The 72,089-nt window shown below is 41.5% G+C and overlaps 2 protein-coding genes and 1 long non-coding RNA gene across 5 annotated transcripts in view; all 3 read left to right on the forward strand.

Annotated features, from left to right (window-relative positions):
* The first annotated feature begins 11,922 nt into the window (after nucleotides 1–11,922).
* fgf8a (fibroblast growth factor 8a) lies at nucleotides 11,923–16,742 on the forward strand. 2 transcript variants are annotated; one of them, XM_042009674.1, is made up of 5 exons: nucleotides 11,923–12,386; nucleotides 12,461–12,497; nucleotides 13,228–13,408; nucleotides 14,560–14,666; nucleotides 16,375–16,742. In XM_042009674.1, the coding sequence occupies exons 1-5, from the start codon at nucleotides 12,355–12,357 to the stop codon at nucleotides 16,657–16,659; spliced, it is 642 nt and encodes a 213-aa protein (XP_041865608.1). In that variant the 5' UTR covers nucleotides 11,923–12,354; the 3' UTR covers nucleotides 16,660–16,742. The 2 variants fall into 2 exon arrangements, with proteins under 2 accessions (XP_041865608.1, XP_041865609.1); XM_042009675.1 differs by having other exon boundaries at nucleotides 13,261–13,408.
* A 557-nt stretch (nucleotides 16,743–17,299) lies between these two features.
* LOC121655207 lies at nucleotides 17,300–33,171 on the forward strand. The gene is made up of 3 exons (XR_006013097.1): nucleotides 17,300–17,310; nucleotides 25,055–25,063; nucleotides 33,091–33,171. It is a non-coding gene; the product is annotated as an uncharacterized LOC121655207 (long non-coding RNA).
* Nucleotides 33,172–51,790: 18,619 nt separating this feature from the next.
* Nucleotides 51,791–72,089, forward strand: part of fbxw4 (F-box and WD repeat domain containing 4) — a 72,998-nt gene continuing 52,699 nt past the window's right edge. For both annotated transcript variants that reach the window (XM_042009670.1, XM_042009671.1), the window contains exons 1-5: nucleotides 51,791–52,074; nucleotides 56,039–56,134; nucleotides 57,330–57,515; nucleotides 60,352–60,484; nucleotides 64,340–64,425. In XM_042009670.1, the coding sequence (XP_041865604.1) occupies nucleotides 51,890–52,074; nucleotides 56,039–56,134; nucleotides 57,330–57,515; nucleotides 60,352–60,484; nucleotides 64,340–64,425 (686 nt within the window). In that variant the 5' untranslated portion in view covers nucleotides 51,791–51,889. The remainder of the gene's footprint in view (nucleotides 52,075–56,038; nucleotides 56,135–57,329; nucleotides 57,516–60,351; nucleotides 60,485–64,339; nucleotides 64,426–72,089) is intronic.

Here is a 72,089-nt window from a genome sequence, read left to right on the forward strand (position 1 = left end):
CTTTTATCACTGAGGTGTAGTTTAATTACTGAGGTGTAGTTTGACTACCAAGGTGTACTTTCATTACTGAGGTGTAGTTTGATTACCAAGGTGTACTTTCATTACTGAGGTGTAGTTTGATTACCAAGGTTTACTTTGGTTACAGAGGTGTAGTTTGATTACTGAGGGGGTACTTTTTTCACTGAGGTGTAAGTTGATTACTGAGGTGTACTTTTATCACTGAGGTGTAGTTTCACTACCAAGGTGTGCTTAGATTACTGAGGTGTACTTTTATTACTGAGATGTAGTTTGAATACAAAGGTGTACTTTGGTTATGGAGATGTAGTTTATTACTGAGGTGTAGTTTGATTACCAAGGTGTGCTTAGATTACTGAGGTGTACTTTGGTTACTGAGGTGTACTTTTATTACTGAGATGTAGTTTGACTACCAAGGTGTACTTTCGTTACGGAGGTGTAGTTTGATTACTGAGGTATAGTTTGATTACCAAGGTGTAGTTTGATTACTGAGGTGTACTTTTGATCACTGAGGTGTATTTTGATTACCGAGGTGTAGTTTAATTCCTGAGGTGTAGTTTGACTACCAAGGTGTATTTTGATAACTGAGGTGTACTTTCATTACTGAGGTGTACTTTGATTACTGAGGTGTAGTTTGATTACTGAGATTTAGTTTGATTACTCAGGTGTACTTTGGTTACTGAGGTGTATTTCAATTACTGAGTTGTAGTTTGATTACTGAGGTGTAGTTTCATTACTGAGGTGTAGTTTGATTACTGAGATGTAGTTTGATTACTGAGGTGTACTTTGATTATTGAGGTGTACTTTGGTTACAGAGGTGTGCTTTTATTACTGAGGTTTAGGTCTAAGTCCGCAATAGTTTTATTTGTTTTCAGGCAGTAGATTTGTTCCTCGGTGTGCATGGCGTCTAACAACAAGCAGACTAGCAAGCTAGCGAAATGACCAACTGGGTTAGCAATGAGCGCTCGACAATCTGGTTTAAAGATATGCCGACCCAAAAGAAAGCCAAAATGCAGTAAAGTTCACTCGGGCAGGTAAATCAAAAACACAGTAAAACGTATTTAAAATGTGATGTTTTTGACTTACTAAAAACAGACTAACAGACCCAACCAGTTTGTGCTGGTTGAACTTCTCTCTGCTATGTCCTGTGCATTTGTCTGGTGAAATCTTAAGTTAAGTGATTTAATTGGTAACTACCTCACAGAGAGACCGCAGTACGTCAGGCTAAAGAACATCACATCTGACACTGTTATTAGCAGCACAGGAGCACCCCAGGGGACGGTGCTGGCCCCCCTCCTCTTCACACTCTACACCTCAGACTTCTGTTACAACTCAAAGCTGTGTCACATCCAGAAGTTTGCAGATGACACAGCCATCGTGGGGTGTATCAGGGATGATGGAGAGGACGAGTACAGGAATCTGGTCAGTGACTTTGTCACCTGGAGTCAGATGAACCATCTCCAGCTTAACACCTCAAAGACTAAGGAGCTGGTTATTGACTTCAGGAAGTCCAGCCCACAACCACGTCCAGTGACCATCAGGGACGACAAGGTGGAGATTGTAGACAACTACAGGTACCTCGGGTTGTGGCTGGATAACAAGCTGGACTGGACATGCTGTACAGATCACCTGTACAAGAAGGGCCAAAGCCGTCTGTACTTCCTGCGAAGACTGAGATCTTTTAACATCTGCAGGAAACTCCTGTGGATGTTCTATCAGTCTGTGGTGGCTAGTACGCTTTTTTATGCTATTGTCTGCTGGGGGGTAACATGACAAAAAGGTGTGCTAACAGGCTGGAAAAACTCATCAGGCGGGTGGGCTCTGTGGTTGGCATGAAGCTGGACTCCCTGGTGACAGTGGCAGAGAGGAGATCACTAAAAAATCTACTGGCTATTGTGAATGATGCCAGTCACCCTCTGCACACTGTCATCAGTGCACAGAGAAGCCTGACCAGTAACAGGCTGCTCCTCCCCAAGAGTAGGACCAACCGGCTCAGAGACTCCTTTGTCCCCCGAGCCATCAAACTGTACAACTCTGCATTAGGCAGGAGGGGGAGAAGGAGGGGGGAGAGGGAGGGGGAGGAGGAGGGGGGAGGAGGGGGGAGAGGGAGGTGTGCAGTCCGCCTGATACAACACATGCACAATAACCCATACAAACAGTTGCAATAACTTATACGTGCAATAGTGAACTGGGAATCTACCACCTCTACTGTGTGCAATGCTTGTTTATATTGTTTTATTTAACTTATCTTATTGTTATTATTGTTATATTTATTGCATTCTATTTGCCTCTATTTTGCTTTGTACCTGTATTTATTGTGTCTTGTGCTTGTCCTGCTTTACTGTTGGTGTTGTATTGCTGCTGGTACCCAAATTTCCCTGAGGGCTCTCCGAAGGGATTGATAAAGTATTTCTATTCTATTCTATTCTATTCTATTCTATTCTATTCTATTCTATTCTATTAATTATATATCAGTGTAACTCAGAGCCTTTTCGGTGTTAAATTCAATTCCACTGTTTCACACACACCTCTCTGTCCTCCATGTGGAAATCTCCTCTCTGTACAGGGTGGGGGTTTCAGCAAGCGGCATTCCTTCATCTAAATTTGTAAATCTTCTGTCTATTTAGTTGCAAATAAAAGTCACTTTAATGTCTAAAATCTTACAGACACTGAACTGAATAATGAGAATAATGTATTATAAATGTACTATAATGTGTTATGGTAATATAAATATGACTATTATAATAAAATTAATTGAATGATTACATTCTTAAACTAAACATGTAATAAATTAAATTATTTCATATTGTTAATATTCTATACATATATATAATATAATATATTTGCCATTCTGGACACTGAGTTTTAGTAGCCTAAATATTGATTTAACATAAATACCTTGTTTGTGTGTGCCTGTTACCTATCTGTTTATTTTCATATCGAAGTCCATGGTTAAAGTTCTGCTGTAGAATCTTTGGCTATAATTATTCATTATCGTTATACATAAGTATTATTTATAAGTATGCATTGTCATAGCTACATCTCTGGCGTTTATAACAAGCCAAACCCCAAAAAAACAGTGTCAACAGTCAGTCAAATTGAGCAAGTTATGGTTATTTATAAAGTGCAAGCACCATTAAAACAGTGTTATGAGTGAGCGAGCTGACTGTGGCAAGATGGCCGCCAGTGCGGACGTTCGACCCCATTTACCAGCAGTGTGGGTGAATCATCTAGCCTTTTTCGGAGTTTGTCAGGTGACGCAATGCTCGAGATAGCCACAGTGTATTGTGGGTCGATTGCCATGTTGATTGCATGCTCGTTGTAAACAACTGTGCATTGTCTTTACCTGCGTTATAATTTTTGATAAAAGTCTTGTGTTGTGTGAAAGACTACCATACTAAGTCACACGACTTTAATGGTAGAAAAGTAGCCACAAGGTTAGATTTTTCAGTTTCCCACAGGTTGAGGATGTAACTGAGGCAGGTCGCAGCAGTGAAATGGAATCACTTTCACCACCATCTCCCTTCATGCATGTTTCCTCTCAGCATTTTCATAAAGGCAAATAGGAGACTTTTTATTGTTTCTGTTGTTTTTATTGTGTAAGTAATGTTAATAAATATGCTTTTTTTTTTTTTTTTTGGCTTTCTAAAGTCGCTATACTCACTTTGGCTAACTTCACTTGTAAACTAGAGCCAAAGAGGGCGGGAAATAGAAATGGGTTCATCTGTTTGTGTTTGATCAGTGTTTATTATGTTTAATCATCTTTATATAAAACATAACAGAGTGAATGATTTTAAAGATACAGGTAAATACCAAGAGTGCTCTGTGAGATCTGATGGGATGTTAACTTGTTGGATTAAGTGGTTCAGATTGTGAAATGTAATGGAAGCATCCAGTGTTGACTGGTTTTTTAATAACAAACATGTGATTGCAGGTCAACCAGCTTAAGAAATGATGGAGGCTCAGACTGGACACCATCCCTGCTTCTAGGACACATCAGTTACACATAAGTTACCTCTTTTAAGCACATAAATAACCAGTGTCAGTTTTGATAATGAAAATTACATTAAATTTAATTACATTAAAAAATCTTGTGGGGATAAACACTGAATAGAAACCATGATTGTTAACCGGATGAAAAGCTTGACAGTTTTACATTTTCATCTAAGTTTTTTATTGAAATTCTCAGTCAGAATAAACAGTAGCAGCACGTTATTTTTTTTTTATTTATTTATTTTTATTTAACCAGGAAAAACCTCATTGAGATTAAAAATCTCATTTACAAGAGTGTCCTGGCCAAGACAGCAGCAAACCAATGTACAAAACCACCAATAAAATTACATATAAAATCACAAACATACATCAACACTTCAAGTCAAAACATTTACAACCTAAAGACTCATCGTTTATTGCTCTTAACTTACTTTTAAAAAGGTGTAAGGAGACCGGTTCCCCCAGACACAGCTTATCCTGCAGCAGATTCCAAGCTGTTGGAGCAGCATGTCTAAAACTTCTTTTTCCCATTTCTAGTCTGACTTTGGGTATAAAAGCAAAAATACATCCTGAGTCACAGTAAAAAGATTGAAGCTACTGTTTCTTTTAGGTTGGACAGCATTACATAAGTATGAGGGAAGCAGATTTAATATTGCCTTATAAATAAAGATGTGCCAATGGTTTAGTCTCTGAATACACAGCGAGGGCCAGCCAACTTTCATACAGAATACAACGATGAGTTAGAGCTTTGAGATTAGTTATAAACCTCAACGCTCCATGATAAACAACATCCAGTGACTTTAGACATTGCGAGGATGCATGCATATATAAAACATCACCGTAGTCAATTAGAGGCATAAAGGTAGCATCAACAAGTCTCCTTTTAGCAGCAAAAGAGAAACAAGACTTATTTCTGAAACAGAAACCGAGACGCACCTTCAACATTTTAACGAGTTGGCTGTAGACCTCCATGATGACCCAGAGCTTCAGTGGAGAGTCAGTCAGGTGCTGGGAGTGCAGGACCTGTAGACCCACACTGGCAGACAAACAACAACCGTTTACAACAGTGTTCAACCGTTTGCTTTATTTAGCTTCATTTATAAGGATGTCTATATTATTACAGTTAGCTCTTTACGTTAGCAGTTTTTTAGCCGGTTTCGCAGACGTAGATGGGCTAAAAGTGTTAGAAACAATTAATGCTGTAGTTTCCGTATGTTTTATTCATGCTTGTTGAACCTCCAGATTAAGCACTTCAGGGTCTGTGGCGTAAACGAAATGGTCCTTGATCTGAAGAGTGATTAGGAAACGCCACTGGTTAGGGAACCGGCCCGGTTCCATGGTACCGCTGAGTAAGCTGTAGCTGATTGTACATCACTTTAGATAAGAGTCTGCAAAGTACCCATAAATAAATAATGTTTGCTTTTATATAAACTGCCAGTTTGTGTTCACCGTAGATCACTGTGGTGCCCTGGTTCCCGGGGTGTGTGGCTGGAACATCGGAGTGTGTGCTTGCCCACGCTGGGTGGTTGTCTGGAGGGGCCTGGTTCTCCTAGGCATGGTGCGGGCCTGCTACCTTTGGGGGGGTGGGGGGGGCCGCCTCTGGGATCCTGGGGCCCTGGACCCTTTGCTGTGGCCGCCCTGGATGGCCGGTCCCTGGCGTGGCCGGCGGCTGCCGATCTTGGCCCACTGGGGCCTGTGCCCCAAGACCGATCAGGTCCAGCAAGATTACATAGATTCCATGATTCAAAGTAAACAAATAAATAAATGGATCAGATTATCAAGAGGAGCCTGACCCATAGGCCTCCCCTTGGCAGAGCAAATTTGTTCAGCACGATACAGCAACCAGATTATCATTTTGCTGCTATGATGCTGGACAGGACAAGTTAAAAAAAAAAAGCTTTTATAAAAGCCTGACACAACATGTTATCTTTGACAGAAACGGTTTGGTTTGGTATCCCCGTCAGAGAGGATGAGACAGGGAGGTGAGAGATCCAGCTGCTGTCAGGTGACAGATCGAGTGATGTGGGAGGGGCTCGCTGCCACGCAACGGAGAGACAGGCTACCAATGGAGTGCAGTGGAGTGGGAGGGGCTCGCTGGCCTGTCAGAGTCTAAGCAGGATGGATCAGGTACTAATCAGACACTTAATTTCAGTGATCCTGATTATGGCCAAATAAAATCATAAGACGAGGAAAGGAACTTGAGAAGAAGAGCAGAAGAGCAAGGGAAAAGTGTGACTTATGCATAAAAATATTGTCTGATATTTCTGAGGGGATAATGCTAACCACAACACCACTGACAATGAGAGTTTTAATTCCCCTTTCTTTCAGAATAAAAATTAAATCCTTTTTAAAAAGACCTAGTGAACACCTAATTTCAAATGAAAATTGACATTCCTAATTAAATTAAAATCTGATCAAAGTGGCTGGTTTATTTTAATTTTGAATCCAAAATGAATAATTCTTCAATCATGTAAACATTCAAGCCATTTTACATTAATTCCGATCGTTCTGAGCATGCTCCTTCCTTTGTCCTGTCGCCATGACGATACGGTACTCTACCTCCCTTCTCCTCTTCAGCTGACCAAAGTGACGCAGTATGCTGGTGTCGAGCTGCTGCTTCAAAACTAGAATCACAATCAGAAGTAAAATTTGTATTATGTGGTCTTCCATGTTGTAGACTAAACCAAAAGAAACAGAAAGTGGAGTTACATCACATCTGCCCCTTTCCAATCAGAACCCTTTCCAACCCCCAGATCTTAAGTGGAATTGAATAAAAGCGACTAAATGTGTTTTCTATGTAAACCTCAATTTAGAATTACTATTTCCATGTAAAAGCAAAAGAGAAAACTTTCATTCCAAATTATATAACTTTAAGGAGAATTAAAAGACATCATGTAACCCTGGCCAATTGTCTGTTGAAGTTCAGATTAAACTAGACAGAATATTCTGAGGGACCTGGTGACCAATCGGAAAATCAGACCAGGTGAAGATTCTAATATTGTATCTTAAACAGAACAATGCAAAACCAAAAGTAATGAACAGCACAGACTGGGGATGCCCAAATCTAGTCCTCGAGAGCTACTAACCTGCAACGTTTAGATACGTCCCTTGTTCAACACACATGAATCGAATGAATGGCTCGTTACTAGGCCTTTGCAGAACTGAATAACATATGCATGAGATACTTTATCCATTTAAGTGTGTTGGATATGAGATGCATCAAAAAGTTGCAGAATGTTAGCGCTTGAGGACTGGACTTGGGCTGAAAAAGAAAATCTACAAACCATGTAAGCACCAGTAAATTCTCTTTTTACATCTGAAGAGGCTTAATGTATTAATCCCACACTGTAAATGATATGACAGTATCATGTGTTTAATGGTCCTTTGGCAGAAATAATCAAATCCATCATTTGGACACAACAAACAGTGATGTGATGATCAGTCGTGTCAGGACATCTTCAGTTTAGGTAAAAAATTAATATCTCATTTCTCACCCTCACCACATCTCAGACCCAAATGTTCAATTTTCATAGACAGTTTTCCTCAGGGGATGAAGTATTTTTTTTATTTCATCTCATTGCACGTCTGACCTTGGAGTTGAACCTGCTGGGATGCAGCTATTACGTTTCCCACTTGTGAATAATCCATCTGATGGACATAGAAATCATTTTCCCCACTCAGACCAGCCTGAAGAAAGTGTCAGATTTCAATTCAAAAGTGAGGTGTATTATTGAAGTTCTGATGGTGTCAAAATGTTCTCAACCAAATGGAACAAGGCCATAATAATTCATAACACCATACCAATGATATTGGTGGATAAGATACCTCGTGTTTTAGCTTGCTGATCAGTGTTATAAGGGACTACACCAATGACATTGTTGATATTACGTCCAGGAAAACTTAGTGTTTCATTTCACCTGACATTCTGAATGTAACTTAAGAAGCTGCAGTTTCCTAATTCAATGTCATTTTGTCAAAAAAACACAAATCTAGCTTACAATTATGGTGCATTGTATTCGAAAAGCATCAATGTATGAGATTGGTTGAAAACATTTAAGTGCAGCCCAAAAATTTTGTACAGTTTTTTTCTCTGGTTCATTTTGCTCAGATGATGTGAAAACATGGCATTAAGTGGAAGCGCTGAGAAAAGAAAGGGAATGGAGGGGGAAGGGTGTTTGCCCCCTGCAGGACTGCTGATGGATAGAGGGCTCCTGTTGTGAAGGGGAGGGAATCAGGCTCTGAGCCAGAATACAGCACAGAGGCAGGTAGATGCTTTCTGGGCAGTTTGCTCTGTCTGCATCAGCAGAACATACCAAAACCAACCAAACCGACCAGAAGTAAACCAAAATTATCCAGAAACCAATAGAACCAACCACTACCAAATATGTCCATTACAGTTTTTATTCCAACCCCTGTAAAAGATGTCTCCACTGATTTCTTAATTTCTCATTTTTAATTAATGTTTAACTTGTTTCTTCGTGTGAACTCAGAAACACAGAAATACATATAATCAATGAAAGTAAACAGGACAACAAACCACTCAAAAAACAAGATTTCTGACTGATGAAGAAGCTGAAACCTACACATTCTGATACAGTTACCAAAATACTCTGATTTCATCCAATAACGTCAGCTGGAGCTTACACTAGTGGCTGGTACTCCTGGGATAAAACTGGGACTCCTGGAACAAAGACTGTGTTAAAGTGTGTGTGGATGTGTACCCAAATGCAGGCTGACAAGAAGTGGGAGGCAGACTGGTGCAGAAAAGCAGTGATTTTGTAACAGAACAAGACTACTTACAAATGACACAGGGAAACACGACAACAATCTGGCAAACTGAAAAGGAAACTCAGGGGTATATATACCCTAATGAGGAACAGGTAAAGTGAATAAACATATCAAACCAGGTGCTCTAACAAACAGGAAGTAAAATCAAATGTAAAATACAAGGTCCAAAATATAAGCTTCAAAATAAAACAGGAAACCAGACAGTACGAGCAAAGATAACCTATGACAGTACAACAATAACTACTAAACCAAAAACCTCAGAGACCATGCCTGGGCTTCCTGAAATAAGGCTGGGACTCCTGAGATAAAACTTGAATTCCTGGGAAAAGATTGTCACTCCACAGATAAGACTGGGACATCAAGGATAAAACTGGGAGTCCTGGGACAAGATTGGGACTTGTTGGATCAGGCTGGGACTTTCTGGGTAAGGCTGTGATTCCTGCAATAAGGCTGGGACTCCTTGGATAAAACTTGGATTCCTGGGACAAGAATTGGAATTCTAGGATCAGAATGGGGCTCCTGGGATAAGGTTTGGCTTCCTCAGGAATCCTGAGTATTTCTGGGATAAAGATAAGATTACTGGGATAAGGCTGAGACTTATGGGATTAGGCTGGGACTCCTGAGATAAGACTGGGACTCCGGGGATAGTATTGCTGGGATAAAAATGAGACTGTTGGGATAAGACTATCTGTGGGGATAAGACTGGGACTCCTGGGATAAAGCTGATACTCCTGAAGTAAAACTGGGATTCTTGGGAAAAGACTTGGACTGCTGGAGCCTATTTAGAGTGTATTTAGAAAGTCTCCAGCTGATATACTGATTTTATGTAGAAAAGGTCTTTTAACTAGACCTGTGTACTCAGGTTGGTATTGATCAATTGGTTAAACAATACATTAATACTCTTTAATTAAATTGTATAGGCACGTTAACGAGTGACGTCACGCCCACTTGCTCTTTGACCCAGTTTCCAGTTGGAGGGCAAAAAAGCCGGTGCCCTCCACTGTCAGAAGACGTGAAGTTGACAGCAAGTTACGCTAAATCTAAATCTCGCCCTGAAATATTATTAAATCAGTATGGTTAACACGTGTAGCGCTGTAGGCTGCACAAATAGACGAAAGAAGGACAGTCATGTCAAATTTAATAGGTTTCCAGCAGATGTAAAACGCAGAAAGCAGTGGATAACAGCCATGAGGAGAATGCGACTGGATATGAATTCTTACCCTGCTTTGCATGTGCAGTGGGCAGACACTACGTAGCCTTTTAATTTTTCCAAGCAGATCCACACCTGATGCTTCCGTTTCTTGTCGGTTATCTTCTGCGATGGCATTACGGCACACTTTAAGAAACACACTACGTTCATGCGTTCATTGCTGTGGTACAATATCTGCCCCACATGTCCAGACACAAAGAAGTTATGGCCATCTAGTGACTTGTATGCCTTCATCGCCTCTGCTGTATAAACTCCTGGCATGTTAATGAGGTAGTTGTAGATATCGCCAAACTGAACTGGCGGTCATTTCTGAGGACTGTCAACCCATAGATCGTCAACTATTTTAAATGGGTCTGTAAGCTTTTCGCTAAATACAGTTAGCTTTGCACTGTACTGCACAAAGATGATCTAAACTAGTAATACCTAAGTCTTTAGTTTTCATTATGTGAACAGATTTGGTCAAAATGACGATATACTTGTACACTACAATGTTTTGGTCATCACGAAAGCAAATCTTTTTGCCCTCCAGCGCAGTGCGCATGCGCGGGATTACCGGACGTAAATAATAACATTCAACGTGCATATAGATTGAAGGATACCCCTTTAAGTACTATAAAAATGAATGACAATGCATTTTGCGTTGTTGGTGACACAGTGAGACTTAAAGGGATAATTAATGTGCAGGGGTGGGGTTAGCATGCAGGGCAATGACAGAGTTGCTTTTGTAAATTATTTTTAAGGGTCTATATTTTTAATAAATAATGAACTGACAATTAAATTTAAATGATCATCTGATGTAAAAATACAGCAAAAGTTGTAAAAGCAAACATCTAATGATTTTTTTCATCGAAAGTGTTTGCTGAGCATGATCATTTATTGTCTTTGATACTTCTACTTAGACTTCATTAATCAGTTTTATCTGTGTTTCTTCTTCATTATTGGCTGTTTAACTTCAGTCGTCAAATCTGCTCATTTTCTGATGTTTATATCCTCTATAAAATACAGACAGTCTGGACAGAGGGATACTATCACCATGTTGACAGTTGGTAAGATGATACTGTATGAATACTGCTTTATGATCTAGAACATGGTGTTGATGGAGAATGTCATAGACTTTACATGTTGCATTATCCCCTTAAACTTGGATATTTGAACATTTGAGGCTTACCAGGAAAACTCAATTTATTAAACATTTCTTATAATATGTTTTTCTATTTGATTTTTTTAGATAATTGTACTTATACATGCACATAGATAGATAGATAGATAGATAGATAGATAGATAGATAGATAGATAGATAGATAGATAGATAGATAGATAGATAGATAATTTGTGGTCCTGTCTTAATGAACTGATGTTTCATCAGCAGCTTTCTTTGTTTTCCAGAATCTGATTTGTCTTCCTTCAAACCTGTGAACATGTTTTCCGTTGTGGGTGAAGGGGGGCTGTAGGTCTTTCTTTTATGAAATGCTGAAAGGCTGTTTTAAAAACGCTAATCACCTGTAATCCCTTTAACGTCTCACACTTCAAGTGAACACAGCAGAAAGAATCGAGCTTCCACGACTCGAGGAGAAAGACGGGGTACAGGAGAGAAGATGGGGAGGGTCTGTGGGGTCAGAACCGGGCATGATTATGAGGAGAGATTATCTTTTTGTTTTATTTATGACAGGGTGGTGATGGTGGCGGCGGGCACCACCCCACCACGACGAGCAGCGGACAGCTCCCCAGGTAAAGAGATGTCTGAAATTGAAAAAAGAAAAAAAAAAAGGGGGGGGTGGGGGCTTTTGTTCTGCAGAAAAAGGGGGCTTGTTCTTAGCAGATCGGCCTGCCATTTTAACCGGGGGTGTGTGTGTGTGCGCGCGGAGCGGTGTGGGATGGGAGCAGAGAGAGAAGACAGTCCGAACCACAACGGGAACACTGAGGAGCGCGAGCCTGTCACTGTGTGTTCAGCTGCGGCTCGCGCACACACCTGAAGGCCGCACGAGGACCACAAGGAACTACCACTACCCTCAAGGAGGAGCAGGCTGACTCTACAGCTTTTCACAATCTCCAACTCCTCACCTTCGCCTCTGGAAGTCCACTTTTAGATTCTGCTCATCCTCCCGACCGAAGCTCTGGTCCTGATCCCCTGATCGATAACTGGAGTTTTCCCTGGTCCGGAGTTTGTTTTCTGCATATGAAAATGTGTCCGCTGCGCGTCCGTGAGCCGATATGTCCATACCTCTGACCTCTACCGGATTTCGGTGAAATTTTTGGACTTGGTATTTCGATTTCAAGAAAATCTAGATCATCTTGACTTTTTCAACCTAAACGGAGAATTTACTTGATCTTTTCACTTCCATCCAACATGCGACCCATCACATTCAAACTCAGCTACATGTAAGTCCTTCAGCTCCGTTAATTCACATGAACGCATCTTTGAGATGAAAAACTTACTTATTTCTTCTTCTAAGGTTTCTGCACTTATTGGCGTTTTGCTTCTACGCTCAGGTACGTCCCTGCTTCATTTTTTAATAATAAATTTAATGTTGAGTTTGATATGAAAACTATCTTTAAAAATGTCCAGAATACATCAAGGCGCTCGTGGCGCAGAGTGCGCGGTGTAACCGGTGAGGTTAAGGATTAGAATGACATGATTCTGCATTATAAAAGCGCCGGGCAGCGGGACGCTCGGCCTGCTGGCACACGGCGCTCGTACGCACACGGATCAGGGCGCGAGGAAAACATTCTGAAAATCTGAAGTCGGAGGCTCAAAGTACGTCTATAGTAGAATTATTAAGAGAAAACCCCCTTCAGATTTATAATGCAATACGTCGTTGATTGGTTTATTTTTCCCGTTTCTAAATTTTATTCTCTCTCTCTGTTCCTGCAACCTGTAGTAACACACCGCGCGTCTATTCTGGACCTAGTTGCGTCCATTTGGCTGCAGCTACCCTGGAAGTTGTCACAAGGAGGAGATATTAAAACCACCAAAAATAGAAAAAAGAAAAAAAGAAAGAAACACAGCTTACCTCAGTCTGGATCTGACTTCTCTTTATTCTATAAACTGTTTAATTTACAGGTTATATTTATATGTATATATATATATATATATATATATATATATATATATATATATATATATATATATATATATATATATATATGTATGATCAGGTAAATGGTAAATTTAAAAAAGTAATTCGCACTGATGATTGTAATGCCGTCTAATTTCTGACAGGTAACCAATCAGTCCCCGCCTAATTTCACGCAGCATGTAAGCGAGCAGAGCAAAGTGACGGACCGCGTGAGCCGCAGGTTGATCCGGATCTACCAGCTATATAGCCGAACCAGCGGCAAGCACGTGCAGGTCCTGCCCAACAAGAAGATCAACGCCATGGCTGAAGATGGAGATGCGCACGGTAAGACATGTCTAAGAGTTGCTGAGTAATTTTTAATCTCCATTTACTGTGACAGGTTTACTTCACTTCATGGTCAGGAAATGACCAACTGTCCCTCCTAAACTGGACTCCCGATCTAAAGTCACGCACGCGAACCGCAAATAGATAGATAGATAGATAGATAGATAGATAGATAGATAGATAGATAGATAGATAGATAGATAGATAGATAGATAGGTGTGTGTGTGTGTGTGTGTGTGTGTGTGTGTGTGTGTGTGTGCTTATATCTCTTTTATATCTCTTATATGATGCTTTGTACTATTTGTGTGGAGTTTTTAGAGAAGGCTGAGATCTTACAGAAAGGGCTGTGGACACTGTTGGAGGTCATCCTCCAGGGGATCGGCAGGTCTGGAACAGCCATTAAAAGTCATCCTGCTTCTGTCTCTTAAACATTTCCTGCATAGCTCCTGCTCCCCTTCCACTTCTTCATCTCTACAACGCCACTGGCCTGCAATCATTATTTCTCACTAAATTCCTCAGAGATCATACACTGTTGTCCTATAATATACATACATATCCGTGTGTCTGCGTCTTCTTTTTGAACAGAAGCCCTAAATGCAGTGGTATCATGTAGAATGCAGAAGTTATCTGAAGTTTATTAGAAGAAGAAAAAACTGCAGTCACACAGTGACCACAACCACAATCAAAGGACATGTTGTGGTTTGTCAGGTGGATGGAAAGAGCCGTGGTCATCCTCATGAGCCTTTCTCTGCTGCCATGGACTATTTCTGAGGCATCATGGATTAGAATAAAATTTCTGAGATTGTCAGCTGTTTTCTGTGTTGTAGTTTAATAGCTGTGAGATTGTAAACCCAACACAGAGCAGCCTGTCTTTCAACACCTTTCAGGATAAAGAATTAATTGTAGAGTTTTATGTGTGTTTGGCAGAATGATCTTTTTAGCCTTTGAGTAATGATGAGACTCATGTTTTTTAAGCGCTTTCTAGGAATTTTCACTGCATAAACCTCCAGGAATGCTTCCACAAGTTTTACTTGGTATGTTTGTGCTCATAGCTGGTCATTCAGGCAAGCATGGGAAGCACATCTTTACCTAAAACCCAGAGAACCTTGTCATACTTCCTAAGGCTATTTTTTTCTCTCTGACTTCTTTAGCTAAACTGATTGTGGAGACTGACACATTTGGGAGTCGAGTGCGCATCAAAGGAGCTGAGACAGGCTTCTACATCTGCATGAACAAGAGGGGGAAGCTCATTGGCAAGGTATGGACAAAGCCGATTGACCAGAGAGCTGCAAAGGTCAAAGTGTCAGTGGCACAAGAAGTTAGAGGAGGGTTAAGTGTTGTCCTCATGGACTTGTTAAGGAAACATGAGAGCAAGTGGAAGATTAGCTGATGTCCACAGACATAATGCTCACTATTTGGTTGTTTGTTTACATTTCATTTAAAAATCATACACTTTCTCTAAGTGAAATAAGAAACGCAGCATAACAATCTCCCAACGACAGAAGGAAAAAAGTTGAAGAGTTACTGGACAAGTTCATGACTTCTTCTATAAAATAAGCTTTAATCAAAACAACTTTAGCAACAATATAAACTTCAAATGGTTGACAGTATTCTATATTTTTCTAAAATGAACCATATCAATAATAATAAGTCATTCTACTTATTCCATCCACCAGATGTGTATCACACACTGAATTCACTTTTTCCACCTGTTTCAGTGACGCTGGATGAAACGGAGTTTTTAAAAACAACAGGGCTGACGTCTACAGATTATATTTGACTTGTTTTTAGAAATCTACTTCTTTAACTCCTACTGTCACAAATTTACTATACACCCCCTCTGGCCTTTTTAAAAAATGTTATTTCTTTTCATAGAATTATTTTCTATTATTTATTTATCATTTTTATTATTTATTTACTATTATTTATGCATTATTTTCTATTTTTCATTTATTGTTACTAGTTTACTATTGCTACTTTTTCTTTGTTATTATTATTATTACTGTATTTATTTTATTTCTATATATATATAGAAAGCAGCATATAAATTCAGGTGTTATGAGATTGAAGGAACATTTGCACGTAAAGCACAAACCAGTTCAGTGCTTCGTATCTTTTTCTTTCCATAATCAGTTTTCGAAGCTTCAGTTTTCATGCTGGGCGATGACAAAGCTTCGAGTCAGAGTTTAGTTCTCACTGTTTGTTTTCATGTGAGAATGTTGCTGAGGATATGTTAGTGCTCTTCACTCACTGTGATGGCTAATAAGCAGTACACCCCCATCCCCCCCCTCCACACATACACAGTCCTATTCACTTACCCTCCACCCACCCAGCACCCTACCTCGAACACCATCTGCCCCGAGTTACCAACCCTGTCACTGCAGCTCCCAGTGTGTTTATATATGCATGTAAATGTGAATGTATGCATGTGTATGAATGTGTAGGTGTGTGTGTGTGTATTTAACAACACACTGAAGAGTCCATGTGTCCAGAAAGGTGAGCGGTTGTTCTAGTAATCTAGTATTTCATCTGTTTCCTGTGACCTTACTGTACATCTCATATCTGTTAAAAGTGTATGGTGGTATTTGATGTCAGCCGCTGAAGGTCACACTGATCACCTGTTTATTTGTAAAGATCTCACTCTGAAGTCATGGGACAGCTGAACAGGGTTGGATCCATTTAAGGCGCTATTGATTGACCTAAACTTAACCACACACTGAAGGTGGATCAACCCTGGAGTGAAAGTGACACTGAAGGCTGATTAAAACTTTATGTGAGAAGGTTGGAGTTGCAAAGTTTGCAGAAGGTGGAGAAGTTTAGTTCTGATCTGTAAGGACTGTAGCATATGCTTCATGTATAATGTGGGTGTGTGTTCATGCCTGTGACAGGATGCTCTGGGAACTCTTCCTACATCTGATATTTCCCATTTGTAAATCTTGGCTAAGGAATGTTTTCTGTTTCTGCAGAAAAACGGACAAGGTCGCGACTGCATTTTCACCGAGATTGTTCTGGAAAATAATTACACTGCACTGAGGAATGCCCGTTATGATGGCTGGTACATGGCTTTTACCCGCCGTGGACGTCCACGGAAAGGCTCACGGACACGCCAGCACCAACGTGAAGTCCATTTCATGAAGCGGTTGCCAAAGGGGCAGCAGCCCACCCATCCGAGCCACCACCGGCCTTTTGATTTTGTCCACTATCCTTTCAACCAAAGGACTAAACGCACACGATACTCTTCAGAGCACTGAGGGGGAGGGGGAGGACGAGGAAGATAAAAAGAGAGAGAGAAGAAACTGGATATTGACTGAATACCAGCAGCATATACTCTCCTGTTATTTCCTTTTCTAGACAGTTTTCACTCCAAGCTTCTTTTCTACTTTTATTGAAGTAAAGACAGTTGTACATAGAGAGAAAGAAACATGAAAAATCTATTTTTCTACTCCAGACTTCTTTTTTTTTTTTTTTTTTTTTTTTTTTTTTTTTTTCTTCTTTTTTCTACTCCAGACTTCTAGTACTGATGGGTTAAAAACAACACAACTTATCTTGCATATCTTGGAAGTGCATTATGTTGTTAACTGGGTAACACTTTATAACAATGACATGACAAACACATAGTAAAGTAATCCTTAATTAATGCAGGACTCATGATGATTAAACTCAGATTAAATTCTTTTGAATTATTCAAATTAGATTTTAAACAACAGGTGCACATTAACATTTATGGAAACTAGTTTCTCTGTTAATTTATGAAGTAATAAAAGCCATCAGGTGTTGAAACAGTAATTCATAACATTTACTGCATTAATTAAATAATCATGAGTCAAATGTTAATGAAGGAATACTTGTGTGTATGATTTGTACTATTATCAAAAAGTATTAATGCCATTTTGACCAGTGAAGTCATGTTTTTGGACTCTCTGCTGCTCAAGGAGACTTGAAGGGCCCTGACTGACTGGACTGCCAGGGAACGCTGCGTTCAGGGACACACTGTCAGACACTGCACTGTGGAGCGCAGGGGGCAACAAACACTGCAGAACAAATACTGGTAATATCCCTGTGTTTAAGCCTTTTGCATCCTGACTGGAATCATTCAGCATCGTTCAAGCAAACAGAGTTTTACCAGCATCTAGTGTTGATTAATGTGGCAGCTATATTTTACAACCAGACTGTATCACACTTTCTGCTCCTCTGCCTTTGTATTGTTTCCCTCATAATGTTTGTTTTTATACATATATAAATATATTTTTATTTGATGATGTGTTAAATAATTTTAATGACAGAATATTTATTCAAAAGGTGTAATAAATGTAAATTAGAAAACTGATATTAAACTCTTGTTTGGTAACGGCTTGCTTGGGAAGTGTGTATTTGTGAAAACACACTTTGCTGTGTGTTAATCAAGCGGTAACCTCTGCCTGTAAAATGTGAAGCTTATGCGAAGTGCAAAAAAATTGCAGTTCCCCCCTCATTCACTAGGGGCTCCAAAACAGAGCAAATCCCCATAGACTCCCATGTTAAAAAGACCAACTTCACAGCAGAAATAAACATGTTTAAAGCCTGGTACAAAAATCCATTTTAGGATTAAAAGGTCAAGTTTACCTTCATGACAACTGTGAGGGATGAATTTTTTTCTAACTCATCCGTTTGGAGCAGAAAAGGAGTCCTTTATCTGAAGCCATGACAAGATTATTGGTAACCTTCACCAGAACTCTCTGTGCTGATGAGCTCTAAATTCTGACTGAAACACTACATGCTAAAAGCCTTACAGAAGTAAATATACTAAAAACATGGTACAGTACAAAAACTACAGGTGTTTATTAAAATTTCTGACAGCTGCAGGAAAAAGGACCATCTGTAACATTTAGTAGAACATTGGCCATGGTTACATGGTGTTTTTAATTCAGAAATAATTACTCAGAAATAAATCAATCTGAATTAAAGTATTGTCCTTTGCGTTTACATGGAAATAGGAACTCTGAATTGCGGTTTACATGGAAAAAACATTTAATCGTCTTTATTCAATTCCACTTTAGATCTGGGGATTGGGAAGGGTTCTGATTGGACAGGGTCAGAGGTGACTTATTTACGTCTACCCCAAAAAAAGAAACTCCAGTTCTTTGGACTGCTGAATAATGTGTGAGGGCAGAGCTATGGGTCTAAGGTTAGACAGAGAGCTGCTCATATTGGTCATGTCTGGCTATCTTCAAGAAAAAATGTTTGTCAATGAAATAAATTCGTCACTTAGAAAACAACACTGGTTGACAGATGTTGTCAACATGCTCATTTTATGTTTAGTTCTCGGAAGCGAATACTCAATGGCAGAATACAAACAGAACACTGTGTTAGCATTAGTTCCTATCTGGCTAGGACATTTCCTACATACTGGAAACAACAGTGTTACTTTAAAATGTCCCTTTTGTCTTCAGTGACTTTGTCATCAATGGGTCACAAAGTGCTCATCATCCTTTGATCATGTCATGTAGATGAATCGCTCCAGAAATGATGGCCATTCACAGATTTCCAGTCTTTTCTGCTGGACCCACTCTGGCTGGTTTGGTCTTTTATAGTCCTGTAGTCACTTTTCAGATTTGAAGTTTCTCTCTGCATTGTTTTGAAGTCCGTTGGTACTCATAAGTGGCCATCAGCTTGGAGATCTCCTGGTTGACCTTTCTCATTTCAGGTTGCTCCAGGAAACATCTGCACCTCATCGTTAGACGACGGTGATGGTTTCTGTGCCAACATTTTAATATGTCAATCATTAAATTGATCAGGGTTGGGGACCTCTGACAAATATGGTGATGATGGAAGAAATCATCATAATGGACATTCTCAGACTCCTCCCTGAGCCACCACTTTATCACGGTGAAAGAGTTTGCACATCCTGACGATCCTAGCGGCTATGTTGTCGGGGGCTCTGGAGTGCCTCTGGTAGGGTCACCCATGACAAACAGGTGTCTAGGAGAGGGACCAGATGAAGCATGGCTCAAAACACCCCTGTGATAACGACAAACCATGGACCCAGGTTTATCTTGCCCAGATGTGGGTCATCGGGGCCCCCTTTTGGAGCCAGGCCTGGAGGTGGGGCATGGAGGTGAGTATTTGGTGGCCAGGCCTTTGCCCATGGGGCTCAGTCAGACTCAGCCCAAAAGGGTGACATGCGCCCTCCCATGGGCTCACCATCTGCAGGAGGGGCCATAGGGGTCTGATGCAGTGTGAGCTGGGCAGCTGCCAGAGGCGGGGATCCTCGGCTGCAGAAGCTAACTCTGTCGAATGTCACCTCTCCAGCGGGGAAAGAGCCTAAGCTGGTGCGTGAGGTTGGGCGGTTCCTACTAGATCTAGTTGGACTCACCTCGAGCCACGTCTTGGGCTCTGGAACCACTGTCCTTGAGAGGGGCTGGACCTCTGGAACCACTGTCCTTGGGAGGGGCTGGACCCTCTTCCATTCTAGAGTTGTTCCCTGTGAGCAGTGCCAAGCAGTGTGGGCATGCTCATTGCCCCCCTGACGTGGTGCCTGTATGTTGGGGTTTACCCCGGTGGACGAGAGGGTAGCCTCCCTCCGCCTTCAGGTGGGGGGATGGGTTCTGACTGTTGTTTGTGCTCATGCACCAAACAGCAATTCAGAGTACCCACCCTTTCGGAGTCCTTGGAGGGGGTGTTGGAGAGCATCCTTCCGGGGACTCCCTCGTTCTGCTGGGGAACTTCAGTGCTCATGTGGGCAATGACAGTGAGACCTGGAGGTGCGTGCTTGGGAGGAATGTCCCTCCTGATCTGAATCCGAGTAGTGTTTTGTTGTTGGACTTCTGTGCTCGTTATGGATTGTCCATAACGAACACTTTGTTCAGACAAAAGAGTGTCCACATGTGCACTTGGCGCCAGGACACTCTAGGCCGCAGTTCAATGATCAACTTTGTAGTCGTGTTGTCGGATTTGCAGCCACATGTCTTGGACACTCGGGTGAAGAGAGGGGTGGAGCTGTCAACTGATCACCACCTGGTGGTGAGTTGGCTCAGATGGTGGGGGAGGATGCCAGCCAGGCCTGGCAGAGCCAAGTGTGTTGTGAGGGTCTGCTTGGAACATCTGGCAGAGTCCCCTGTCAGAAAGAGTTTCAACACCCATCTCCGGCAGAGCTTCAGCCAAGTCCCAGGTGAAGCGGTTGGTGCCTGTCGTGGCGGTAACCCCCGAACTCGTTGATGGACACAAGCAGTGAGGAATACCGTCAAGCTGAAGAAGGAGTCCTATCAGGCCTTTTTTGCCTGTGGGACTCCAGAGGCACCTGATGGGTCGAGAGGAGTCCGATAAGGTGGCCCGGGCATCTGGTCAGGAGGTCTCTTGGACGCCTCCCTGGTGAGGTGTTCCAGGCACGTCCCACCGGAAAGAGGCCCCGGGGAAGACCCAGGACACGCTGGATGGACTACATCTCTTGGTTGGCCTGGGAACGCCTTAGGATCCCCGGATGAGCTGGTGAATGTGGACGGGGAGACAGAAGACTGGGTTTCTCTGCTTAGGCGGCTGCCCGCCTAGACTCTGGATGAGCAACTTGAATTATTGGACATTACTGGACCTGATTAAAGGAGTAACGTAGGGAATTTTAAAATGCTGGTTACCACTGACTTACAAAGTATCTGGAAGCCTTCTCACTGAAATTCATAAAAACTAAATGTCTCTTTCTTTTTGGTGCCACTCTCTTCACTGGACTTCAGTGGACTTTCCAAGAGAAATATTGACAGATCAGGAAATGTACTAACCAAAATATGTGAATCAGTTGCTGGTAATCAACAGCTTGAGTACTACACCATATCATCCCCACACTGATGGGACTGACAGAACAATTTCATCACACTCTGAAACAGGGGTTTTGGAAGGTGGTGAATGATGGATGTATGCACTGGGATAAGTGGCTGTCACATCTCTCTGCTTGCAAGGAAGTACAACAAGCCACCCATAATTTTTCTTCAGTTCAACTCTATTGTTATGTATTAAGTTTAGAGTTCTTTATCTTTAATGAGTGACTATTGCCGCAGATGAAGGCTAGACCTGTTAATGATGTGTTTAATGAAATAATAATAATAAAAAATACTTTAATAATCCTCGGAGGGAAATTTAATTAGAGTTGCGTAATAGTTAGTCCAACTAAAATTAGTCATTTATGTTGCTCCAGAGGCTAAAGTCTGCTGCAGAAATAACTTCCTAAATCTTTTTTGTATTCTAGTTAACCTGAAGAAGCCTATGACAGAACACTGTACAAGAATGATTCCCAACCAAGGATCTGTGAACCCCCTAAGAAGCATAGGGGTTGTAAGGGTTTGAAGAGGGACTGAGTGGGTTTCATGTGGTCATAGGGGGATGGCTGGGGTGTGATTAGGGGTGACACTGAGAGGAATGTGTGTGTGTGTGTGTGTGTGTGTGTGTGTGTGTGTGTGTGTGTGTGTGTGTGTGTGTGTGTGTGTGTGTGTGTGTATTGGCCAAGATAGGTAGGTGTGAGAAAGGATATAGGTGTGTATGTGGGGAAGGGAGGGATCACATGCGCTTTTGGGAGAGGCCTGGGTGGGTCCGGGGGTGGTGGGCCATCAGTTTGGGTTCTCCCACCATCCTCCTCCCCCTCGTCTCCTTCCCCCCTAGGCATGTGGTGGGTGGGTGCCTTCTGGGGTTAGTGGTGGTCCTGGTCATGGGGGACGGCTGTTCTTTGCCTGTCTTGCCCTGTGGGGCCTCTCAGGGAAAGGGGGTGCCTACTGCGATCATCGACTCACCTTCTGGAGGGAAGGTTGCTTCCCCCGGACCTCTCTCTTACACACATGTTGGGATTTGGACTATGCACATCACACTGCACCCTTTGGCGACTCGCCTCTCAGTTTTAATTATGCACACAATACACAAACAATTTCTGGGGGGCATGCCATGTAGTGCATGGCGGGTGAGGCTGCTTGTTTGGCCTTGCTCCCAGCATGGTACGATTACTGCCCCTCAATTTTAATTGCAAACAATACACACTTCACAAACAGTCATGAGCAGGGGAGATGAAGGCAATGGGGTCCTCCCACACCCCTGTTTCCTGGGCACCACCGAGGGCAGGCAAAGGGAGGTGGTTGCCTCTGGGGCTGGGATCCAGACTGGCTGTGATGATTGGGGTGCTGCTAGCCCTGGAGAGATGCCCAGCCTGCTACATCTGGGTTGGGTTGTGGTAGGGGTGGTTGGCTGGGGGTGGTGGTGGGGACGGGATTTGGGGCTCGCTATCCTCTGGCTTGATGTTTGGGTGGTTGTGTTGGGGGCCTGGTTCTTCTGGGCATGATGAGGGCCCTGGGCCCTAGGCTCTGGATGGCTAGTGCCTGACGGAGTCTGTGGCTGCCCATCTGGGCCTATGCCCCATGACCACAGAGGGCTCTGGCCGGGGGCTTTCTGTGCTACCCTCCGGGTGGGTCCAGGGTTGTCTTTGTGGGATTGCTGCTGATCACCTGGGTCTCTGATCTACCCTAGTCTGCCTATAGCCTACGCAGAGGCGTGGTTGTATTTGCACGGTCACACTCATCTCTGATCACTCCTCTTCCTCATCCCCTGCATGCTGACACAGTCACTGAGTTGTCTAGTGGGGTTATACACTAAGAGATACTTTTGTTTAGGTTTTGTGTGTGTGTGTGTGTGTGTGTGTGTGTGTGTGTGTGTGTGTGTGTGTGTGTGTGTGTGTGTGTGTGTGTGTGTGCATGTGTGTGTGTGTGTGTGTTTGTTTCTGGTACTTTGGTTGTTGTTGTGATACATGTTTGTTTTTTGCTGTTGTTTTGGTTATTTGTTTATTATAGGAGGTCCTATGTTTCTTCATTGCTATGTTTTTTCTTCTTAGTTTTTGTCAGATCATGTTTGGTACGCGACATTTGTGGCTCGGAAGACTAGATTCTAGATCAGTTGCAGGACAGCATTGCTTTGTGTCTGTTGTTCTGTGATGAGATAATCGGAGAACACTACACACACAGTATGATCAACACGGTTAAACACCTGATTTTTTATCTTCACATGTGAGGTCTCGAACAGATAAAAAATCTTATAAGATTAAAAAAAACCTTATGTGTGTACCGGGCCTATAGGGGAGACCAGGTATAGTTGTAACAATTTTGACATTTCTGTCTCTAACTTCAAGTTCTTTTAATCCAGTGTGTTCAAACAGCTATGCAAACTAGCTTCAAGTGTCTGCTAATCAATGACAGCACAGGGGTGGTGTGGCTCAGTGGGTAGAGTGGTCATCTTGTAGCCTGAGGGTTGCTGGTTCAAACCTTGGTCTGTCAAATAAAATGCAGTGTGAAAGCAAATTTAAACCAAAGGTGTGAAGATTTTCCAAAGTCTGCCTGACTGTTCTGGTGCAAATGCACCCTAAAACAAAATGTCATTCAAATCACATTTTCCAAACGTTTACAACCTACCCCATGAAATCATGTTACAACTGTCCCCTGGACTCCCTATATACATACATATATATATATATATATATATATATATATATATATATATGTATGTATGTACACTACCGTTCAAAAGTTTGGGGTCACTTTGCCATGGGATTCAAAAAGGAAGTGACCCCAACCTTTTGAACGGTAGTGTATGTATGTATACAAAGGCATTGTGATCAAGAATTAAGACCATGTCCACACAGAGACAAGTTAAAATGTGTCTGGTCAAGTTGTTTGTTTTTTTTTTGTTTGTTTGTTTTTTTAATCATGTTGACATTTCATTTACATGGAAGTTCCATTTTTAGTATGGAGGACAAGGAGGGTCTTTGAAATAGCAATACAGCCTTTAGCTCATGAGTAATTAATTGTGAAAAAAGAATATATGTGGCTAAAAATAATATCAAATTCAACAAATAACTCATCAAATTGCAAAGTGTTTTATTAAATAGGACAGACTTAAAAACAGTGTAAGCATTATGCTTCAGCCTGTGTCTTATTAGTAATGTTATGTTTGTACTGAACACATTTGTTGTTTACTATGTGACTAAATAAAACTTGAATCCTCATATGTCGTCTCCATCAACAGTCTTCCATCCACATTGTCCTCTATGCTCATCTATTCCCATCCTTATCAGTATGACTATGATCCCAATCAGTCCCCTCATCAGACCTCCATATTCATCAGTCCTCCATCCTCGTCAGTGCGCCAGCCCCATCAATCCTCCATCCTCATTAGTCCCCTACACATTAAGTCCTCAACCTCCTCAGTCATCTCCATCCTCATCAGTCCCCTCCATCCTCATCTGTCCCCCATGTTAATCATTTCCTTATTCTCATCTGTCCTCTCCATCCTTTTCCATCCTCCACCCTTATCAGTCCTCCATCCTCATCAGTCATCCATTCTAATCTGTTCACTATCCTTGTCAGTACCCGATCTTCAAGCAGTAAATTTTACTGCTTTTTTTTTTAGCCTTTAATATTTTAAACCAATAAGTTTGACACTTACGTCACAGTCCGACAGTTCCGGTAGTTTTTGTCCCTTAAACCAAGTCCCACCAAGTCACATGGCAATCATTATCTTTGCTTTCTTTTTTTCTTTTTCTTTTACAGTACTTTAAATGACCACCCCCCCCCCAAAAAAGGAAATGGAGAAGTTGGGAGGAGGGAAGGTGGGGGGTTGTGAGTTGTAGTGTTTCAAAGTGGGGTCTAGGAAGAGTGTGTGTGTTGGGGAGAGGGCCGTCAAGGGAGAGACTCCCTTTTGATCTTTTAGGGAAGCAAAGACAGAAGGGGCCTCTGCCTGAGCTGGCAAACACATTTAGCTGCTCATTGTTCAGATCAGACTGGCAATCAGTCTTGGAAATGCATGGACAAACAAAAGTTTACAGCTCCAATTGGAAAAGTCAACAGGTCTCACAGAAGGCCTGAACTGTCAAACAGGAGCCTCACTTTGATCACTTGTTTGCATTTCAATTATCCAGCCTGGTCTGACTGGTGGACTATGTTAACACTGTTGAAGGCTTATTTGTGTTTAACTGGCTGCCATTTTGGTAATGAATCCAAACACCTTCCTTTTTCTGGACTCAGTATAACTGATCATCCATAGACATGTGCAGTATGGAAGGGATCAGTTATAATTTGTATTTTTTCCACAGTTTTGTTGGAAAGCAGGGTAAGATCCTTTCATAAAGCAATGGCAGACAGTTGAACACTCATTTTAAAAACCAAGTCTAAACACTAATCCCCTCACTCTTAACAATATACAGCATGAAATGTATTGTCTGTGAATGAGAAGATAATTCCCTAATGTATGATCTAAATATCAGAGCTGAGTAATTAGAAACAGATTATTAATTGATTACTCTGTTAATGGGATGATCAGTCGTTTGGTGCTATGCCAATTAAATAAAATGACTTGTACTCTGCTTTCATCCAGTACTCATTTAGATTCTCTCAGCTCCAAACTTAGTAAATTAAAATCAATGGAATTTGCTTCAAATAAGGCTGGTCTTTATTTCCTTTATCACAAACATTTTTATATATGCATTGACCTTTTTCATATGTTTATAGACTTGCTTACTTAAAGAAGGTAGTTTAGCTAAGTTAGGACATTATCTCTAAAAGGGGTGCCATTGGAATCACTCAACAAGCGTACAGTAAGTTCCCTGGAAATCCTTGAGAGAGTCTGAGTGAACTCAATGTATGGAAGTTGTAAGGTCTTTTAAAGGGTGCAGCTTGTGTGTCAGATTGAGGTGTTAGGGTCTGTTTTAGAAAGTCTGGGTCACATTCTCTGGTCACCACTGGAGGCTGTAGGGACTGCCTCCACAGGGGAGGTTGAGTCGGGGGTTAAATTGCTCCGAACACAAATGAAGAAGGTAGTGGAAGAATGATGTTTGTTTATCTGGGGTTAAGGACGATGGTTGTGACTCCATAAAATGGATGAAAGCTGTTTTACCCCCAGTTTTCTACACATTTGCATGGTCACAGTGGCCATCCCAGAGGTGTGATTTTTCCCACACATCCCCAACACACACAGTGCTGGGGGTTTTAATGGTTATGGCAAAGTAAATCCTTTAATTTACACTAAATCTACTTTTCATTCAGCAGCACTGGAAATGTTTGACCTCAGAAGTCATACCTGTTCACATGGATTCACCTATAGCACTACATTTTACCATAACATGATCAAAAGTTTTTTTTATTTATTTTTATCTGTAGTTTATTCATGGTCACAGAGGCTTGGTTTTGATCTGATATCTGATCTGTTAATTCATTGCAGAAGTATTTAAGCAAATTAATGTCAATTATTATAAAGACCATTCATTCAGTGCTTTAGGTTAAACGGATGTTCATAAATCCAGATTCTTTTAACCCTTTTAAAGAGAAACTGTCCACTTCTGATACCGCAAAATAGTTTCTAGGACCATAATCAGAAATAAAATTGAATAAATGAACGAGAGAGGTAAAAATAAACAAATACACTAAATATGCATACAATAAGACAATGACATGAAAAAATATGAATGAATGAAGTAAATAGAATTAGAGACCAGGCCAGAATTGAGCAACCAAACTCCATTATAAAGATCCCAGAGTTCCAGATTTTACCAACAGACCACTTTACTTTCAGACTGAAGATTTAAATTTGTTCATAGAGGTTCTAAAAGTATAATGGGTGGCAGAACCTTCAGTTATAGGACCCCTATGTGGAACTGGTTCAACATATTTTCATTACCGGTTGTGGACTGTATTACCTCAGACAAGATCGGGAGTCTTACGCATGATTTATACTCACGCGGCGTCTGCTTCCCCGCTGTAGGGGCTGCGTAGCTCCACGGAGGCCCGACGCGCACCTCTTCCAGACCTGACATGCACCCCTGCTATGCAGACAGTTACGCAGAAGTATTCCCTTATGATTGGTTAATATGGGATTACAACTTTCTGAATTTGTGTAGTAACTGCCATTTTTCAAAACAACACCCAATGGATCAAGCTGATGAGAGGCTGATGGAATTATTTTTTAGTTTAGCTACGCGTTAGCTGACCGCACGCAGATGCCATGCAAGTATAAATCCAGCTTTACTGTATCAGTGCTAGTGATCGGCGGTATGGATAAATTACAATGACCCACTGTCCCACATGAATGGACTGATAACCACTGATATTGTTGACTCAGTCGAGTAAGAATGTCTGAATTGTGATCGTGTTCCTTTTTTGGGGGAGGGCTTGGTCACCATGCCATCGGGGTCAGGCTGATCCGATGCCTGGCAGGTGCCCTTGAGATTGCAATGTGTCTGTAGGGATGAAGGGAGGGGTGGGGAGGAGAGGGGCGGAGGGGGACCTGGTGGAAAGTGGGGGGGGGATTAGGGTTCATGGGGTGTGGAACTGGAGGAGTCTCCTCTCTTCTCTCTCGCTCTCTTTCCTTCCACCGGGGGCTGCTTCGGAGTGGCTGGGGACACTGTGCCTTGGACCCGACCAAGATATGGGTGTGCAACCTGGGGTTCTCTGGTCCCCTGGGGTGGTGGCGTGGACTGCCAGGGGTGAGTGGGCGTCCGGGATGCTGTTGCCCTGGACTCTTGGCTGGTGGAAGAAGGGCAAAGGCCCAGCTGGGCCTTTGCCCTTCTTCCCTTGGGTGGTCCTGGGGAGACGGGGTAACCTACAGTGGCCAGCTGAGGAGTTGGTTGCCCGAGAGAGAGGTCATTCTCCCAGTTGTGCCCCTAACCCCTAACCCTAACCCTTGGATCTGTGGGGTGCCTGCCCTCCGTGCAGCCAGCACCGTGGCAACCGGTGCCCACTGGGCCTGCTCACCGTTGCCCTGGGCTGCTCAGTGCCCCAGCCCGGTTGCGCCAGAGGGCTCCGGCCTGAGGGCCCCTCTGCTCTCGGCCGTGGGGCCACTGCTCTCTCTGCTTTGCGGTCCTGGGCTCTCCTCTGCAGACCTGCAAGGCCTTTGAGGCCTCGGGCTCCCACCTGTCTCCCCCTGAAGCTTCAGGTGCACACATTTCATCCTTGTTGCATGATCACACACATACGTTCTCATGTGCATGCTCACAAATGTGCTTGTCTCTCCATCCACTTCCAACTAGATTTTGCGGATGTTTTTGTGTAGGTACGTCTCTCTATAGGTATGTTTGATGACTGTTGTACTTTTTCATATCATCAATATCCTATTTTCTTTATGTATCATGTAGTACTGTGGTAATTTATATTGTTTTTGTGAATACTGATGTAATTTAGGCAGCCTAGAAAACTGTTATTTCCACATTTTAATCCTATCCTTTTCTGCTTTTTTGTATTTGTTTTTTTTCTTCTCTTTCTCTCTTCCTCTATCTCTCTTTCAGGTTCAGCACTGACATATCAAGACTAAAGAAAATAAGACTACAATAAAAATAATAAGAATATCAAGGGCAGCCATGTATATAACATGTCTCTCTTGGTAGAGCAAATCTGTCCAGCAAAATATGGCACACAGACCACCGCTCTGCATATTAGGATGCTGGACAGGACAGGGTTAAAAAAAAAGAGAGAGAGAGAGAGAGAGAGAGAGAGAGAGGGAAAGAAAGAAAGAAAAAAAAAAGGTTCTGTATTTTCTTTTTTTTGTTGCTGTTTCGGACCATAAAAATCCTACAGACAGCACAACAGAGCACCTTCAGTTACTTGAACAGTGACTGGCTCAGAATTCCGTGCGAATATGAATGAATATGTATGCGCTGTTTTTAGCATGACAACATACGAATCATTTGTGAGAGCAGCTTGCCCGGTTTAGCTTCAGAAAGCAGGACTTTCAGTTACCGGCCCCCTCTTTGTGGAATTGGCTCCAAGCTTGGCTTCAGGAAGCAGACACCCTCTCTCTACCTTTTGCCTCAAAGTTAGAAGTTTGTCAGGAGGTTTGTCTCATCAAATTCAGAATGTTTTCCTTCACATCCTTGTGCTTCTCTGTTAGACTTGCTTTTTTTTAAAGAAAAATTGACCCAAAACAGATAATGGGCAAACTGTATATAATGTTTAATGAATTTGAAGTGACAAGTTTAAAGGAGCTTAAACAAAGATGGAAAGGGGACTTAAAAATAGTAATAGCAGAGGCTACAGGATTTCCACAAGATTTCCACCTCGTCAGTGTGCCGCAGATACTCAGATATATAATTTAAGATTGTATATCGTCATTACTGGTCTTAGGATAAACTGTAGAGTATTAAGACAGACCTGGGTCCCACATGGGACTGGTGTATGACAGCATCAGACAAAAAATAGAGGATTCATGTTTTGGTTGTGTCCAAAGTTACATGGATTCTGGAAATAAATCTTTGAGACTTACTCCAAACATAACAGGACAAACAATCCACCACATTCCTATTTCACTATTTGGTATGATTCCTTCAGAACTACAGTGTGGGGATGCACATCTCTGAGGATCTTTCCTGGACAACTCACATCACACAGCTGGCCAAGAAAGCACAGAGACACCTCTACTTTCTCTGCAAACTTAGAAAAGTCCAAGTTGTCCCTCCAATCATGCTCTCCTTCTACTGGGGCACCATTGAGCGCATCATCACTGGCTGCATCACAGTGTGGTGTGGAAGATGCATTGCCTCCTGCAAAAAAGCCCTGCAAAGCATTGCCAAGGCAGCCAGCAAGGTCACTGGTGTCCCTCTACCTTCCCTCTCAGGCATTTTCCATACCCACCTGACCTGCAAAGCCATTAGGATTGTTCATGAGCTCTCACAGCCTCCACACTCCCACTTAAGCCTCCTGCCCTCAACATCTGGGAGCGCTAAACTGTCAAACAGCTTCATCCACCAGGCTATCAGGATGCTAAACTCTGTTCACTATCTCCCCTATCAGCCCCATCCCTCTGGACTGTAAATATTGTAAATGCTTTTTGAACACTTAACTGTCTGCCACTGCCACCTTATTTTTTTCATTTTTATTTCTATTTTTTATTTATTATTGTGTGGCCGGAGGTTGTTTCTCTCCTGGTCATGATTTTTCTCCTGGCAACTATATGGCACTGCCAGTCTTGCCACAACCACCTTGATTAAGGGGCACTGCAATGGATTCTTTTAAAAGCAGATGTGTAAGCTCTCGGCTTAGCGTGCTGTCTGCAAGGGGTCAGCTCCCACACAGCGCGACTGGCTGCTGAGGTGTGGGAGGCTGGCTGCTCTGCTGGATGCGGTGAACACGGCTAGATGTCCTCTCCGGTATGTTGTTTGTCTTTCTTTGTTTGCCTTTTGCTCGACTTCCAGCTAATTCTCGTTGTGCATGTTTTAGACCACGGTACAATTGAGTTGCGGTAATTGAACAACACTTATCCAGGGTTGGGTCATGGGAGTAGCTGTCTAAGCAGGGATGCCCAGACTTCCCTCTCCCCGGCCACTTTCACCAGCTCGTCCCGGGAGATCATGAGGCGCAAGATGTAGTCCCTACAGCATCTCCTGGGTCTTCCCCGGAGTCTCCTCTTGGTGGGACATGCCTAGAACACCTCACCAGGGAGGCATCCAGGAGGCATCCTGACCAGATGCCCGAGCCACCTCATCTGGCTCCTCTTCTATTCTATTCTATTCTATTCTATTCTACAGTCATTTAGCAGACGCTTTTATCCAAAGCGACTTACATTTGAGAGGAAGAACAACACAAGCATGAATTCAAACAAGATGGGACGTCATAATTAAGTGATAGTCAGACCGCTTTTGAGTCCAGTTGGACCCAGGTGCTGTCATGTAGTGCTAGTGCAGTGCATATAATTTTTTTTTTTTTTTTTTTTTTTTTTTGTCATTTTATTTAAATACAGGATCACGATTTCATCACACAATATCTTGATGTGGAGGAGCAGTGACTCTACTTTGAGCCTTTCCCTGATCACCTGAGTTTCTCACCGTATCTCTAAGAGAGAGCCACCATGCTGAGAAAACTCATTTCGACCACTTGTATTTGAGATATCGCTCTTTCGGTCATTACCCACAGCTCGTGACCATAGGTTAGGGTATGAACGTAGTTCGACCGGTAAATCAAGAGCTTTACCTTTTGGCTCAGCTCCTTCTTCACCACGACAGACCGATGCAGAGTCCGCATCACTGCAGACACTGCAGAGCTGAAGATTACGGCCCGATGGAGCCAAAAGAACCACATCATCCACAAAAAGCAGAGACTCAATCCTAAGGCCACTAAACAGGAAACAGGATCCCCTAAACACCTCGGCTGCATCTAAAAATTCTGTCCATAAAAGTTATGAAAAGAATCGTGACAAAGGGCAGCCTTGGCAGAGTCCAACCCTCACCGGAAACAAATCTGATTTACTGACGACAATGCATACCAAGCTCTGGTACTGGTCATACAGGGACTGGACAGCTCGTACAAGGGGGTCCAACACTCCATACTCCTGGAGCACCCACCACAGGAGTCCCTGGTGTACTCAGTTGAATGCCTTCTCCAAGTCAACAAAGCACATGTAGACTAGTTGAGCAAACTCCCATGTCCACTACAAAAGCCTGAAGAGGTTGTAAAGCTGGTCTACTGTTCCACGACTGGGACGAAAACCACACTACTCCTCTTCAATCCGAGCTTTGACTATCCGGCAGGCCCTCTTCTCCAGCACCCCTGAATAGACCTTACCAGGGAGGCTGAGGAGTGTCATCCCCCTGTAGTTGGAGCATACCCTGTGGTCCCCACCACCCCAGTCTGCCAGTCCAGGGGAACTGTTCCCGATGTATATGCAATGCTGCAGAGGTGTATCAACCAAGACATCCCTACAGCATCAGGGCCCACAGGAAAGCCCATAACAGGGTCCCCAGACTCTGCTTCCTTGTCGGAAGACGTGTCAGTGGGATTGAGGAGGTCTTCAAAGTACTCCCTCCATTGACCCACAATGTCCCAAGTCAAGGTCAGAAGCCTTCCATCCCAACTGTACACAGTGTTGATAGAGCACTGCTTTCCCCTCCTGCGCTGCCAGATGGTGGACCAGAATCTTTTCGAGGCTGTCCAGAAGTCATTCTTCATGCCTTTCCAAAATCCTCCCATGCCCAAGTTTTTGCCTCAATGACTGCCAAAGCCACGTTCCACTTATCCTGCTGATACCCATCAGCTGCCTCCAGAGTCCCAAAGGCCAAAAAGGCCCGATAGAACTCCTTTTTTAGTCTGAGAAGTTCTGAGATTTTCTTCTTTAAAAACATCTAGATGCCCACAGAAGAATGTGTTGATGTATGCCAAGTATGTAAGTGTGTACAAGCAATTCTTTGAACCTTTCCTTTATAAATTTCAGCAAATGCAAAACTGAGCTTAAATGTCAACAGTCAATAACCTTGCTTCAATCCCTCACAAGGAAAGTAAAATAACAAGTATTTACAAGCATCTGATATTTTATTAATCTAATTCAATAAAGAAATGAAAGATAAGACTGTTTTATTTGCTGGGCTCTGAGACCTGAATGTGGATGTTGTCAGGGAACTGTCTGCTCCTCACAAATGCTTGAATTAATGTAATCTTGCTGAACCTGATCAAAGGGGACAGAAAGAAAGGAGAATAATGAAGAGAAGTAAAAAAGAAAGGTAGAAAAAAAGAAGAGACAAAGGAAAACAAAGCTAACAATCATCAAGAGTTCCAAAATCAATAACAGACATAAAAGAACATGAATCACAACAGCAACCAATGTACCAGAAACACACATACAAATTACTTAAACAAAAGCATCTCTTAGTGTATAAACCCACTGGACACCTCAGTGACTTTGTCAGCATGCAGAGGATGAGGAATGAGGAGTGAGTGAGATGAGAGTGATCCTGCAAATGCAACAACGCCTCTACGGAGCCTAGAGGCAGACCAGGGCAGCCCAGAGACCCGGGCCATCAGCAGCAGCCCCGGAGCCCGAACCCAATCCACCTCACCACAAAGACAACCCTGGACCCACCCAGAGGGCAGCAGAGGAAGGCCCTAGCCAGAGCCTCCCACAGTCACGGGGCACAGGCCCTGGCAGGCCTAGATCGGCAGCTGCCAACCCCTCCAGGCACCAGCCATCCAGGATTGCTAGAATGCAGGGCCCCAAGAACCCAGAATTCTTAGTCATTTTAAAGGTGTCTTTGTTCCTGGTCTTTTCATGTATCCACTGTCCTCTAAGTGTCTTTAAATATTCTTTTTGAAAATTTATTTAAAAAAAAAAATCAAACATACCACAACTTTGTCTCGTGAGAGTTCATGCAAGCGTTTGACTAATGTTAATGACGTGCACTCTATTTTGCCGCAGGGAGACCAGAGTTGGAAGGGGGGCTGGCCCAGTGCATGCACAGTGCGTCCAACTCCAAAACATCAACAGCTTAGTGATGGTGAGCGAAACTGACTGAGCAGCAGCTCACGGAATTCAGCCATTTATGTTTGAACCAGACTCGGAGCCTGAGAGTGAAGAAACCGAGATGGTAGAAAAAGCAACAACCAAATGTTTACAAAAATTTATGTGGCAGAGCATTTTACCCCACTTATAAAAGAAAAAGAAAGGCTCATTTGTACATTGCAAGGGGTTAAACTTTTAGGCTCGTCCCGCTTTAGCATTAGCATTAGCTGCGTCAGCAGTAAAGCATGACTTTATATCATTATATCATTATATCATTGCACGCCAAAAGCATGACTTTAGGCGTGGAAAAGGGGCTGGCTTATTAAAATAGCTTACTTTTTTGTCTTGCTCATGCTATCAGGCCTAATTTGTGCATTGTCCTTTCAGAGAACCCTGCTTAAGCCTCTTTGGATCCATAATACTGTAGGATATACCTCACCTCCTGGTCCTGAGCCAAACCTGCATCCACAGCCCTCTAGATCAACCCAAGGAGGCTGTCTGCCCACTCACGGTTCCTACCAGTTCACCAGACTGTTTGTTCCCACAATAAATCCTTTTGTTTGTCAGCTGTAGATCCCTGTCTGCTCTTTGGGTCCACAACCTTGCCTCTGTGACATATATTGCAGTTTGTTAGTTAAGAAATATTTGTTAAAGTTGGGTAGGTCCAAGCCACCTCTGTCTTTAGTCTGTTGAGAATTTGTTAATGAGTGTGATTGTCCGGGGGAGAAATGTCCGTGAGTTCTGGAGAAAAAAGTAACACATCATCAGCATAAAGACTTATCTTCTATATTTCTTGTGTGGATTCCTTAAATCTCTTTATTTTGTCTTATGGCAGCTGCTAAGGGTTCAATAAAAATAGCAAAAAGCGAGGGAGAAAGCAAGCAGCTCTGCCTGGTGCCATCTGCAAACAGAAGCTTGGAGAAGTTTGATCATTTGTCTTCACACCAGTAACGTGCAGTGAGGTTAATGGCTGGTGAGGCACTGATTTACAGTTGTAAGTACTGAAAAGAGCATCTTATTTCAATATTCATTAAACAGCATGCAACTACTGGTAATGCTTCATATCCTATCAGCATTCCTCTTTCAGTTACACTCACACACCCACTGTTACCAACTCTTCAGTGAGAAAAGTAGCTATTGGCTGTCCAAAAAGTCACTAAATGATGTCATCGTCTAAAGTGCATAACAGCCTGGTACATATAGTTGTAATGGAGGCTGCCATGGAGAGGAATGTTACTGGAAAGGCAAAAATTGACGAAAAGACATGCTAAAAATGTTTTAAAAAGCAAAAATAATAAAAATAAAACAAATTATTTGGTTAATATTTTCTTTTTTTGTAGTTTAATTTTATTAATTGTAGGTTGTTTTCTAATTAGGAGTCTGCAACATTTCACAACACTTTAAATTTCTAAATGTTTTCCTCCGCACTCTTCATTAATAGACATTAATATCTGACGGTAAGACAGCACAGGATCATCCAGCAACAGCTTTGTTTCATTTTCAGCCTGGTCATGAAACAGAGGTGATTATCTCCTACTCTGAATGCAGCTGGAAGTTCCTGATGCTTGAGGATCAAGCCTCTTCTGATTGCTTTTGGACATAGGAGGGGCCTGCAATAAACTACGTTCATATACATCCAAAAGTCTCCTATACTACCAGAAAAAGTCACTGAATTTGTTGCTAAACACTTTGTTGGAAAAAAAGTGCTAGTGGGGTCTGAAAACTAGCTAAATATAGCGACAAAGTCACTAATTTGTCAACACTGCACACACCGTGTTGGTGTGTGAGTGTGCCCCCTTGAGGTGAGGCAGAGTACTGTCTACCTCACCTGCTGACTTTTCTCTGCACTTTATTGTATGGCATTACACAGATGGTGGAGAGTCATGGTGTATAACAAATATTTCTGTAAAGTTCATATTGGTGATATGCTGAGGAACAGAAACGGGCACGCATCATGCAACCCAGTTTGTAGTGGATCATTCAGTCAGAGTTGAGGCACAGTTCACCCATGCCTCCACCGGAGTTTTTATTTGATAAACTGTCAAAGATGTGTTAGAGTCACACTGAAAATGCATTTTTTACACAAATCAGTGGAATATATTAATATTTATTTTCTGTATTTTTTTTCTTTATCATGCCTCTCCTGACTGCACGTCACTGCTTCACACATGCATTTGGGTTGTTATATAATATTTTTATCCAATCTATGAAAGATGACCCAAACCCAAATTTGTTTAATGTTACAAATAAAAATTTCCAGTTTACTTGGTCAAATGCTTTTCCTGCATCTAAAGAAATGACTGTGGATTTCAGATTATGTAGAGTAGAATAATCTATGATGTTAATTAATCTACGCATGTTAGTAGAGGAATGTCTACCTTTAATAAAGCCTGTTTGGTCAGGATGTATTATTAGAGGGGTTATTTTTTCAATCCTTCTGGCCACAGCTTTGCTGATTATTTTAAGATCTACATTTATTAAATCTTATTAGATCTGTAACTGGATGGAAGTATCGGGTCTTTTCCTGGTTTTAATAGTAGAGTTATATTGGCTAGGTTCATATTTAAAGGTATTTTTTGTTTTTCCTTTATTTCTAATATCATATTGTAGAAAGTGGGTGCCAGCATTGTCCAGAATTCTTTGTAGAATTCTGCTGGGTAACCATCTGGACCTAAACCATCTGGACCTGAACCATCTGGACCTGGACCATCTGGACCTGGAGCTTTATTATTGGGCATATGCTGGCGAGCTTCATGGAGTTCACAAACTGAAAGAAATGAATCCAAGGTCATTTTATTTTCATGTTTTATTTTAGGAAGATTGATGTTACTAAAAAATGTATCAATATTATCATCTGTTCTGTTTAGCTGTGATATAAATAAAGTTTTATAGAATTTTCTAGAAGTGTTACTTATCTTGTCAGGGTCGTGGCTGATGTTTCCTTCTGGATCTCTGACAGATGAGATGGTTGTTTTTTCCTTGTTTGTTTTTAACTGATTAGCCACGAACCTTCCAGATTTATTTCCATGCTCAAAGTTCTCCAAGTGAAGTCTTTGCACCAAGAATTTTTTATCAATTATTTTAAGTACAAGTGTTAGCCTTCCTCATATTGTTCAGAGTGTGTTCTTGGTACTCCACTTTATTTAAGTAGCACTTTTAAAACAACACAATTGACCAAAGTGCTTCACACCAAAATGAAACAATAAAATAATAAAAAGAGAATATAAATATATATAAATATTGCCTCCTTAATATGAGGAGGCAACTGGTTCCACAGCTTCGGCCCAACTACAGAAAAGGCTCGGTCACCCCCAGGGGCGTTTCCTGGACCTGGGAACATTAGGGGCTGAGCTCACACCCTCGTAAAGAACCAACACAGTAAAAAACGCTTTTTATTTAAGCTTTCTTGAGCATTGTGTCACCTTGTGTAAGCCAAATACTGTAATATGTGCTTCGATATGCATTTATTTTCAATCTTAAACGTGACAATGTAAACAAGATCTCTAAAATCCGTATTAAACTTTTACTTTTCCAGACATCTGCTGTTTATCTCCACAACCTGCTCTTTAGTGCACATCTTCTGCAACAAAAGGATGAACGTGAACTGTTTTCAGTCCCTTGCAATTTTCAGAATAAAGATCATGCTTTAGTATTTACTGTACCTCTATCATCTCATCTGATCCTTCTTTCCCTACAGGTTTCACTTGTTTTCCTTCCATCATTTACTTTCTTTCCTTCTTTCACTTGCTGTTTTCCATCTTTACCATTACTACTTTTTCAGTAGTATAGCCGAGTTTAAACTACTCTGATTTTTCCTTCCCAGTCTCGAACACCCCTGTCCTGAAGCAACACACACATACTAGAACCACCAACCTCATTAATACATAAAGTAAACACCCACACAAAGGTGAGATCATGAAAGACTGGTTTTGTATTCCAAATATAAACGTATTGTGAGCAACATAAAATGTAAAACACTCTTTAAAACTCTTTAACTACTGACCAGCCAGTGACCTGGAGGTGAGCAAAAACATTAGTAAATAAATTTATAATAAAGCTGTTCTTTATTTATCTATATTTAAACTAAAGCAGCATCTACAAACCAAACATCCAACACTGGGAAAGCCGTTTCCATCTGCTATAACACAAACGCATGCGCACACACACACTCACAGCTGCGGGTAAACCAGTGAAGTACATAGACTTCACCACTGGATTTAATGCTAATGTGTAGAACAGAAAAGGGCAGGGCTAACAGTTTAGTACAGCTAGCTTACCTTCGAAGTATCAAGTACTGTCATGAATGATCTGCCTAATGTTCATTTAATTTTAAGACATACAGGGTTTAAATTATTTGTGGTTTACCTGTTTCGTGTGTTGGCCAGAGTTTTGCTGCCCATCGGCAGCGACCACAACTGAAGAGTTGTCTCTCTTCTTTAAATAAAAAAAAACATCTGATGTCCATTTTTGACTGCTAAAAATGACCCCTCGAAATAACACCAGAGTTCAGATTAGGGATAAATCGCCGGGCTGTTTGCCAACACGGAGGATTACATAAAACGCTTCCATAAAATTCTGACTCTCATTCACACTCATTCACACTCTGATGATCCTATGGCCTCGGCTGGCTAATAGCTCAGTCCGGCGCCATACGATCCCTGAGTCTGTCCCTCATTGACGTAAAACCCCAATTTCGGTTACTGGACACTTTCTACTGCTTAGTATATGCCGGAAAAAACCTTCAGTATGGTGTTCTTCAAGGAAAAACGACATATGACCCTCTGCTTGGGTACACCTTGGACTTGCACCCTCACAGAGTCTGGGGTCATCCTCCTAAGCAGTTTACTCCGTATCCAGAACTACCTTCCCCGATTCTTCCACCCCGGTCTTTTATTTCCACCCTCTCGCGCTGTTTAACCGTCCACTCCTCCCTTAGTTAACGACGCATCTCCTATATGTATTATGTGATGTATCTTAACCTTTAAAATAGTGTTTCGATTATTAAAAATAAGCGTATAAAAAATTAAATCCATCGACATCCTACGGTCCCCGCCTGTTAATCACACAGATGTTATACTTGACATTATTCATTTGTTCATCACTTCATGACTGTACTTAATCATTCCAGTCCCTTCTTTCTTTTTCTCCAACCGGTTTCCAGTCTATAACTCTCCACCCTCTGACACCTCGTGTGTCATGACGTCTCCACACTGGCCTGCCATGCATGGAGCTGAAGGTGGGGCAGGGGAAAACTCTGCTTTCAATGGGCATGTACCCCTTCAGGGGTATTTTGATCAACACAGCTGTAGCAGGCTGCAAAAAGCAAGGCAAAGCGAAGCAGCTCCTCCGGTCGTCTCCTCGTTGTGGTCGTTCAGCAAACCCCCTTGAAGTTTGCTGAGACCTCCTCCTCATCATCCTCCGAGCTAAGGCTCTCCTCCTCCATTTTAAAGGATTTCGGCGGCAGCAAGGTGACGCTGTCTCGCTCCTTCTGTGTGGCAGTCCCCCTTGGAGCTAGCAGCGCCATCTACTTGGTCACCGCCTTAATCACCAAGGTCCGGATCACTGGAATACAGCAGCATAGGGCAAAGGCCACAACCAACAGAGACACAGCTATTCCAGTGAGCCATTGTAAGAGTGATACTTCCCAATTGTCGAAGAAGCGGCTCAGTCCGGCTCCCCAACTCTCCTGTCCTTCAGTGGCCTTTGTCATTTCTTGCTTCAGTCCTTTGAGTGTGGCCATGGCCCGCGTGAACTCTCCTGTTTTGGACATCACATCAGGAATAAACGTGCAACATTGCTTTGTGCCAATAACATGGCATACTCCCCCTTGGGCTGCTAAGAGCCAGTCCAAGGCCTGTCTATTTTGCAATGTCCTTATGCTGGTTGCCGATAACTGTTCACCCAGAGCCGATAACGCATCATCTGTCGCGTTAACGAACCTATGTAGCGTGAAAAACACGTAATTGAGCCATTCCGTCGTCTTAATTATGCTAACGATCGGCATCAGTGCCTCGAATCCTACCGCAACTTCATTACGCACTTTAAACTGTTCTGGAATACCCTTAGGTTGACCAATCGACGAGAACCATATTCTCGGGTCTTCCTGAAGGGCTCTCCTGCGCCGCCCATGTCCCTCTAACATACCTGGTGGTGTGGTCGTATCACCCCCCTCTATCGGTGTCTCCTCTGCGTCTACCGGAACAATCGTGATGTCCGCCACCGTCTGTACCCGTGCGCACCTACCGATCCAGCCTTCCGGAAGAGTGGCGAGCAGTCGAGTTCCCCCGCAGTACCAGTAGGTGTCTGGAATCGGTAGTGTCTGGCTATGAAAGGGACATGCATAGATGGAGACGTTTGTTGAGCCTATTATCTTTAAAGCTGGTCTTAAATGGGCCTTAGTACATTTTTCATCAACATACCACAGTGATTTGCACAGAGACCTTCTTATCTTTCCTATACCCAGGTGACCGTCCCATTTTTGAAAGCATTCGAATTGGCCAACCGGTACTAATGGGATTTCTTTAGGGGGTATCAGACCCGCTAGTCCTTTTCTTAGATTCATTTATCTGTTGATCTTTGTCATATATTTTGTTGTCTTATGAAAAAATTTAGTAGTACCTTATATTAAAAAAACTTTTTAAGGTATTTTATTTCAGGTTTTAACTTTTATATCTACTTTTTACTTTTCTTTATTTACTTTTCTATAATCTTAATCTTTTTGACAGTTTATGCTGTGATTCGACACTAATTCGTGCGTCTGTCCCACCAGCCCCCAAATACAACTGCAATCGCTTCTTACCGGGTTTTGTTGATACGTTCGCCGTTTCTCCGTCCGTGTCTCTTCGGCTTAGTGTCGCGTTTCGTTGGTCAATTTCATCGGGGAAAAGAAGAGAAAGCAAATTAGCCAGAATTCTGATATTCACTCCAGCGGGATAATCGAGAGAAAAAACGTCGGGGGTCACCAATTATGTTGTGGCTTTTGCCCGGTCGAGTCCCCGACTCCTAGACCGTGCTCCGTCCACGAGAAGGGGCGCGCCTCCCGGCTGGAGCTCCTTTCCTGCTTCCCTCTCTCCTTCTTCCCCGGTCGGCTCCGGCTTTGACAGTTAACTTCACTCCGCGCGTTAAAGAGAATCGGACTCCGATACTTTTCTTTAAATGATTTATTGCAGTTGCACAAAGGTTGCTGGTGAATTCAAACAACACGAACTGACCAGAGCTCTGCCAAGCAGAACTTTTTAAGTCTGTTCGACCCCCCTTTTCCCTCGCACCATCTCACCCTATCTTTTCCAGCCAATCAGAGAACATCTGGTTTCCACTCAGTCATACTCACACACCTTTCACAATTCCCAGAAAACAGTTATATTGCCCTTATCTTGACCGGTCACCTTGTACTTGGCAGGTCATGTTGTCCTTGGATATATTGCCCTTATCTTGGCTTATCAACTTGTTTTCCCCAATTCCCAGACAGGTTGTTCAGCGGACAGCGTGTTCTCAACTGACTGTTTTCACTACACCTTAACTTCCTCTATACAACCGAGTAATGGTTTCACTGAAGGCGCACTTTTTTGTCAGAGGGAAATAAATCAGACTGTTATCTGCATAAAAGTGAAAGGGATGCCCAGCTTTCTAAAAACTGTACCGAGAGGGAGCAAGTAAAGTCTTCTTAATAAGTGGTGTAACCACTGCGTGTTTGAAACTCTCTGGTAAACTCCCACAGGTTAAGCTGCCATTGGTGATATGGAGCACATAAGGAGCTAAGGTGGGGAAGACCTCTTTAAAAAGACGAGGTGGAATAGCATCCTTGGGAGACCCAGCAGGCTTCATATGTCTTACTAGATTGGCCAGAAACTGCAGGGTAACAGGCTCAAACTGGTGAAAAACAGCAGAGCCTGAAGTTGCAACAGAGGGATCACAAGAGGGTGACAAGAGCTCTAACGCTCACCACTTTGTTAATAAAAAAGTTTTTAGAATTCTCATACATTTTGGTCAAGCTCTCCAGGCAGGTTGTTTGTGGTGCACAACGAACAGAGTCAATAACCTTAAAGAGAACGCGGGGGTTATGCCTGTTAAAAACAATGACATCAGAAAAATAGTTTTTGCAGCTTTCACAGAACATTGGTAAGATTGCCAGCTATGTCTTAGCATCTGGAACGACACCTGCAACCTGTCTTTTTTCCAATTACGTTCAGCTCTCCTGCACACATGCCTGACAGCGCATGTGATGTCATTTAGCCAGGGCTCATGCCTGGGTCTGAGATGTCTTGTCTTCAATGGAGCCACTATGTCTAATGTGGTTTTACACACAGAGTCAAAATGAGAAGTAAAAGTATCAACATTAAAAGCGGAACAAGACACAGAATCATGACAAAAAACAGCAGAGAACTTAGTAGCAGTGAAGGGGTTAATAACCTGAGAGCGCCGCACTGGAGCGAAGGATTGAGTAATATAACAAGACAATGGTATATAGAAAACAACAGGCATATGGCCTCAAAACACAGCATCATGAACTCCAAATTCAACACATCAAAACCATGTGATTGACCAAGATCAAGAATTTGAATGCTGGCCACAGGTTTAAAAGAGTTTGGCGATCATACACTAGTAGAGAGTTAGCTTTTGCGAATATGATAAACAAAACTACTATTAATAAAAACAAGTTTTGCAGAATCAGAGAGCAGGCCACACACAGGCGCCATCTTGACTTCACTTCACTGTGACTTCACTTCGCCATCTGGTAGACATGGTAAGCTCCTATAAGAATTTAATTCTGAGTTCTAACTCTGAAATTCTCAAAGTTTCTCAAAGGAAATTATTTTCCCTCTCATTACTGCTTTTCCTGCTTCCCAAATAACACACGCTGAAGTTTCTGCATGTCGTTGTTTTCTAGATATAAGGACCATTCTCTTTTAAAGTAGCTGATAAATCAGGATCTTTAAGTAATGACGTATTAAATCTCCAGTTTCTAGTTGCTGGTTTATTACTGTTACTTCTCAGAGTAAATGATACTGGTGCGTGATCACTAATGCTAATAGGATGGATTCTGATTTCTGACATGTCATTCATCAGCGAGCTGCTAGTTAAGAAATAATCTAATCTAGAATAGGAATGGTGAACTGAAGAGAAGAAGGTGTATTCTCTTAGTGTGGGATGGTGAGAACGCCAAGCATCACAGAGACCAAAATCCTTCATGTTTTACAGTTTCTGAGGATTTCCAGACTCGATGAGCTCCTGTGGTACTTTGTTTGTCTAGTATAATGTTAAAATCACCTCCTATAATTAGTGTGTTATCTGAGTGACCATAGAGGCGAAGAGGGAGTGAAAGAAGGAGGATCATCAACATTTGGACCTGATATATTTGCAATACATAACTTAACATTTTTAATAGATAATGTAACTATTATAAATCTGCCTTCTGGATCTGTGATTGTGTTATTAATATCAAAGTTTAACCTTCTATTAATAAGAGTTGCTGCTTCTCTTTGCCTAGAATTATGACAAGCTGAGTACAGTGTGGAAACTGGGCTTTTGGAAGAAGATCGATGGTTGAGTTTGATAAATGAGTTTCCTGTAAGAGGACGATGTCTGCCTTAATTTTCTGCAGATCGATCACCCTTTCTTTTATCGTCTTTTTTTCCTCAAAGAGTCGGGTCAAGCCCTCTGTGACAGATATTACTAACTCGCTGAGGCCGGCGTTCTCCACAGCCAGGGTTTCCACCTGCTTCTGGATGAATTCCAGTGATTCGCATATCACCTGGGACCTTTTGTGAAGAAGCTCCACCAGACTCAAATGTGCATCAAGACTACTTAGTTTCTTGTCTATAGAAAAATAAACGTACATTGAGCTGTTCCCAAGTGATGAAGTAGCCCCAGATGAATCATAGTTTCACTGTCTCTTGGCCTTGGATGAGCTAGAAGGGGGTGATGTTGGTTTGGCTTCCCCATGATGATTTTGTTGTTAACACTGATCTGTTATCCTTGATTAAAATTCATATTATGTATCATGTAAGTTTATATCAACTTTTATATTTATATTACACTATAGATTATATTTAGTGGTTTTATTTTTTAAAAACATTTTGACTAATTAAACACTCTTTTTAAGATGTTCAGCAGAAAGAAAAACCTGTCCAACCCAGACAGATGCAATGAAGAAAAACCTGTCCAACCCAGACAGATGCAATGAGGACGACCTTGTCCAACCTAGACAGATGCAGTGAGGACGACCTTGTCCAACCTAGACAGATGCAGTAAGGACGACCTTGTCCAACCTGGACAGATGCAGTGAGGACAACCTTGTCCAACCTGGACAGATGCTGGAAAGATTTCAGCCCACCTTTCTGATTGTGACAATAACATATTAAGGAAAAGTGTTTTTTTTTTTTTGTTTTTTTTGTTTTTTTTTTTTTCTTTATTTTATTTTATTAGCATTGTGAAAGATAAGTTTTTCTTTTTTCTCTCTCTCAGAGATTTCCCTGACATTTCAAACCCTTTTAGCATTTCACTCTTTGTTTCAGATTCCCACAACAGTGGTTTGAACACCAAAGACCAGATATTTCCTGTTGTGTGTTTTAGCAGGTTTGTAGAACATGTCCATCCATCCATGATCTACACCGCTTTGTCCATTGAAAGTCAGGAGGAAGCTGGATCCTAACCCAGCGTTTTGAAGGTGAGAGGCAGGGTATATGTTGGACAGGTCACCAGTCCATTGCAGGGCCACTGAAGCGCATGTGTGAAAGCTATATATAAATGTACAAAAGAATACATATTTATATGTAATAACAGTTAGGGAAAACATATTCAGATTAAACAAATGTTTTGATCAGTTGTTAGTTTTTAGTAGTTTTGTGTAATATGTCAAACTGTTTGGTACTGGGGTCAACTAAATCTTTAAACTGTTAGTATTTATGCTATAATAAACCTAGAAAACTGTTGTAAGAAGATACTTTTAGATGCCTCAGAAATAAAAATTTTGATCTCCATGGGTAACTTCTTTAGTATGAAGCTTCACGAGCAATTGAATATTATGTACTATTATGTTATATTATATTATAATTATAATATATTTTTATGTGAGTATAATGGAACTTTTACTTTTGAGATTTTGAGATGACTTCTAATAAAGCTTTAAAAGTGTAACTTCTGTGAAGTTGGAGTTATTTGGGTTGGACACATAGTTCATCTGGACACTGCAAATTCATGTGGGGTCTGGATAACCTGCTGCTTTAGAAATTCATTTGCTGTTTTACAATCACCCAGAAGGTGGTACTGTCGCAAAACCATTAGAGACCTGGGAGTGCGGGTCCAGAACTGTGGGTCTGAATGTGCAGGTCTCTCGATCTGCAGACACATACTGCAGGGTCAGCAACATGGAGTTTCCCATACCATCAGAACTACCTTTATAATAAAACACAGAAAAAAAAAGTGGTTTGAATATCTGCTGTTTTCTTAATCCTACATAAAACAAACAATCCCAAAAAAATTCAACTATTATTAGAAAACAAACAATATTTAAACTAGTTTTAATGTTTGTCCCATTATTTCGGCTGGACCACAGCAGAACTACAAAAAGGAAATTACTAGCCAATCAGTCTGTGGCTGGGTTTCTGTTCAACATTAGAAATGTACACAGATGGAGACTTCTGTTCATCCTCTGGGTTCATGTCCACTGTCAGAGAGCTTGTGGATTTGTGGCCAAACATAGCAAATGACATAGTACCACCAGAAACCCCAGGGGCAGTGTTGAGCAGGATTGCTCAGGTGCAACCAGTGAGAAGAACGAAGAAGAAGACGACAACAGGAATGCAGGAACTTTGTGAACAGAGCCTGTGTGAATGTGTAAAGAAATCCAAACATCTGTGTTTTTATGACAATCCTTCAATGTCACCATATTTGTAATTGTAATTCAGACAATTATTTGTAATTGTCTGAACCTGAACTCTGCCCTCTAGTGGAAGTTTTATCTAACAACCACGTTCAGTATGCATAAAGATGTGGAAAGGATGGACGATCCAGTTTAAACTATTAGTTTATGGTACTTTTTATCAATACTTTTTCCCTCATAAAGGAAAATCACATGATTTTACAGTGTTCAGTTATATCATTAATGCAAGGACAAAAAAGAATATGAATAAAACTAGTTAAAATGAAAATAAACCCTTTTAAAATGATAAAATAATTAGAATAAAAATAAGATAATTTGTATTTCTTAAACTGAATAAAATAAAATGTAATAGATAATAGTAATATAAAAGATATAATAAAACATAATGCACAAGAACCAGAATACTATTAAAAACATCATCATCATCAATAACACTAGCATCATCAACACCATAATCATGCCATCTGATAGGCTTACAAAGACCCATAAAGCAAACAGTAAAAGAAAGCAAGGTTATTTGTATATGAACAAGACAAGACAATTCAAATTGCTATACATAAAACATTAAAAGCATGGTGCAGGGTGCAGGAACAAGTGCATTAAAAGCAAACTTTTAACAAAAACAGAACAAAAAGAAAGCTCAAATAAAAGAGATAAAAAGCCCAAAATAAAGTTCCAGTGTGGGGAATTGACAGCTGCTCTGATAAAAGGCAGGAAATAGAAAAGTTAATGTAAAACTGCTGACTCAGCAGACCTGCCGGTTTCTTAGTGAGGACTGGAGCAGCAGCGTTCTGGACTAACTGCAGGTGTCTGATAGACTTTTTAGGGAGACCTGTGAGGACAGCATTACAGTAGTCCAGTCTACTAAAGATACATGTGGACCAGTTTTTCTAAATCCTGCTGAGTCATCAGTCCTTTAATCCTCCAGATGTTCTTTACGTGGTAACAGGCCGACTTCACAGCTGTCTTAATATAACTGCTAAAATACAGGTCTGAGTCCAGGACTACTCTCAGGGCTGGGTCCATGACTACTCGCAGGTCTGAGTCCAGGACTACTTGCAGGTCTGAGTTCAGGACTACTCGCAGGGCTGAGTCCAGGACTACTCCCAGGTCTGAGTCCAGGACTACTCCCATGTCTGAGTCCAGGACTACTCGCAGGGCTGAGTCCAGGACTACTCTCAGGTTTCTGTCTTGGTTGGTAGTTTTGAACTTTGCTGTTTGAAGCTGAGAACTGACTTTTAATCCTTCTTCTTTGGCTCCAAAAACTATTATTTCAGTTTAGTCTTCATGTAACTGAAGGAAGTTCTGGCCCATCTGATCTTTAATCTGATCCATGCAGGTGACCAGAGTCTGGATCGAACTGTAGTCTCCTGGTGAGATGGTTATGTAGATGTATGTGTCATCAGCATAACTGTGGTAACATGTTTAGTTGTTTCCATAATGTGAGCGAGTGGCAGCATGTAGATGTTGAACAGCAGTGGCCCCAGGATGGAGCCTTGGGGAACTCCACAGGTTATTTTGGTTCGCCCAGATTTATAGTTACCTATAGACACAGTAGTAGTCCCTGTCTTTTAAATAGGACTCAAGCCAATTAATTGCAGTGCCAGAAAGTCCTACTCAGTACTCAACACAGGCTTCTCACGCTTCACCAAAACTGGCAGCTGTTCTCATGATTCTACAGTCATTTAGCAGACACTTTTATCCAAAGCGACTTACATGATGCATATTTTTATAGTGTGCTTGTGTTTTTCTAGTTCTACACAACTTTGTAGATGCTCACAAATTGGCTGTTTTGGAGGCATTTCTTTTTTCCCAAGTTGGTGCAACTGGAACCCCAACTATCTGGTAATTACATCACCTACCCTCAGACCCTGCTCGGAATTACAAGACAACTGGAACGCACCATGACATAGCAGACCTTTGCCTGATTCGACAGAGCTGGTATGTTATCTGAAAGCACACATTGACAGGACACTGAACAGACTCTATGTGGTCAGAACAAGGACAAGCAATGATAGGGTTTTACAAATGGTGGTGTAGTGTGATTTTTGGGTAAAAATGCCATCCTGTCAGAGTAGGGAGAACACAGGTGTGTTCAGCAGAATTGTATTCCACTGGTTACCGAGTTTGACAGTGTTATAATCTCTGGGGATTTTAACATACACATTGATTGCCCAAATGATCGATATGTTCAAAAACTCCTATCTGTGCTAGAGAATTTTGGACTGTCACAACATGTCAGTGAGCCCACTCATAACAGAGGCCATATACTGGACTTATTGATATCTAAGGATTGTAATGTTTCAAACGTCACTGTTTTTGACCCTGCACTCTCCGACCATTTTTGTATTTGCTTTGATTGGAATGTTTCTTGTCCTAAAAATGTTCACTCTCAGTTAGTTAAAAAAAAGATTTAGTAGTGACCATTGTGGTGAATTATTTTTTGAGGACATTTCTGAGATTACGACTGCTTTGCCATCATCACCTGATGATCTTGTTAATAGTTTTAACTCGAGAATTTTGTCTGTAATGGATAAAACTGCACCTCTTACAGCAAAAGTCAGATCACATAAGCCAAAAGCCCCATGGAGAAATGCTCCACAGGTGAAACAACAAAAAACATGTCAAAAGGCAGAACGTGAATGGCGGAAAACTAAATTATCAATTCATTTGGATCTCTATAAACAATCATTGCAAAAATATAATCTTGAATTTAGAAATTCAAGGAATATATTTCTGTCACAGATTCTAAATTTAAAAAAAAAATTTGCACACACACTCTTTGCTACTACTGACAGACTCACTAATCCTCGTCCATCCTTGCCTGCCTTTACTCTGTCAAGTTATGTAATGAATTTGCAATATTCTTTAATGAAAAAATACAGAAAATTAGACATACTATCACCCTGTCTCTGCATAGGAACAATTTTATTCAGCAGTCAAATGAATTAAATGGTATTAAAATGAGCAAATTTGAGACTATAGATCAAAAGACACTAACAGAAACTGTATCTCGCCTTAAACCCTCTACGTGCTGCCTTGATCCACTACCTACTGAGTTTCTAAAAAAGTTTTTTCCATGTTTGGAGAAAGATATTTTACAAATTGTTTACATCTCTTTGGTCTCTGGTGTTTTTCCTAAGGCCCTTAAAACTGCAGTGATTAAACCACTTTTAAAAAAGGCTCATTTGGACCCAACTATCCTTAATAATTATAGGCTAATATCAAATCTGCCATTCATTAGCAAAATAGTTGAGAAAATTGTTTTTAGACAAGTTACACACTTTTTAACGGTAAATAATTATCTTGATTCCTTAGAGTCAGGATTTCGGGCCTCTCACAGCACTGAGACGGCTCTTATCAAAGTCCTTAACGATATACGTTCTGATTTAGATTCTGGTAATGTTTCCATTCTTGTGCTGCTAGATTTGACAGCAGCATTTAAAACGGTTGATCATCACATCCTACTACACAGACTGGAGCACTTCTTTGGTTTTTCATCCACTGTCCTTAGTTGGTTTAAGTCATACCTCAGTGACAGAAAGTATTTTGTATCAATTGGTGATTATAGCTCTGATAAATTTCCTGTAACATGCGGTGTCCCTCAAGGTTCAATCCTTGGTCCTCTATTATTTAATCTTTATATTATTCCTTTAACAAAACTGTTTCAAAACTATAATATCTCTTATCATATATATGCAGATGACACACAAATATATGTTTCTGTCACTCCAGATGATCACAGTCGTCTGGGCTTACTAGTGCAATGTATGAAGAAAGTGGGTCAATGGATGTGAAATAATTTCCTTCAACTGAATGAAGATAAAACTGAGGTCATTGTTTTTGGTTCTTTGAAAGATCGTCAAAGTGTATGTGATCAGCTTAATGGTCTGTCTTTTACCTGCAAAAACCAAGCCAAAAGTCTTGGTGTTACTTTTGACTGTGACTTAACTTTTAACAGTCATATCAAAATGATAACAAAGTCAGTGTAGAAAAGGCCCAGCCTGTCAGCTACTTCTGCCTAGAGAATGACGACTCTTTCACAGCAGCCAACCAGAATTCAGGCTCAGCCCCACGTGACCACATCTCACCAGCCTGACTCTGTGTGAGCGGAGAGACCGCAACAAGTTCGATTAAGTGTTCAGTTGTTCCCTAGCTCGGACTCTCAGGTTGTTTTGGTGTTGTGTGTGTGTGTATAAAACGTAAGTGACATGTTTAGCTTGTTTTAGTAAAGTAGAAATGGTTTTGTGCATTTTCACCAGCTAACTGAGTTATTGATGTCAGTGTGCCTTGTGGTAGACTTTTGACGCAGCTATTTCTGAAACACTTGTCCTCGATATGTCCGAGTGTCTCTGGTGTGTAATTAGTTTCGTTTATGCCTGCCTTTCGGTTAATCTGTTCAAATCACTATATTAGTGCTATTTGTGTTATCACTACTATCATTGCTAGTTCAATGCAAAGGCTGGGTAGGCCGTTCTGTAGCAGGGCCGTCATGTTAGAGGCAGCGTGCTGGTTAGACAGCGTGGCTCCTGGGCCACGTGACGCAATCGTTACCATGGCCGCATTAAAGGGCCATTACGGCACTTTTATAGCATATTTGATGCTGTTATTGTATAATAGCGTATGACAATGCTATTCTAGTTCCACTTCTCACTGTATTTGAGTGTACAGAATTAGTTATTCATTCATTTTGTTATAAGTATGTGCCTTATTCATTGTATACTGGAATATTTACATGTTCTCTTTCTGTATTTTTGCAGAACCGCACACACACATCCACACACACACCCACATACAAACCAAATCTTCAAACTAAAGACATCTGGTTCAGTCCCTTTCTGGGAGCACCCTGCAGCGGGTCATATCCATACAGCACCCACTAGTTTCTTCAGTCAGCATTTTATCATCAAATGAAATATTACACGGCTTAGGGACTTTAGATCCAGACAAGACATAGAAAAACTTGTCCATGCATTTATTTCAAGTAGGCTGGAATACTGTAACGGTTTATTTACAGGTCTCTCAAAGTTAGCTGTCAGAAAGTTACAACTGATAGAAAATGCTGCCGCTAGGGTAGTCACAAAAACCAAAAAAAGACACCATATTACTCCTGTACTAAGATCATTGCACTGGCTTCCAGTTCCTCAAAGAATTGATTTTAAAATCCTTTAATGGTTCATAAGTCTTTGAAAGGTCAAGGTCCAAAATATTTATCTGACCTTTTAACCCCATATGAACCCCGTAGGCCTCTCAGATCAGCTGGCACTGGTCTTTCCTCGGGTCCAGAGTAAACATGGTGAAGCTTCATTTAGTGTCTACGCTTCCCAATTGTGGAACTCCTTACCTGAAAATTTTCATCGTGAAACGGTGCTCAACACTTTTAAGTTTAAATTACAGACCTACGTTTTTAACATAGCTTATGATTAATTTTAGTTTTTCTCTCTTTTTTTTCTTGATGTCTGTATGTTCAGTGTTTTATTGTATTTGGGAATTTTAGCCTCATTTTATGTTTTTTTTTATTGTAAATTTTTCTTAAATTGTTTTTGTTTGTTTGTTTGTCTTGTTGTTGTTGATGATCTCCATGTAAAGCACCTTGAGTTGTCTTTCACATGAAAGGTGCTATACAAATAAACTTGACATTGACATTGACCTGTCATCACCTGATGGGACTCAGTATTTATTGTCCACCAGAGAGTCAGTCTGCTTGGGTGCAAGTGAACTAAATTTACTTATTGCATCACATACACAACACTCAGTGTAGATGTATCTATTCTCTGCATGCACTAAAGAAAAACTATATAAAAAATCTCCAAATAAAATAAAAAAGTAGGCTGATATGTCTGCTGCTGCCCATGTGCAAATCTGCCTGGGAGTAAAACTTAGGTCTTAATGGAACTGATCAATCATCAGTACATCCAAGAATATGCGTCAGGAAACACCACAGCCAGAAAAAAGTTGTACAATCATTAACTTCTTGACATTTTGATAAAAGTCAGGGAATGAGGAAAAAGTCAGGGAATGAGGAAAAAGTCAGTGAAAGAGTGGCTAGTGAAAGTGAAATAAGACTAACAAGTACATTTAGATCAGAACTGTCAGAAAATACATTTTTATTTCCCAAAGAAAGCAGGATGAAACCAGGAGTTTTATTCCATCCTCCATCCGGGATGCTCTTCTCCAACATCTCCTCCCGTCCTGCGGCCGTTTTTATCTGCTGACGTACTGACGTCACACACGTCGGAGCACGTACGTTTGTCGTCATCAGCTAACAACGACAGACTTCCTGTTTTTTCTCTGAAACATGGAGCGGAGTTTCTACTGTTTATCCTCAGTCTTTCGGCAGACCTCTCCCCACCATGCAACTCCTTCAGCTTCCAGAAGACGTCCTGTACCACATCCTGTCCTTTCTGGACCACACGTCCCTCTGCCGTCTCTGTCTGGTCTGTAAAAACCTGAACGGCTTCATAAACCGGGACGCGGTGTGGAGGAAGGTTGCTAAACAGTTTTTAAACACGGGAATTACCTGGAACGGGACGGACAGGTGAGACATGTTGACGTGCATAGTATCTCACAGAAGAAGATGTCATGACATAATAGCAAAAATTCGGTGCGTGTACTCACTTATATATATATATATATATATATATATATATATATATATATATATATATATATATACAGACATGGACAAAAGTGTTTGTACCCTTCGGTTAATGAAAGAAAAACTCACAATGTTCTCAGAAATAACTTCAATCTGACTAAAGTAATAAATAAAAATTCTATGAAATTTAACCAGTGAAAATCAGACGCTGCTTTTCAACCATGTTTCAACAGAATTATTTAAAAAAACAGGCCTGGACTAAAATGATGGTCCCCCTAGAAAAGACTGAAAATAATGTGACCAAAGGGACGTGTTAATCCAAGCTGTGTCCACTAATTAGCATCACAGGTGTCTACAGTCTTGTAACCAGTCAGTGGGTCTATATATAGGCTACAGGTAGTCACTGTGCTGTTTGGTGACATGGTGTTTACCACACTCAACATGGACCAGAGGAAGCAAAGGAAAGAGTTGTCTCAGGAGATTAGAAAGAAAATTATAGACCAGCATGTTAAAGGTAAAGGCTATAAGAACATCTCCAAGCAGCTTGATGTTCCTGTGACTACAGCTGCACATATTATTCAGAAATGTAAGATCCATGGGACTGTAGCCAACCTCCCTGGAAGTGGTCGCAGGAGGAAAACTGATGACAAACCAAAGAGACGGATAATACGAACGGTAACAAAAGAGCCCAGAAAAACTTCTAAAGACATTAAAGGTGAACTTCAGGTTTAAAGAAACTCCAGTGTCAGATCGCAGCATCCGTCCTTGTTTGAGCCAAAGTGGACTTAATGGGAGACGACCAAGGAGGACACCATTGTTAAAAACAAACCATAAAAAAGACAAACTACAAACAAGCCACAAAGCTTCTGGGAGAATGTCCTATGGACAGATGAGACAAAAATGGAAGTTTTTACCAAGACACATCATCTCTATGTTTACAGATGGAAAAATGAAGCATATGAAGAAAAGAACACCGTCCCTACTGTGGAACATGGAGGAGGCTCTGTTATGTTCTGGTCTGCTTTGCTGCATCTGGTACAGGGTGTCTTGAATCTGTGCAGGAACAATGAAATCTCAAGACTATCAAGGATTCTAGAGAGAAATGTGCTGCCAGTGTCAGAAAGCTTGGTCTCAGTCGCAGGTCATGGGTCTTACAACAGGACAAAGACCCAAAACACAGCTAACAACACCAAGAATGGCTAAGAGGAAAACATGAACTATTCTAAAGTGGCTTCTATGAGCCCTGATCTAAATCCTGTTGAGCATCTTTAGAAGGAGCTGAAACATGGCGTCTGGAAAAGGCTCCTTCAAACCTGAGACAACTGGAGCAGTTTGCTTATGAGGAGTGGATCAAAGTACCTGCTGAGCGGTGCAGAAGTCTCATTAACAGTTACAGGAATCGTTGGATTGCCTCAAAAGGTTGTTCAACTAAATATTAAGTTATGGGTGCCATCATTTTTGTCCATGTCATTTTAATATATATAAGAATAACCTCCTCGCCCACCTCTCCCTCTGCCTCTTGTGGGTGGTGGTATGTGGGGAGGCTCATAATAGTATTCATCATACCTGATGAAGACACACATACACACACTTAGCATAGCATCACATCTGCATCAGATACAAAACAATATCCAGATTTGATCATCATGTGATTAAAAAAGGCAATATTTGAAAGTGGTTTGAAATGTATCAACAGTTTGTTAAAATCCTTCAAATGCATTTTTTAAAATAATCAGAAATCTGTTGATGACCTACAGTACCAGACAAAAGTTTGGACACACACTCAAAGTTAACGGGCAGGTGTGTCCACATATTTTACTGGCACTTCAATTCCAAGTTTTAATTTAAGTGTTCTAGCTTACATTTGCGTTTTGGCAGCTTGTCTCTGGGCTTTGCACTCTTTCCTCTTCTGGCCAGGGGGCTTGGTAAAGACTATTTCAATGTTCTCTCCTTCAGGGTCTTTGCCACTGAGATCAGCTAAAGCCTGTTAAATAAATCAAGCACACATTCAAATGTGTTTTCACAGCCACAGAAATAAGTTTATCTTCAGCATGAATGATTTGTAATGTTGTTTCTGTACCGTTACAGCACCGTCTCTTTCCTCAAAGTGGATGAGGGCATAATCTTTCAGTTCTTTTCTCTCTCCCCAGCTTTCCATACTGACTGAAGGCTTTTTCAAGTATCTCCTCTGTAACAGTGCTTATCAAGTTCCTCCCAAACAGCACCTTGACCTGGGAATAGACACACAAGGCTTTTTGTTTCTCCCTTCCTTCATGAAATTGAAAAATTCTAAAACACAAGAGATGGTCTCAGAAAATATGGCCACACATGATAGTACATTGATAGTACAACAACAAGGACCTAATCCTTACCTTAGCCATGACTTCTGGATCTGTGTCCTCAATAGGATCAGCCCACTCCACAGTAACCACATTTCCCCACACCTTCACCTTGCCACTCATCAGTCAACGATGAGCCTGAGCTGCCGTCTTGTGATCTTCGTACTCCAGGAAGCAAAAACCCCTTTTCTTCTTCTTGTCATTGGGCTGGTGGTACAATATGATATCATTTAGACCCTCTGCAAAGTCAAGAAACAGGGAGGGGAGGCAGAACAAAAGCAGGAGGAATTTTAGTGAGATTTTCTTTAGAAAGCTCTTTCCACCAAACCACTGACATCAAAACTACCTGTAGAAAACAGTCACATACAACAATTTGTCATAGAAGGTCTGCATTTGGTTCCTAACCTAGTTTCCTTGAGGTCCACCTCCATGTAAATATTAAAAAGCCATGGACGCCTTGCACTACCCTGTGTTGAAACCGTGCTTGGTTTTATGCTTTCAAAAGTAAGATTTTCACCATAAATGATGTATTCTGGCTGAGTTCTGTCCTTTGACAAAGCTAAAGTTAAATTAATAACATAGAGCCTTAATTTTTCCCCTTAAAATGGGGACAGTGTGTGGACCATAATCACAATAGCTCTGAAAGTTCAAAGCCTCGGGGACTCCCTGTGCTCTTTGAGAGACCCCCTAGGAGGGTCCTGGACCCCAGGTTGGGAACCACCAATCTATGCAATTGTGCTTCATTCATTAGCTGCCCTAAATGCTTTCATTGCAGTACTGATACCACAATAATAGAAAATCATTAGTAGCGAAAAAACACCTAGAGGAACTGTTTTCAAGAAATATTGCTTTAGAAGCAGACCTGCAAGAAAAAAAGCAAACAACTCTAAATAGTGGATGAGAGGCTCATGAACAAACACAGTATGGTCCCAACTGAGTTCACCACTGTGGAGGAACAGTGGTCATGAAGCAGGACTTATTTCACCCTAGTAAGCATATCTAAACCCAGGCTGATCTCAGTTTTTCTTGTCTTGCACCACCATAAAAAAAGTTTTTCACATTTTGATTCTGACACTTCTGTAATAATTTCACATGTCTCAGCATTCTGTAGGGACCAAGATCGTACACACAGTCCTTGTAGTTGTGAAGATATACATCATTTAATTTTGGGCTGTCATTTCATACAGCAGGCCTCGTCAAGAAGAGATTGATGAAACTATGATTGATGAAAATCATAGTTTCAGTTTAAGTTTTGGGGTCAGTCAGAAATGTTTCAGGTAAATGTTTTCTGCTAAAAATCTCACTGAAATTTTCATGTGTGCTTATGTGTGAAGTGATCATTTGAACAACCTGTAATCTTTAATGTGACTCATCAGATAAGTGATGGTCAGATGTTCCTCCAGTCATCAGGCACCACAAATATGCACATATGGATGTTTGATAAAAATGAAGATTATTTATTTATTTATCTATCATCATCGTCATCATCAAATAGATATTATGAGCATTATTCTGTCAGCATTCATATCTATTAAAATCCTAGTAATGTTGAATTGTCATTGCAGATATCCTCATATACCTCTGAAGGAGCGAGTGAGGACCGCCCAGAACTGGTTTCATGGGGTTTGCAAAAAGTTGGTTCTTCTCAGATGGAAAATCAGGTGAGTTGTTTCCTTCAGGCTGAATCAGTAAGCAGAAAGGACTGACTGGTGTAGGAGAGTGCCCTGTAGGTACCAGATGTACTCTGGTAGTCAGGTCTGCCTGGGGTCCGGCCCTCCGATGACATCACACTGGGGCAATGCCACTCAGACAAACGATTGCGCCCCATTTCATGTATGTATGATTATCAAGAGGCGTGTTAAACCCATAAAGCTCCCCTTGGCAAAGCAAATTTGTTCAGCACAACACAGCAGCCAGAAAAAAGGATTTGTAGAGTCCGGATCCGGATTACCTCCTGGATCCGGGGGTTTTCTTTAACACTAAAACCACCAAAACTTCAATACACCCTAGAACAGCCAGAGGGGGTCATTTTGACAATCTGCCAGCACAGCATTAAAAAAAAAACTAGGCCAATTTTTGAACCTATTGTAGAACATGTTCAGCTCTTCAGCTCTGTCCAGACCCTCCATCAGCCTGATCCCCCTTTAACTTAATGCTCGTGATCTTTCTCATTCCTGACCACACATAACTCATGTTGTTCTGCTGGAGCTGGATTTCAAACGTTTCCCTGTAGTCCTCTTCTCACTTTTAATAGTCTGTGTGATGACTGGTTGCCGCTGAATGATGGGCTTGTAGGTGGAGGTGAGAAGAACCAGATTATGTTCTGATCTTCCAGGGCAGAAGACCTGGATGCATTTTTAACATTTGCATAAACTAAGTCTAACATCTTATTTTTTCCAGTGGAACATGTGTTTACATGTCTGTTAATGAGAAAGCATGTTTTTTCTGTCTGTGAGAGGAAACTGGTCTGTCATCTGAGATGAGAAGTGTGGATCCAAACCTGCCACCCATCATTATCCAGACCGGATATTCCTTTCTTTTAGAAGGAAGGATATGACCCTCCTGATGTGGCTTCTGCAGATGAGACTGTAAAAGCCATTTTCATTGTTTCTGACTTCATTTTACTCTCCGTCACAGGGAAAATGGAGATCTTAACATGCATGATTTAGTTACATTTCCCAGCAGGATAAGTCTTCTAGGTTTATTCTTTCTACTGAGAAAAGACACAGTTCCCTTCTCCAAAGCTTGACATCCATATTTAACCTACGGGAAGAAGCTAACAAGCATTTTTCTGATATCCGTCTGAATATCCTTTACTAATGGTTGTGCTTTCTGTTTGACTTGTGTTTCTTACAGACTGTTGCCATGGTTGCAGCTGGATCGGGATTTACTGTTTTTGTCCCAGGCTGCTCATATTGGAGCGTATCGGCTTCACCAAGGCTCCAAGAGGCTCCAGCAGAGACCATCTGAAATCTTCTCCGGCCACGATGGTGATGTCTGTCGCTTTGTTCTCACAGTGTCTCACCTGATCAGCGGAGGAAGGTAAGGTATTCTCCTTCATGTTTACATGGAAATAGTAGCTCCGAATTGAGGTTTACAGAAGGCGGACGTGACGTATTTATGTCTACCGGAAGTAAACAAACTCCAGTTCCCTTTTTTTTTTTTCTTCATCTGCAACAGGGCTGCCCAAGTCTGGTCCTTGAGATCTACTATCCTGCAGCTTTTTTATACATCCCTTCTCCGGCACACCTGAATCAAAGGGCTGAATTCCCTCATCCGCATGTCATTCAGTTCAGCAGAGGCCTGGTAACAAGCCATTTATTTGATTCAGGTGTGTTGGAAAAGGGATGTATCTAAACGTTGCAGGATAGTAGATCTCAAGGACTGGACCTGGGCACCCCTGATCTACAACATGGAAGATCACAAAATAAGAACCAATTTTGCTCTGATTGTGATTCTAGTTTTTAAGCAGCAGCTTGACACCAGCATATAGGCCTGTTGCAATAAGTTAATTAATTGCACGGTAAGAAAAAATTAGCGCGACAAGTTTGCCACCACAATAATTTTAATTAGTTTTTTTTCTATCTTACTTTACCATGACTGTGTATGACAATAGGTTTCACTATGATAGGTGGTATAATAGGTATCTCGACTGAATGCTCTTGTTTCTTGTGGAGTGATCTCTCTTGTGTCATACTTAACAGCAGCATGTTGCAGCACAAGAGCCATTCAAAGGTAGCGGTACCTTCACCAACAAAGTTTCATGAATTCTCAGCTCATGAGTAGTAGCAAGCCAGAGAAACTTGGGATTTGGAAGACGATGGTTCGGATGCTCATTAGTTTCAAAGCTGAACGTGACAGCTGCACTGTGGGAGGACACTGGGTTGAACCGTGGTAACCCACTTAATCTGTGTGAGCCGGTATACCCCATTTGTTTTACAGGGCTGCCAGCTCTCACACATCAGCTGTGAGACTGACGCATTTGAGGGCCTTCTCACGCTAAACCTCCGATTTCTCAAGCTGAAATACACATCAAAAGCAATGCCGGCTAATTGAGAGGTTTGGTAGGATTCCCAGTGGGCCACATTACTCTTGGGCCGGTGTTCCAGCATATGTGGAAAAGTGCAGCATCGCAGCAGTGTGATTCATTCATTGCTTATAGATCAGTCTGACACGCAGTGATGAGGAGAGATATTTCAGCTTCACAAACAGCAACATGCTCAGTATTTTTTTTTCTAGTTTTTGTTTAATACAATGGTACTAACTGGCAGTCTGAGCCCCATGTTTAATATTTTTTTATATATATTTTGTTTACAGAACTTTATTATCTATCATTCTTATTGTGTTTGGTTTTTATTCATTGTTGAGACTGAGAGTCCATTCTATTTATTGTTTTTTTTATTTAAAATTTCTTCCAGTTCCAGTGTAAAATGTTCTTTAGAAATGAAAGTTTAGTGATTTTTTTGTCATTATATTAGTTGAAAATGATCTTAAAATGACAAAATGATTGCTTTGCGCAATGTTATTGTTTATCGCAATAATTTCTGAGAAAATTTATTGCACAGCAGCATTTGTTATCCTGGCAGGCCTACCAGCATACTGCTTCACTTTGGTCAGCTGAAGAGAAGAAGGGAGGTACAGTACCAAGTTTAATTCGGATTAGCCATTTTCGATCAGAATTTGGTGCTTACAAGGTCATTTTAAAGACGATTTCATTTTTATTCTGAATTAAAAGGGAATTAAAACTAATGTAAAAGTGGGCAATGTTGGTGCTGGAAAATGCTTACTAGTTAAGTTTTAAAGTGTTTTGTAAAACACTGTAAAATTCCAGACAGGGAACACTAAGTAATCGCCTGTAGCTATTCAGAAAATTGATAGTTGGATATAAAACGGCACTGCTGGGCGATATGGCACGAGACCCTGGAGTGAACAGATTTTCAGAGACCATCAAGAATTACTGCATGCTCTGTGATGCTCTGGTTTATCTGTGATGCTTTAGGACCTCTATCTCTCCGTCCTCTATGATGCTCTCTGTCCTCTCTGTGCTTTCAGACTTCTGTTGTGCTCTTGGTCCTCTATGATGTTTTCTGACATCTGTGATGTTTCGGACCTCTGTGGTGCTCTCCGACCTCTGTGGGGTTTTGGACCTCTCTGATCCTCTTGGTTGATATGATCAATATTTATTAAAGGCATTCACCTGACCTTTAATAGCCACCATGTGGCCCGGGCAAGGCATTCCGTCACGTGCACCGACTTCAGAGTTGATTGTGATTTCCAAATAGAAACAGGCGAAGTTTTTGTGCGTTGTATTTCCTTTTTTCCTGCGTACGTCTGTTGCTTTTTATAAAGTATTGATTGCCATCTCACATAAAGGATTATGATGTAATATACATGGAATCCAGCTGAAGATAGGCTTGGTTTCTGTGCAACGGAGTGGTGTTTATTTATGAGACAGTGTTTTCTAGGGTTGTAATCTATTCATTTAAATATTGATGATCCAAGCATGGATGAGTCATGGATCATTTGCCAGATGTTCTTCATGTGGAATTGTTTCTATTTTGTAAAATATGGCAATCAGCTGAGGGCAAAAGTAAATATCTAAAGGTGTAATAAAATTAGACTGTATTAACCTGGCTATTATAAGTAAGTAGTAAAAGAAATTTGCTCTGAGACTCTGAATAGGAGGAAGTTTACGCTATATCCTTTTTTTTTTTTTTAACAGATCAGTTTTTAAAATGATCATTTTCAATGTTTTGTGAATACAGCAGAAAGTTTAGTTGAGAAAGAAGGAGTCAGAGAGAAAACAACTTGATGTACATTTTACATTCAGTCATGATAACTGAAGCAGCTGACTACATCTTCTTCTTCTGTGTGTTAGTGATGGCAGGATCCTGGTCCAGAGCAGAAGAAGAGACTTCTCTTTGTGGTTGTCAGGTCACAGTCAGGAAGTGAACTGTCTGGACTCTAAAGATGGACTCATCATCAGTGGATCAAGAGACCGAACAGCACGGGTAAGAACACCTGTACAGGTACTGATGCACCTCAACATTTATAATCTAACACATTTATTTTAAAGAAGAAAATGCTTTTAAACATTATTTTGGTATGTTTAGTAACCCATGTTTAACCCTTAAAACTCCAAGTCATTCTTTTGCTATTTTTTATATAAATGCCTGGAAAACTTCTGTAGATCACCTAAAGAGTAAGTTATCCATCACAGTTTACCCCACAGAGTTACACACTACACACTATTGTTCCTGAGAAACTGGTGAGGATCTAAAGGTGGATTTATACTCGCGAGGTGTCTGCGTCACTGCCGTAAGTGCTGCCTAGCTCAGGTCTGACGCACCTTACCCATAGGCCTCCCCTTGGCAGAGCAAATTTGTTCAGCACGTTACAGCAACCAGATTATCATTTTGCTGCTATGATGCTGGACAGGACAAGTTAAAAAAAAAAAACGCACACTTCTTTCAAACATGGTGTGCACCCCTGCTACGCAGAGTAGGGCCCGGCTGATATGGATTTTTTTGAGGCCGATGCCGATTCCAATATTTGGCAAAAAAAAATTCTGATAACTGATTTTAAAAATATATTAATCAATAAATAAACCAAAATCTTGATTTTTGGTTCATTAATGCTTCTACCAACAAAAATATGAATTACATGCAGAACAATTTACTGTTTCACAACATTTTGTCCATATGTACATATACATACAGTATAAACACACACACACACACATATATATTTAAAGCTGCAAGTGTCTCTCTGGACCTTCCACAATGTCTCTAAATACGTGGCTAAAATATTTTTTAAATCTATCTTGTCATTAGGTTGGAAACCAGGGACTTTTTTTTGCTTTTACATCATTTTCCACAAATATCTACATCCCTTAGAAGAAAGTCTGTTTATCCTCTTTTTTTATAAAGGTTTTATGTTTTTCTTTATTTTAAAACCTAAAAATGGAAATAAAAATGTGGCTCTTCATTAAAAGATATATTAAGCTGACTTTTTGAAAAGTCTGGTAACATTTGCGTCTCTAAAGGAGTTTTATTTAGCTGGCTGAGGGAAAAATGTCTCTTTGGATTGGAAAGGCTGCAAACCCCTGCACTAAACACATAAACAGGTTTGGCAGCAATTTTCAGATAAAATATTTCTTCATATATAAAATCAAATATTTATGAGAAAGAAGGATGAAATGTTCAGGATTTACTAACTAAAAGGTAAAAAGTCAGCAGGATGAATTTAAAGCTGTGAAGCTGCTTCCTTCTAAACACAGAAGGAACAATATGTGATGAATATCAGCATCAGGTGAACAGACAGAAAGCAGGATGAGAATCTCACAGCTTCTAGATGGTGAGGAGAGAGAAATATTCACAATATGCACAATAACTTCCATCCATGCACCTTCACTGCTTCATTATCCACATTTCTGGATATAAATTCTCTAAACTTTCATTCTTAGCTTGACTGTTTAGCTTCACCTCTGCACCTGCAGCCTCCGCTACCGGGAGTTAAGGGTTAACATCTGGTTTCCGGGTGTAACGTCAGGTCTGTAGATGTAACTATAAACATGTGTGGTATCCACAGAAAGTCCAGAATCTCAGCTACCAGCTCAGTAAAACCATTTCTATCACCAACAAACACAGTTAAGACAACAAACAGCTCAAAGAGCAGCTAGACAAAGTCTGAAAATACATAAACACAGATGATGTTTCCCCATGAACACGAACAAACGGCTCCTCTACTGAAAGCTCACATCTCACAGATTCCACAGCTGGAAGTTTCATGTCGCTAGGACCAAGATTCACCGAACCAGAGGCAGAAGAAGACCCGATTTATGCTGCACGTTTTTAAAAGTCAGAAAGCATGTCTTACCTTTGCTGTCTGGCCTAAACTAAAACTGCATTTATTAAAAAAATAAATAAATAAAAAGTTTCTGTGTCTTTTGGGAGCAGTTTCCTGTCTGCATGATCTGCATGAGTTTAGACAAAGAGAAACGTCGGTTCTTCTTCTTCTTTCTTAATTTCCAGACAGAAAACGTCTCTTCATTTTAATAAACCCGCTCTCTCCTGATTACATCATCACTGCTGCAGCAGGGAAGAGAGACATGGACGCCATGTTTCTGTCATCAAAGCTGGCGGAAAGGAAAGAAAAAAACTTAACGCGCGATTAAACATATTAACAGCTTTAATTAAGCGTTGCATTAATGCACGATTAACGCGTTCAAGTGCCCAGCACTCTTTAAATTACATTTTCTTTTCTCCAACATTTTCTTTGCCATGAAATATATCCTGGCATAAATCACATATGAACCAAAATAAAAACCAGATATGTTTTTCTCAAATGTCAGAAAGACGTCATCTTTGATAGCGTTGTGTTTTATATATAATGGTCACCATGGTCTGGCACTAACTGTAACACAGAGTCGCTGTTACAGCCGCTCACGCTAGTATTTTCTGACAAAGTAAAACTAAGACATGACATCATGACGGTGGTGAAGACAGACTGTAATGTTAATAAAGTTTTAGGTGCTGCAGTGAGTAAAGCTCCTCCCCTCTGCATCCACACCTCTCCTCCTAAAATACGCCTCCACCTGCAGCTGACGGAGTGATGGACGCTCAGATATTTTATACACTTACGTTATTTCTGCAGTTACTGGCTACTTAGCTAATGCTACGCTAGTTTGGGATAACAGCGATGCTATTGCTGACATAGATGACTGGCGATATGTGTGAACTGCCGACATCAGCCGGTTCTTTATTTCATGCTCTTGATGTGCTACTATGGCTAAAAGTCGACATTGCAATGCTCTAACATTTTACATGCACATCCTGTTCTAGTGCTTCACACTTCAAAATAAGAGTTCCAGTAAGCCAAAACATTACAACGGGAAGTGCCTTAAGCTAATTTAGCACAACTTTAGCAACTTAGCGTAAATAAAAAGCTGACCGACACAAAAAAGCATGCGTAACTGGTCATTACACACTGAGTTAAACTGAAACTGGAGACATGCTGAGTCATTAATTTCACAACATTATTATAAATTTACCTGTTGGGAAGCTCCACTCAGCCCATTGCTGTAATGTAACCTGGCTAGCTACTAGCTAACCCTGCTGAAAACACGGGGATGACTGTGGGACTGAATGGAGTCAGAGCTCCATCTAGTGGACAAACGCTGCAAGGACATCATTCTGCAGACTCCAACACAACAGCATTTCCTGTTTTATAAGAAAGTATGACTAAATCAGCGTATAATCAGCAAAACAACGGCCAATATTGGCCATTTTGAAAAGGGCTAATATCGGCCGATTTAATCGACCTGCCGATTAATCAGTCAGGCCCTACTTACGAGTTTCTGGATTTCTCGATCTCCTTGCTGAATTTGTGTAGTAACCGCCTTTTCTAAAAACAACACCCATTGGTTCAAGTTTGCGAGAGCCTGATCAAATTACATCTTTGTTTTCTTCCACAAGCTAATAAAGACACTGGACGCCATTGTTGTTTTAAAACAGAAAATATGTACCGGAACTGAAGTGAACCATCAAAAGAACTCCGACCTGGTGAGTTTACCGGTCGATATCGCCCCTGCTGCCACCTTCAGGTTAGGAGGAGAAACTGCAGCACAACACCAAAGCGAGGCGTTCCCCCTATGCTCGAGTGGAGAGTAAACTCACCAGCGTCAGCTACGCCGTAGCCAACCGCACACAGACACCACACGAGTATAAATCCGCATTAAGCACTCAGGGATGCCAGCAATTTGGCAGAGTTTCAAGGGCTAAACATGTACATGTGCATGTACTGTGTATTACTGTTTGGTGGTTTATAGTCAAATATTTTAACTGGTCACCTTTTTTTTCTTGTAGATTTGGAGTGTGGCTTCCAGCACCCCCAGAGCTACAATTCCCATGTTTGACCGAGTCTGGTCAGTTGCTATTAGTCCCACGCTTAGGTAAGGATTTACTCAGAGCCACCGGTAAAGATTCTCATCTGCCATAAAAAGGGAGTCAGATAAAACACCTCCAGCTTTCCTCTTGTTGCTGTTTCACTTTCACATTGTGGATGATTTACCATTAATATTTGTTGTTTTTTTTTTTTTTTTGTTTGTTTTTGTTTTGTTTTTTTTTTTACTTTTGTTGGAAGGTGATGAAAAGATGAAGACTTCTATATACCAGCTCTCCACAAGTTAAACAAGTTATTATATAATAATATAATAATAAGAATATATAAAGAACATTAATGCAACAACACATGGGCGTCGCCCCTGTGGAGGATAATGGTGTTTTAACACGTTGTAAAGGTTCCACACCCGTATTCTCTTTTTCTTTTTTCGGGTTGTTCAAAACGCGGCTGGTTTAGTGGCTCTCTGGTCTTCTCTGTATCTCTCTCTCCTGTGGTTCTGTGAATCATGATGTGTGATGGTGATCAGCTGTTTGGCTTTTATGTCTCTTGTAGAGATTGTTTATCGTTCAGGTGAGAGGGAAACTAGCGGTTCATGGTTCATACCAGCACATATTTACCCCAAAGTATTGTTTTTGGCATGACCCTTCACTTTTTTTTTTTTTTTTTTTTTTTTTTTCTTGAGGGCATGACCCTTCTCTAACACAGGTGGTAGAAAGAATTTATACTTCAGCTATGCAGGGGGGGTCTAGAAAAGTTCTGAAGGGGGGCCAAGCAGGATCACTGCCAGGAAAAGGGGGGCACAAATGAGACCTTTATGTTTTTAGCCAGATCATCAGTTTTATCAGAGTTTCTTTCTCAGTATCAGCTGTTTAACTTCATTTGTCAACATCTGGTGGTTTATGACAGATTTCATCACTATGTGATCATGTGTAGGTGGTTGGTGAGATGATGCTGAATGAATTCTGAATTTGATCTAGAACATGGTGATGCAGAACGGCATATAGATGTACTGACTCTCAGACATCAAATGTTTAGCCAAGAGAAGGTCAGTTAACACTAAATATTTGTAGCATTGGCTTGCAGTAAGAATGGACAAATCTCAGACATAATTGTGGTTAATCACGACAGCCTTAGTGTGTGTGTGTGTGTGTGTGTGTATATATATATATATATTTATATACATACATACATATATGAGAGAGATAATATATATATATATATTTTAATTTTCATTTATTTTATTTATTGTCCTTATTTGTGAACATATTTACATTTGCATTACAGCTTCCAGATGACAATGGATCTACAAAATCTCCAAACATGTAATCCCAGTTCTGGTTTCTGTGGATCCAAACAGATTTAATCTGTCCATATGGTCACAAAGTGGACTTCAGACATATTGGGTTTTATTTACCTTGAACTCCTGAGTCAAGGACAGGATTTTTTAAGCAAGGGTTTAATTACTGCAACCTTAATGTGGTGCAGATTTCCTTTTGATTCCTCAACCATGCATGGACACAGACAGATGCAGAGAAGTGTAACATATCCTCCCCAACACCTGCTGCTCCAACAACGAGGCGGATGATTGGAAACACCACAGCTCTTTGGGCTTCCCTCACCAGCACACCGAGCTGAGCTTGGTTCACATTCAGGTCTTCATGTTGGCTGCTGTCTTCACATAGCAGGACTTTATCTTTCTTATGATCTGTTTGGGTTCAGTGTAGTGAGGTAGTTGCTTGGCTCTGTTCATGAACAGATGTTAGCATGTCCCAGCAGCCTTCACTAGCTCACACTCCGTGGTGAGCTGTGAAAACATTATCAGCTAAAGAAGCTAACAGTACTTTGTGTTGTGTTAACTGTAAACTAAACACATCCATTAGCTGCTGAAGGCCATCTGTAGGCTTTCCATGCAGCGTATGGATCCAGAGTTCGGTTTGACCAGATGTTTCTTGTGACCAAGAACAGATGACCATCTGATGGTGTTGGTGGAGACTAACTGCTGATGTATACAGTGAGAGTGGTGGAGGTGGTTATCTCTGGTTGTGTTGATTGGAGACATGTCTTTAGGGATTTACATCTTTATGCTGCTGAGAATCTAAAGGCTACTTGAACCATGTATTATCTTATATCTTGATGTTTGTGTATTTTCTGACTGCTGCTGACTGATGTGGTTTTGTGGTGGAGAAACATGGATCTGATGGAGTTGTTTTGTAGATGCTGTTGTCAGACTAAAGGTAACTGCTGGGAAGCCAAGAATAAACAATGCCTGATAGTGAATCTGCTCCATATAGTCAGGATGGACTGACCAGAGGCTGTTACTGGACTCAGAGTCTTTATGTCTACAACTGTTTAACCCAAGAGGGGATACCAGCAAAAAGGACAGGACCAATGACAATCCCTGTAACAGAGGTGGTTACCTGTCTGACTGTGTCAACGGCTGCAGATGTTGTGTGAGTGAATAAAGATGGTGGAAAAAGATCTTGTTTGGGTCTCATCTCTCTGCCTTGGAGTCAGCTCATTCATCTTTGAACTCAGTGTTTTAAAATATATTTTCAGCACCAGTTTCCTCTCCCTTGATTGTAATTTTGTACCGGTGGTTGTAGAGACCAGTGGTGTTAGCTTGTAGTGCTGCGACCTTGCTTACAGAAAAAGACGTCTTTGTATCATTGTCATAACGTGTCTACGGCACGTCTGCCTCCGACATGACGACCGCCACCGGGGCCAACGGCACGTCTGCCTCCGACATGACGACCGCCACCGGGGCCAACGGCACGTCTGCCTCCGTCATGACGACCGCCACCGGGGCCAACGGCACGTCTGCCTCCGACATGACGACCGCCACCGGGGCCAACGGCACGTCTGCCTCCGACATGACGACCGCCACCGGGGCCAACGGTACGTCTGCCTCCGACATGACGACCGCCACCGGGGCCAACGGTACGTCTGCCTCCGTCATGACGACCGCCACCGGGGCCAACGACACGTCTGCCTCCGACATGACGACCGCCACCGGGGCCAACGGTACGTCTGCCTCCGACATGACGACCGCCACCGGCGCCAACGGTACGTCTGCCTCCGACATGACGACCGCCACCGGGGCCAACGGTACGTCTGCCTCCGACATGACGACCGCCACCGGGGCCAACGGCACGTCTGGACAAGGAGCGCTGTGGAAACGGCTGCTCCGTCGGTCTGCCTGTTCCTGTATGTGTTATGTGTTTATGTTTTTGTCTAGTCTTGGACGGGTTGTACCGAAAACATGAATTTCCCTGCAAAGGGATTAATAAAGTATTTCTGATCTGATCTGATCTGATCTGATAACCTAAACGGTTTCTCACCAGGTAGTGTAGCAGCACAATATCTTCATCTGCATTGGTGTTCATTTTTTCTTACTGTGTTATCTGCTTCATAAACTCCAGGGCTACAGGGTCTACCTACCTGTTATATGCTCCATCTCTATATACATGCATGTTTAACCTCGTGTGATCAGGAATGCAGTAATAAGAAGTTCACCTGTACAGGTTATAGGGGATTTTAGGTTAATTCTGACATCTCACAGAAAACTGAATTTACCTAATGTGTAGTAAGTAATGACTGTTGTTATCTTTAACTTGAGCCACTTTGCTTGTCTGATTTTGGTCATTTTCCAGTATTTTAGAAATGAAGTTTGTGTTTAAGAGCTTAAAAAATAAACCTCTTTCATCCTTAAGTACTGGATTTCAGTCTGACATAGAAACTTATACTCGAGCTAATAAAACATCCAGAATAGTGGCAACTTTGCATGTTGACCTGTTGGTCCAGTTCAGGCCTCAGTGAATCTCTAAGATCTGAGAGGAACAGGCAGATTTTCCACATCATTAATTCTCCTATTTGATGGCTGAAATAGTGGACTGTGCTTCAGCCCGTTGCCTCTTCATAAAGGAAACTTGCCCCTTACCTGTCATTGACCAGCGGTCTGGTTAATTAAAACTCTTGTTGTTCTTCTTTTGTTAAATCTAAGACATCTGGTTCAAGTCACAGACCATATGAAGGCCTAAACTATAGCTAAACTTGTGTAGCGGTGGGTAAAGGACTGGCTTAAACTTCCATCAGCTTTTCTGATGGTTACTTTTGTTATTGATTACATGTGTATAGTAGAATTTAACCTGTCTATCGTCTATCATTGATGCATCTTGGTACTGTGTAAACTTCCTGATGAAAAGCAACATCAGTTACATCCAGATGTAGATCCAGATGAGTTTATTTTTAAACAGGGACAATGCATATTGATGAAAATATAAATGTAAATTGTAAGATTAAAGCAAGGCTCATTTTCATATTTAGTCCCTTGACAGGCCAACACAATACAACCAAAAAATAATCATAAAAATATGAACAAAAGCAAATTTAAGCTCACAGTAATGACAAGAATAATATTAACAAAATAAAAAGATAAGGGCACTGTTGATCTCCGACCAAAAGAAGTACCCAATCATCCAGGATCTAAATTGAGATGTTAAAAAGAAAAAGTTGCAGGAGAGCTGCTTTAAATCACATAAAGCACAATCATTTTGGACTCTTTATTATAGCCAAGTAGCAACAACCTGTTAGTTAAGTGTTTATGCAACACTCCAGAGGCTCTATGTTACGCTTAGTTTCTAGAGATAATTTAGCAGTGTTGAAAAGTCATTCTGCTGGCAGGAATGACTCAAACCTTTCTGTGTTCCAGTAAACATGAATAAGCCTCTGACTGAACACGCTGTCTCCTCACTGTCTTGTGTAGAATGTTTCAAAAATTCCACGAGGAGGCCGAGGTCAACCTGCGGGAGGCCCAGCGACGTCAAAAAACCTGCTATGACTAACAGGCTCGTCACAGAGAATTTCAGCCTGGCCAAAAGGTCCTGTTGCTTCTTCCTTCTTCCCATAGTAAACTCCTGGTAAAATGGCAGGGGCCACACACCATTAGTGGAAGATGGGTCCCGTCACATGTGAGGTTCATCACCCAGACAAGAAAAAACCAAAACAGACTTACCACATCAATCTTTTGAAGGAGTGGAAGGAGAGTCCATCTCGGGTTCCGGTGAAGGCACTGGTGGTGACGAGGGTGGACACCGGAGTGGAGGACAAGATTGGACCCGAAGTCCCACACACCAAGATTATTCCTGAACTGAACCATCTTGCATCAGTGCAGGCCGCACAGCTCCGCCAGGTCTTTCAGGCAGTTTCACCAATATTTGCTGCCAACCCAGGGAAAACCACCTTGGTCGAACACCTGATCCGCCTTAAAGACGGACGCCCTATTTGCCAACGGCCCTATCGTGTTCCACAACACCTGGTGTGGAAACTCCAGCAGGAGGTGGAAGAAATGCTAAAGCTTGGAGTGATTGAGCCCTCTACTTCCAAGTGGTCCAGTCCAATAGTTATCATCTTCAAGAAGGATGGGTCTCTTTGCATTTGTATCGATTTTAGAAAGCTCAATTTAGTCCCCGAATTTGATGCCTATCCCATGCCAAGAATCGATGAGTTGCTGGAAAAGATTGGAGCGGCCAAGTACATTTCCACTCTGGACCTATGCAAAGGGTACTGGCAGGTGCTGCTGGAAAAGACATGCCGGTTGTACACCGCATTCCAAACACCAACAGGGCTATATCAGTTCACGGTGATGCTGTTTGGACTACACGATGCTCCAGCCACCTTCCAGAGGTTGATGGACCGGGTTCTCCAAGGCTGTAACTTTTGCAGTGCAGCTTATCTGGATGATGTTGTGGTCTTCAGCAATACATGGGAGGAGCATGTCCAACATTTATCACTGGTTCTGGGAAAAATTCAGAAAGCTGGACTGACATTGACTACAGCAAAGCGTGAGTGGGGACAGCAGGAAACACGGTACCTGGGAGACCTATTCGGAGGTGGAGAAGTGCGACCCCAAGTGGGAAAAGTGGAGGCGATTCAGAACTGCCCCTGCCCGCGTACCAAAGAGGTATGGTCTTTCCTTGGATTAACTGGCTGGTACCGCAGGTTTGTGCCCCAGTTTGCAACCATTGCTGCCTCTCTCACAGCACTAACCAGTAAGGCACATAAAAAGCCCATAACCTGGTCAGAGGACTGTTAAGCAGCTTTCCAGACACTGAAAAATTACCTGTGTTCCTATCCTGTTCTGAAAAGTCCAGACTTCAGTAAACACTTTCTGGTGCAGGTGGCTGCCTCAGCAGTTGGCAGAGCCTGGAGCAGAACAGCCAATATTGTACCTCAGTCGAAAACTACAGCCCCGCGAGACAAGGTATTCTACCGTGGAGAAAGAAGGCCTGGCCATTAAGAGGGCACTTGAGAGCCTGAGGTACTATTTGCTCAGACGGGAGTTTGATTTGGAAACGGATCACAGGGCCCTCACTTGGATCAACTCCATGAAAGACCACAACAGCCGGCTCACCCGATGGTACCTGTCACTCCAGCCTTTCAGATTTGTGGTCTGTCATCGTTCAGGTGAAACCAATGTAGTGGCGGATTTCCTCTCTAGGTTTAGCGCCACCGCTCCGTCTGGTCAGCACATGCACACGAGCGCCACACATCCGTGCAAACATACATACACACACGTCGCTTTTTCTCTCTCCCTCTGTCGTTGTTAGAAATGGACATCATTATTCCTTTTTATATTTTCATCACCCCTTTTCTGTATGAGTAGCATAGCCAAGGGTGCACACTTGGTGGCTCTCACCTGATTTAGGCAGACATTTCACGCACACACTCACCAGTTGTTGCGGGGTGTGGATCGTAAGCCGCGTTCTGCATGGTTTGGCAAAACCGAGCAGAAGGATTTTGCTGTTCTTAAACAGCAAGACCTTAATCATGTTCCTTGATCATGTGACTTGGATCAAGGTGTTTTGTGTTGGCATTAATTAGAGGAATTAAATGTTGGCAAAGGTGTATTCCTGTAGGGAGAATGAAAATGATTTTAAGTTAATTAAGTTAATTCAGAATTACACCTTTGCAAAGATATGTTGTTTTTTTAAGGGGGGGGTTTCACTTGTTTTTGTATATTTTTTTCATGTGGGTACTGAGCCTAGTGGAGGGGGGGGGGGACTTATAGTATAAAAAGAGGGATCCTCACTGTGATGTGGGCAGTGCTGGGATGGACACCAAGGAGGTAACAACCGCTCAGCATCTGTGTAAACTGGACTGGACTCGGGTCTTGGTGAACCCTGTTAATTACTTATTGTCACAGAAGGTGAGCAAATAAACATAACAAGCATTTTATGTCTTTCGCTTGCCTGAGTTTCTTCCACTCTGAGAAGGAAATGGAAAGGACCTCATGACAGGGATGTGAAGAATCATCCATCATGTTCAGCAGCTTGTGCAGAATTCTTCTCTAGACAATCAGCTACTGGAGCTCCAGATCAGTCCTCAGAACAGAACCAGGACTTCTGGATCAGTTTGTTTTGTTGCTTTAAAGTTCAACTATTGAACTTTGACAGATTTTCTCACTGTGACCACCCTAACAATGGTTAATTGCATCTATTATTACATCTCTTCTGTGAGATCTCTTCAGCCAGAAAAAGTCAGTCCAGTGTTGACTCTTATCTTTTGCTCTGCCCCTATCTCTCTTTCTTTTCTTCTCCACTAATGTCCTAAAAGTATTCATACAAGCAGCAGACAACAAATATGTCTCTTCCCAAGCAGAAAAGAAAGGTGGACAGTGAACACAGAATATTTCAAGAACAATGGACAACACAGTTT

This window comes from Melanotaenia boesemani, chromosome 16 (genome assembly GCF_017639745.1).
Source record: "Melanotaenia boesemani isolate fMelBoe1 chromosome 16, fMelBoe1.pri, whole genome shotgun sequence".
Taxonomy (NCBI): Eukaryota; Metazoa; Chordata; class Actinopteri; order Atheriniformes; family Melanotaeniidae; genus Melanotaenia; species Melanotaenia boesemani.

What these genes read in the sequence shown, in the direction of transcription:
- fgf8a (XM_042009674.1), top strand. Translation starts at nt 12,355, where the DNA reads ATGCGACCCATCACATTCAAACTCAGCTACAT. An exon ending in ACATTCAAACTCAGCTACAT is followed by an intron (nt 12,387 to 12,460) that starts GTAAGTCCTTCA and finishes TCTTCTTCTAAG; the next exon opens with GTTTCTGCACTTATTGGCGT. An exon ending in CGTTTTGCTTCTACGCTCAG is followed by an intron (nt 12,498 to 13,227) that starts GTACGTCCCTGC and finishes AATTTCTGACAG; the next exon opens with GTAACCAATCAGTCCCCGCC.